Source organism: Aphidius gifuensis, linkage group LG1, assembly GCF_014905175.1.
Source record: "Aphidius gifuensis isolate YNYX2018 linkage group LG1, ASM1490517v1, whole genome shotgun sequence".
NCBI lineage: Eukaryota > Metazoa > Arthropoda > Insecta > Hymenoptera > Braconidae > Aphidius > Aphidius gifuensis.
This window is the reverse complement of record NC_057788.1, coordinates 17033515-17105603: the sequence shown is the minus strand read 5'-3', so window position 1 is coordinate 17105603 and position 72089 is coordinate 17033515. Positions and strand designations below refer to the sequence as shown.

Genomic DNA, 72089 nt, shown 5'->3' with positions numbered 1-72089 from the left:
AGAAAAGTGGTATTCCGATAAAGCTGGTTAAATTTGACAGAAAATCTTGAGTATTAGGCAACAAAAATCGTGTATTCTTCGTTTTTTTGGTGATTACCGGGACTGTCATAATGTTTCTCTCATCACGAAAATCATTGTTACCATTTAATACACACATCAGTAATTAAATGTTACCAAACTAGCCGGACGGTATATACTGGCTAGTTTCGTAACTGTCACCAAACAGTACAATTGGTCACGAAGTGTACAGTTTCGTGACTTACCTTGTTAACAGCGAATAATTCATAGATATGATGCCTACATAGTATCTTCCGATATACAATACTTCTTGATAATGTTTTTGATCGATTTCAATGACGTTATATTGTTCCGATGTGATTTAAAATCTTTTAATTCAAATTACTGAATCTTTTAGCTTTTTTACCATTATTTTGTCTTTATATTCATTTTTAATATTTCTAACTTCTTTAATTATAATCGTTATCGGTTAAATAAACTATAAAAGTCATCTTGAATGTTTGTAGTTCATTAACTACACAATTATTAAGGTTTCTCACTATTTCTGATAAAGTGGCTCTTTTCGTGACAGTCACCAAAGTAGACAAATCGTACGATGTTAGATTGGTGACGGTCACCAATCTAGCCAAGAGTCACCAAAGTAGCCACTTGACTCCCAAAATCGTCACCAAAGTAGCCACTAGACAGATATATATATATATATGTATAGAGGTATATATATATATGTATATATATATTTTTTTAAACACGCCGGCAAGGTAACAAGATTGTACGCTGCCAGTCCTAAGCCTAGATAAAATGTGAAGGGTATATATATATAATAATGGATAATGGAAAATACCATTAACTCTGTTGTCGAGACGTGTGTAGCTTCAAAATTTTATTTGGGAAGAACCGGGCGGGATCAAGTATAAAATTTTGTCAAAAGATTAAGACTTAATTATATGCGTTAAATATTTCCTTCTTGACTTATTTTGGTATTATATCTTTTGTATCTAAAAAATTAATAAATATCAATATAAAATAAAATTACTATAATCACATAATTAGTGGGGATTTCGAATACTTGACGCTCCTTTTTGTAAAAAAAACTGTGTTTCTTTTTTTGTTTAGATACTATTTTACAAAGTTTATTGCAAAATACTGGTGAATTATCTTTTCTCGATGCACCTGGCGGAACTGGTAAAACTTTCATGCTGAATCTTTTGCTTTCAAAGCTACGTGTGCAGGGGATAATTTCATTAGCAGTCGCTTCGTCGGGGATAGCAGCAACATTATTACAAAATGGCAAGACAGCACATTCCGCTTTTAAACTCCCTTTGGATCTTCAGACTACCGAGCGCCCAGTTTGTAGTGTGAAGAAGCAAAGTTCTTTAGGAAAATTGCTAAGAGAAACACGTTTTATTGTTTGGGATGAATCGACAATGGCAAATAAAGGTGGTCCTGAGGCACTTGATCGAACGCTGAAAGATTTCAAAAGTGATGATCGTCCGATGAATTAGGTTGTTCTTTTTGCTGGTGACTTTAGGCAAATATCTCCAGTTGTACCAAAAGGCAGTAAAAGCGATGAAATCAATGCATGCTTAAAATCATCATATTTTTGGTCTTCCATAACATCTTTGAGACTAACGACCAATATGCGCGTACACCTTGGTGATAATAATAATGCTGAACTCTTCTCTCAAACACTTTTGAAAATTGGTAATGGAACTTTCCAGAATGATAACGATAGTACGATACAGATAACATCTACATTTACAATTTCCGTTCTAGATCAAAATAATTTAATCAATAAGGTATATCCCGAAATTTTTCAACTTTCCAATAAATCTAATGAATGGCTCCGTGAACGTGCTATTTTGGCCCCTAAAAATTAAACCGTCAACGTCATAAACGAAAAGATTCTTTCTATGTTTGAACCTGATGAAAAAACCTATATTTCTTTCGATACACTTAGTAATCAAGACGATGCTGTAGATATCCCGATCGAATTTCTCAATTCATTATATCCGTCAGGTCTCCCACCACACAAACTTGATTTCAAAATTGGTGCCCCTATTATTCTCATGCGTAATTTATGCTCCAATGCTCCAAAATTGTGCAATGGGACAAGGTTAAGAATAGTATCTTTGAAGAAAAATCTTATCGAAGCCGAAATCCTAACTGGATCTGCGAGTGGTCAAATTGTTTATATTCCAAGAATACCAATGATAACGAATGAATATCCCTTCGAATTTAAACGTGTCCGATTCCCTATTAAACTTTGTTTTGCTATGTCAATTAATAAGGCACAAGGACAGACAATGAAAGTATCAGGAATTGACAACACCGATCCCTGCTTTACTCATGGACAATTTTATGTTGCCTGCTCCCGTGCACTGAAAAAAATTTTTTCTATTTTTAAGACAAAAAGTTCTTGCAAAAAAATGGATTTGGATTAAGAAAAAGTTGATTTGGATTGAGACAAAGACTTCTTAATCCAAATCATAAAAAACTTCTTGAATCATGAAAAAAACGTCTTGGTTCAAAACAAATTGTTCATGTTTTTAGAAGTATACTTCTTGGATTATGAACAAAAGTGTCTTGGACCGAGACAAACTGTTCATGTTTTTAGAAGTATACTTCTTGGATTATGGATAAATGTGTCTTGGATCGAGACGAACTGTTCATGTTTTTACAAGTATGCTTCTTGGATTATGGATAAATGTGTCTTGGATCGAGACGAACTGTTCATGTTTTTAGAAGTATGCTTCTTGGATTATGGATAAATGTGTCTTGGACCGAGACAAACTGTTCATGTTTTTAGAAGTATGCTTCTTGGATTATGAACAAAAGTGTCTCGGTTCAGGACATATTGTTCATGTTTTTAGAAGTATTCTTCTCGAATTATGAATCGATATGTCTCGGTTCAAGGCAATATTGTTTTTATTTATGAACATTTATTCTCAATAGGATTGAAAATAAAAAAAATAAAAAAAATTTTTCAATTACAAACTTGTAATTTGTAATTTTTCCTGCAATTTTATTTTATAATTTTTCATACAATTTTTTTTCACCTAACACGGGACCCGAACCTATGACAGTAAAACCTATCTAATCTAAACCTGTGCCTTAGCTCGCTTAACCACGGGCGCGATATGGAAACGGTAAGTTATTTGTATTACTTTAGTGACAAGATATTTTTTTAAATTTATTACATGAACAAATGAACTAAAACTACCACGTATCAATTTGTATTACTTTAGTGTACTATTGTATTATTTTATGTTTCTAAATTTTATTAAACATTTAGATAACATTTTATCATTATTATTATTTAAGAATATAAACAATTTAAATGCTAGTATTTTTGAGTCGATTCAATATTGACACATTTTGTATTTTAATAAATTAAATTTAACATTTATTTGATTTAATTTATTTTAGAATGTACTGATATAAAACTTAAAAAAAAATAATACATTTTTTTTCAATTTTCGATTATAATTTAGTTTTTCTTTACAGTCAGTAAATCTTAAATCTTTCAATAATTCTAACTATCATATTATTGTTGTTTATATTCTTAAATAATAATAATGATAAAATGTTATTTATATGTTTAACAATTATTTGAAAAACATAAAATGTTTCGATATAACAAAAGAATGATATTATAGTAATTTAATAATTAATTATAAAATGTATATATATATACGTGTAGTTTCAGTTCATTTGTATAATAAATTTAAAAAAAAATATCTTGTCACTAAAGTAATACAAATAACTTTCCGTTTCCATATCGCGCCCGTGGTTCTAGCTAAGGAATTAGATAGACGATAGGTTCGGGTCCCGTTAGGTAAAAAAAAAAAAAAGGGAAAAAAAAATTACAAAATAAAATTGCAAAATTACAAATTACAAGTTTGTAATTGAAAATTTTTTTTTATTTTCAATCTTATTGAGAATAAATGTTCATAAATAAACAATATTATTGCCTTCCGAGACATATCGATTCATAATTCAAGCCTAAAACATGAACAATATGTCTTGAACCGAGACACTTTTGTTCATAATCCAAGAAGCATACTCTAAAACATGAACAGTTTGTCTCGGTCCAAGACACATTTATCCATAATCTAAGAAGCATACTTCTAAAAAAGCATGAACGGTTCGATCCCAAAGACATTTCCCATAATCCAAGAAGTATACTTCTAAAAACATGAACAATTTGCCTTGGACCGAGACACTTTTGTTCATAATCCAAGAAGTATACTTCTAAAAACATGAACAATTTGTTTTGATCCAAGACGTTTTTTTCATGATTCAAGAAGTTTTTTATGATTTGGATTAAGAAGTCTTTGTCTCAATCCAAATCAACTTTTTCTTAATCCAAATCCATTTTTTTGCAAGAAGAAAACTTCTATCTGACAGAAGTTTTTTTTTTCAGTGTGTAAGTTCAGAAAAAAACTTATACATATACGCCCCTGACCAACCCGAGGAACGAAATTTATATATATCTTTATATACCTTTATATATTCACATATAACTTTATAAAATCCTATTATAAAAAGGACACTTGACCGCTTTTTATTCGTGATTTGATTGGTCGAAAATTTTTTAGCATTTGTTTATAACTAATATTTTATTATTTTCTCTCTCATACTAACACGTTGCTACGTGTTGTTATGTGGTTGCTACGTTTGCTTATTTTCGGCAATTAATTTATTTGAGTTGTGTCGTTTCTAGATCAAAAGTCATATTACAGCTTTTTACTAATTTCTATATATTCATATTTAATAAAAATAGTATTGTTATATGAATACAACTAATTTATATTATATTAAATTAATATTCAAATAAAAAAATTAGAGTAGTTTATTATACGTTACGGTTACTACGTTTATCAAGAACGTCATCATATTTATCAATATTACTTAATTGAAATAATATATAGATTTGAATATTGTATAAAATATAAATATTTATATAAATAAGTAAACATAAATAGAAAAAGTTAGCGTGCGGTTACTACGTGTGATTGCTAATTATATTTTTTTATCAAAGATAATAATACAATTGACTTTATAAAAAGCTGTAATATGACTTCAATACTTTGATTGGGCAACGATGCCACTAAAATGATTTAATGATTGTTTATAATTTGATCAAATGATATTTTTGTTCATCACGATAATTATAATATTGATTATAAACTTGAAATAAATATAGTAATTCATGGAAATGAAAAATAAGAAAAGTACTTCACGTAATTAATAAAAATTACAATTATGATAAAGAAAATAGTATTAATAATCATATACATAATATTATATACAACGACGCGCCGGAGGCGCGGGGTAACCCTTGTTTTATAAAATTTTATATAATTTTATATAATTATATAAAGCTATATATTTCTATATGTAGCTGTATAAAGTTTCATATAGTTTCATAAAAGTATATAAACTTGTATATGAATATACGAAGATATTTTTACCCAAGGAACGATCGTTATAAAGGTATATAAAGTTATATATAGTTATATACAATTGTATGAAGATATATACAATTGTATATGACTATATATAACTTTATATACCTTTATAAGGTTATATATAGCTATATATAGCAGTATAAATAAGTTTTATACATGTACAGTTTTATATAATTATATTAACCTTTATAGAACATAATATTTATAAATTAGTGAACCAAAGTTACAAATAATAATATAGAGCGAGTTCATATTTTCGCTGGCTTCTTTAATTGGAATAATGTGTTCTATTCGGATTCCAACAGCATCATGAACGAAAAATGATAGGTTACTATCGAAAAAAAGGTCAATAAGTATAATAAGTATGTAAGCAAAGAAGGTATAATAAGGTAAATAGAGTTTACACGGAAAAAAAATTTCATCAAATTTTACTATGCTGCCACATTACCAAAGAACTATCTTTTGACTATTAAAAAATTTACTATCATTTTAACGAAAAAAAACAATTGTAGTCTTGAAAAATTAAAATGTACCATAGCAATTTTCTTACGTTTTTTTTTGCTATTTCCCGATGAAAAAATTACAACGCATAAAGAAATTTTTACAGAAACCAAATTTAAAATAATCCAGCCTAAAAATTACATTGCAGCATAGCAAAAAATATTTTTTTTTGTTGTATATTTATAAAATTTACTCTGCTGTTGTGGACAAAATTGATGATCCTCTGAAAATTTACAATGTCGCATAGTAATTTTAATAACTTAATAACATATTTAAAATTACAATGGGGCATAGCAAATTGATGACGGACTCAGAAATGTCAACTGCCCCCACTGACTTTTGCTTGTTGATGTAAAGCAAATAAATTTTTATATTCACATGCGTTATCGTGGCGCATCGGGTATTGCGTAGGCTTGGTAACCGAAAGGTATGGGGTTCAAGTCCTGAGCGTGGACAGTTTTTTATGTCTAAATTTTGCGTTTGACCATTTTAAAATACAGTTACATATACATTTATACAATTTTATATACCTTTATACACTTGTATAAAATTTTATAAAAGTAATAGTTATTGATCTTTATATAAAACTTTATACAATTGTATGAAGTTTTATATAGTTATATAAAGTTTTATACAACCTGTTATATATAGCTTTATAAATAAAGTGGCAATATTAAACCCTATATAACTTTATACAACTTTATAAAATTTTATATAATTATATAAACCCAGGTAGAAATCTAATGTCTATTCGACGTCGAATAGCGCTCGATTTCCGAGGCCCACGCTCCGTTCGACGTCGAATTTCGAGCTCGAAACGATGTCGAAGGGTGACGCTATTCGATGTCGGATCGACGTCGTTTCGGACTTGTTCATAAAATAATCGCTTGCATTGAATTTTGATAGATGGCAGTAGAGTCAAGTTCTATATATAGGTAAAGAAGGCAATTTTTTTTATTAGCAATATCATTAAAAGCAATAAATTAAAAAAAAAATGCCATAACCTCATACGCAGGGATGAGCATCTGTGAGTTTTTGAGTTGCTTACAATTATCCATGAATGAAACGTTTGAAACAGGATAAAACGGATAAAACCCACGTGATCTCTCAGTAGCTCAAATTTTTACCATAAAATTTTTTTTTTGCTACATCTTTCCCTTAGCTACTGCTTGTCCTTAGTCATTTATTTATTTAACAAATGAAATACATGTCATTTATTTCTAAAAAAAAAAAATTTCCAAAGAAAAAATGTAGCTAAGAAAACATGTAGCTAACCCTGGTAGAAATATTACTCCGGCATTACTCCGGCATTTCTCCGTTTTTGGCCCATTTCCGGAGAAATTACTCCGACGTGAGGTTGATGGCGGAAAAATTACTCAGGAATGAAATTGATGGCGAAGAAAATATTCCGTATACCAGGGAAGGTATTAATGTTGCTTACCACATAATATATTTAGCTACATTGATTCCTTAGCTACATCTTTTCCTTAGCTACTGCTTTTCCTTGGACATTTTAATTTATTTTATAAATAAAATACATGTAAATTTATTTTTTAAAAATAAAAATTTCCAAGAAGAGGCAGTAGCTAAGGAATTGAGGTTCCCGGGAAAAAATATTGTACGTAGAATTGTATATAATAACATATAATTGCATATTATTGTATACTATCGTATATAATTGTATGTTATTTTATACAATTCCATATGTAAAATAAGATTCGATAACATACGTTCACATATGATTGTAGTATTTAATAATAAATAACATATAATTGTATATGGCTTTATTTTCATACAGAATCATACGTGCGTATTATTATATGCAATTGTATGTGATAATATCTGATATATCTGATAATCTGATATATCTGATAATATATATATATATGGAAACATAAAATTTCATATGACTCTAGTTTTTTGCAAGACCTTATGTCCATATTATTGCATGTTTTAATATACAATTGAATATGATAACATGTAATTTTATATGACTCTGGTTTTATGCAATATTTTATGTCAATGTTATTGTATGATATAACATATAATGTTAAGTAGTATCATATAATTATATATGACTAGTATTACGCGAAATGTTATGTCGATGTTATTGTATATTATTATATACAACTATAAACGATAACATATCATTACATATGACTCCGGTTCTATGCAAAATCTCATGTCCGTGTTGTTGTATGGTATAATATACAATTGTATATAATTCCGTATAATTATATGTAACTCTTGTTTTTATGCAATATCTTATGTCAATGTTATTGTATGTTATAACATATAATGAGAAGTAGCAACATATAATGTTATATGACTGGTTTTATACAAAATCTTATCACTATGTAATTGTGTGTTATAATCTACAATTGTATATAATGCGATATAATTGCATATAACTCTGGTTTTATGCTACATTTTATGTCGATGTTATTGTATGTTATAACATATAATTCCAAGTAGTATCATATGATTTGATATGACAGCTTTTATACAAAATCTTATGTCGATATTATTGTATATTAAATTATAAAATAATATACAATAACATATAATTACATATGATTCTAATTCAATGTAAAATCTCATGTCAATGTTATATATCATTAGATAATATATATTATTATGGAGATATATGATATATTTGTTTATAATGCGATATAATTGCATATTACTCTGGTTTCATGCAATATCTTATGTCGATATTATTGTATAATAAATTATACAATAATATACAATAACATATAATTACATATGATTCTAATTTTAGGAAAAATCTCATGTCAATGTTATTGTATGTTATAACATATAATTAAAAGTAACAACATATAATTTTATATAAATGGTTTTATGGAAAATCTTATCACTATGTAATTGTATGTTATAATATACAATTGTATTCAATGCTATATAATTGTATATTACTCTGGTTTTATGCAATATCTTATGTCAATGTTATTGTATGTTATAACATATAATTCTGAATAGTATCATATGATTTTATATGACTGATTTTATGCAAAATCTTATATTGATATTATTGTATATTAAATTATACAATAATATACAATAACATATAATTACATATGATTCTAATTTTAGGAAAAATCTCATGTCAATGTTATTGTATGTTATAACATTTTATTATATATAATAATATATAATTTTATATTATTCTGGTTTTCAGGTGGAGTCCTTAATGTATATTATTGTTTGATATTTTATAATATCGTATATTTATATATGATAATATATATTCATATAATTTTATTTCATTTCTATTCAAGATCATACATCCGTTTTAATACATGTATAATACGAAATGTGATTATATGCAATATCAACTTGTCTTCAATAATAAATAAACATCAAAACTTTATTTTATTTTTTCAAGACTTTATTTTGTAGAATAGAAGCAATGTTAGTATGACTTAAGACGTAAAAAGATATTTTAAAATTTTTTCAATTAAAAAAGAAATTATTTATTGTTATCACAAATTTAATTTATCTCGGCCAACTTGTTCTATAAGTTTACAAAAAACACTTTGAGATTATATGCGTTCGATAGCCGCGTGGGTAAAGATGTGCGTTTAGTAATTAGAGCATTAAAGGTTCGAGTCCCGGTAAAGGCAACAAAAACAGATTCAGGTTTTTTCCATGATAGGTAGCAAATACGAGACAATAGATTTATAAAAGTGTAATAACAATAAATAATATAATTTTTTTTTTAATTAAAAAAATTTTTGTATATAATCATATTCCGGGAAAAATATTATAAATAACATATAATTGTATGCAATTATGATTATATACAATAATATGTTAAAATTGAGTGCATGTTATTGTATGTTATAATTGACCCGATAGTTTCGCATGTTATTGCATACAATTGTATCCAATAACATGCGAAACTATCGGGTCAATTATAACATACAATAACATGCACTCAATTTTAACATGTTATTGTATACAATCATAATCGCATACAATTATATGTTATTATATACAATTCCACGTACAATATTTTTTCCCGGGTTGCCAAAGAATTATGTTTCAAGGAAATAATTCCTTAGTCACATTAATTCCTTAGCTACATCTTTTCCTTAGCTACTGCTTGTCCTTAGTCATTTATTTATTTAACAAATGAAATACATGTAATTTATCCTGTTTTAAACGTTTCATTTCTGGATAATTGTAAACAACTCAAAAACTCACAGTATGCCTATCCCTGCTCAAATTAATGATACGTAAATAAATCTGATGAAAATCACTCACTCTGCCATCTACTGAGCCCTATCATAAATATGTTAATATTATCACCGTATGACGCGCCACAGTCGGATCGACATCGGTTCGACGTCGAAAAACGTCACCTTTCGATGTCGTTTCGAGCTCGAATTTCGACGTCGAATGGACACTGCGTGTCGAAAATCGACACTAAATTCTACCTGGGAAGTTATATATAAATTTCGTTCCTCGGGAAAGAACTAATAATATCGTTTATAAAGAAATATTAGATTATCAGTAGTATTTAGCACATTTTTATAGGAATAAAATTACTTTTTTAAAAACATTTAGCTTAGTTGTTAGTTATTAGACTACAGCAAGTTGAGTGTTGTATATTACTTTATTTTAAATTTTTATTTTTGTTATTCAATTTTTGTGTTAATAAATATAGATAAAATGGCTGTACTAGAGTTGAATCTTATAAACCTTCATTAGAAAAGTCAATAAAAAAGCTACAAAAGCTAAAAAATTTTTAACCATGCCAGCAAGCAGAACTTGCTGCCAGTCCTAAGCCTGGGTTAAAATGGGAAGGAAAATGACGCTAATAGCGAAGGTTAGGATGCAACTCTAATACTGACAGTAGAGTAGTAAACCACCCTCGAGCGAAGCCGGGTAAATCAGCTAGTTATATATATATGCACCGTTGTATATTAATATGCAAGTATTTTGTTTGAAATTTATTAGTTATACTTGCATTTGTTAGGTGAAGTAAAGTTCATATTGTACATATATATACATGCATATGCAAGTATTTTTCATTTACAAGATTAATATACCTATTATTATTGTTTATATAAAATAATATTTCCGATATTCAAAACAAAATATTGAATTATTATACAATAATAATTTATTTATATTATCGACTAATTTTATGTTTTAAAAAAAGAGAAATAGACATTGATGTGTTAGTTTGATAGAGAAAACTATTATTGTAATTGTACGATAATTTTACAATATAATTTATTTATACTTTTTTTATCAAAATAAAAGAAAAATGGTATACATGATATATATTCATATTCATAATTATTATGTTTATTATAGTGTATTAAAAAAGGTACTTTTTAGTTTAAAAAATAATTTTTGATTTAAAATAAAAAGTGCCTTTTTTAATAAGTGTAATGTATTACGTATGAAAAATCACAGTGATATTCAAAGTTTTAATATCGATATTATTAGGATTCAACTACACATGATATTTCATCTGTCGATATTTATTGATTTTAAATTATGTAAGTTCGTTGAACATACTGAATGCGAGATAGTGTTTGTAAAATATAGTTTGGGAACTGAACTATCGAGGTGCTGTAATGTATGTTACACGACGTATAAGAGTGAAGACGTATTAATATAAATAGAAATAAAAAAAAATTAATAAAACCAATACAAATCTCTTATATCGACACTTTCAGAGGATATTATCATAACCCAGACAACATGTTTTTTTATTCGGTTTTCATAGAAAATTTTCTCACGATTACGGGAAGAATACGGAAAAAATTCCTATACATGCGCAAAGTGGTTAAAAATGGAGTTGAAGTATGGAAAAAACGCCCTAGCAAAAATGCCGATAGTCGGATTGTGCACTGATCTCATACAAAAACGACACAAAACCGACCCACGACTATAAGAATTTCTAAGTCACAAAAATAAATAGTAAGAAGCATTTAAAAAATAAAATATTATGTCTAAAAATTTCTAAATAATATTCTTATAATTTAAGACACATTAGAATTTTTTTAAAATAATTTTTTTATTGAAAAAACTTAATTCTGTTTATGTATTATAAGCGAGGTTAGCTGTCAGAATCATCTGTACACGACTATGAGATTTTACAATTCTCACACAATTCCGACACACGACTGTGAGAATTGTAAATCCGACACAATTCCGACACAAATCCGACAGACGTACGACAGTATATTTTTATTTTGTATTTAATATAAAGAAAGAGCATTTTATCAATAAAAATTTTTGTTTAATATTAAAGTTATAATATTTTAATAATTTTAGGCATATTAGATTTTTTTTTTCTGAATAAATTTTGACAAAACAAATAATTGGAATCGTCTGTGAAAATTTGCGATTTGCAAAAATTTTTGTTTAATAATAAAATTATAATCTTTTAATAAATATAGGCATATTAGATTTTTTTAAAATTATTTTATTAGAAAATTATCATTTTTTGGTTTTTTTTTTCAAAACTAAAACATTTAATCAGTTTCCCACGTATTTGGTATTTTTGTAACTCGAATGTAATTTGTAATGAAACCATGTATTTGGTTTCCCATGTTTCCAATTATTTTTTTTGTCAAAATTTATTCAAAAAAAAAAAAAAACTAATATGTCTAAAATTATTAAAATATTATAACTTTAATATTGAACAAAAATTTTTATTAATAAAATGCTTTTCTTCATATTAAATACAAAATATAAAAATATACTGTCGTACGTCTGTCGGAATTGTGTCGGAATTGTGTCGGATTTACAAATTTACAATTCTCACAGTCGTGTGTCGGAATTGTGTCGGAATTGTAAATTGAGAATTGCAAATTCTCACAAACGATTCCAATTATTTGTTTTGTCAAAATTTATCCAGAAAAAAAAAATCTAATATGCCTAAAATTATTAAAATATTACAACTTTAATATTAAACAAAAATTTTTATCAATAAAATGCTCTTTTTTTATATTAAATACAAAATAAAAATATACTGTCGTACGTCTGTCGGATTTGTGTCGGAATTGTGTCGGATTTACAATTCTCACAGTCGTGTGTCGGAATTGTGTGAGAATTGTAAAATCTCACAGTCGTGTACAGATGATTCTGACAGCTCACCTCGCTTATAATACATAAACAGAATCAAGTTTTTTCAATAAAAAAATTATTTTAAAAAAATTCTAATGTGTCTTAAATTATAAGAATATTATTTAGAAATTTTTAGACATAATATTTTATTTTTTAAATGCTTCTTACTATTTATTTTTGTGACTTAGAAATTCTTATAGTCGTGTGTCGGTTTTGTGTCGTTTTTGTATGAGATCAGTGCACAAACCGACTGTCGGATTGGTGTCGGATCGGTGTCGCCATTTTCGCTAGGGCGGCTATTCATCGGTTATATATCGTATAGTTATTAGAATAATGATTAATTCTAAAATTTATGAATGTCAATCAATGAAGCTCGTCAAAGAGAAAAAAATGTTTCGATAAAAAATTTGTTTAAATGTGTGCTTATTATTATTTTGTTCGATTACAACAACACGCCGAAGTTGTTTACGCATAATAAACCCGCGAGTCTAGATGGCTCACAAATTTTTTTGTTTTTTTTTTTAATTGTATTTTTATAACTTGTTTTATTTTACCGTTTTACTTCTTTATTAAGGTTGATTCTGAATAATTGAATTTCTGATAGATTTTTTTTTTTTTTGTTTTTTTTTTTAAATAAAATAATTATCTATCTTGTAATTTTTTTTCAATTTTTTCCGACGTGGTTTTTTTGCGATAATGAGTGTTAAAGTTGACATCTTTTACACTCGAGAATAGGCCATACTTTACATTTTTATTTTTAGCTAGTTCGCTGTCTGATAGAAATTTTTGAAATTACGATCAAATTGAAGTGTTTAAAAAATAAATAACTTTAAAATATTAAAACTTTGCTAGATGCGCGGCACACAGACATGAACACAAGCATGGTTTTGGTGTACGACGTAAACTTTGTTTGCTAGTGTGTGGCCGCGCACAGACATACTTATAAAGAACTTAGTTTTTTCATCAGTAGCGCCACAAAAATTTCAGGACACGGGAATGAAAAATAGCGTTATTAATAGACGGGCCCTTCGTGGCATAAATATTGGTTCGGCAATGCGACTGGGAATCAACCTTAAATCACGTCAGATGATTAATTTATTTTCAGTAAATATTTTGAACTTCGAATACTTTTTTATTTAAATCGTATTTAATTTTGAAGTGAAACTTCTTTTCGCAGGGTAAGCGAAAAAAAAATGTGTGTCGGCCGAGTGACGCTCGGGTGTACGACTGCTCGGGCTGTACACTGAAAAAAAAAATTCCTATTGCCAATAAAAAAGCTTCTTGGATATAGGAATTTCGTTCTTGAAAAAAAAGCATTTGAAACATGAAAGAAAAGTTTTGGTTTAAACAAAAAAGTTCTTCTTTCAAAAAAAAAAAAATTCTTAGATTGTATAAACATTATCTTGGATCATGACTGAATGTTCATAATTTAAAAAAAAAATTTCTTGGGTTACGAAAAACTATATCTTGGTTCATGAACAAATGTTTATCTTTGTAGAAGTACGCTTCTTGGATTATGACAAATATGTTATGGTTCAAGAACTTCGCTTCTTGAATTATGGAAGAAATGTCATAGTCCAAGACCACATGTTCCCCTTTGTAGAAGTACGCTTCTTGGATTATGACAAATATGTTATGGTTCAAGACCACGCGTTCCCCTTTCAAGAACTTCGCTTCTTGGATTATGGAAGATATGTCATAGTTCAAGATCACGTGTTCCTTCTTTTAATGAAAATAATGTTATGGTTCAAGACTAAAGTGTTATAGTTTGAATTAATTTTGTCTCGATTTAATATTTATTTTTCATAAACCAAATTTAAATACGAATTAATTCAAAACAAATTTGTCATTAATCAAGAAAATTTTGTTTTTATTAATGAATTAATTTTCTTGATCAATTAAAAAATTTCAGATCGAGGGGCTATTCACAGCCGGATTAAGTGACACCATGACTACATAATGTAGTCAAAAAAGACAAATACTACACCTACTACACCTTATTCTAACTAAAATAACTACACCTCGACTACACCAACAAAATATGATGACTACAATACTACAATGACTACACTATTTACTACAATAACTACACTGTTCACTGCATTTTTTTAAGTTTTTATTATTATTATTGATATTTTCATTAATATTATTAACACATTGTTAAATAATAATTATTATTATTATTATCATTATTATTATTATAATATCATTGTTAAATAATAATAATTATTATTATTATCATTATTATTATTATAATATAATGGGATCATTTATAAGGGGTTATGATAATGGAATGAAATTTATTGGAATGTATCTATTTTCTTTATCGATACATTTAATAAACTTTCAATAATATTAAATAATATTTAATATTAATATTCATATAAATATTATTTTATATATATTTATATAAATATACGTAAACATATATACTACAGTGTCGCATTATCAAGAAAATATATATACCTATTCTTTTAAATACTTTTCATTGAAAATATTGTTTTGTTTCTCGAACTGTAATCTCATTTTTTTTTTTCTTTTATTTTTTCTTCATTATTATTTTTTTGGTGTAACTATACGAATGACTACATAATACTTGGAAATACTACACCATACTACATAAAACTACGAATAACTACATAAAATAACTACAAAAGTTGTAGTCAAAAAATTACAAGTACTACATAACTACACTGTTACTACACGATACTACAACATGACTACATTCAGAGTCACACCATGACTACACCAATGAATAGCCCTTTGTTTCAGATACAAAAAATTTATTTAAAAAAAAAATTTTTTTTTTAACGTACTTATGTGATAAATGTTTTTCTTGATTTTTTTTTTTTTTGACGCTCGAGCGTACAACCAAGCATTTGTAGTTTATTAGAGTGAGTAGGGGAATATGAGTGAATGAGAGAAGAGATGATTATTAGTATTAACATTATTATTAACATTATTGTTTTGAGTTGGAGCAGGTGGACTATAATTTTATTAAGTTTATAGGATCGCAGAGTTGAATCAGGATAGTGTGAAGGTATTAATCAGGTTAGGTGGTAATTGGTTCGAGTTGGAGGTTGAGAGTAGAGAGTTTACTTTGGAGTTATTGAGCACATTAGATTAAATAGTCACATAAATGAATAATAACACTAATCATTTATTATTTAATAACTAATTTATTTAATACCTAAATTGAGTTTGATTAATTACACTTGAAAATATATGTTGAGTCGATGCAAGTCGATGAGCTGTTAAAAGACTAAAGACTAATAATAAGAATAAGAGCTAGAGAGAGAGAAAAATTATAAGAGAGAAAAATATTAGTAAAAATGGTTGACAATCAATCTTCCATTGATTGTCACTAGATGGCCACAGTGATATATGACCATTCAGTCAGAACATTCTCCAGCCTTGACAAAGCTTGTCAACAAATCACTCATCTGGACTGACAGGCAACAGACATAATTTGCTGATTGGTCTTTTGAATGTTGAAGTACAGGTCTTGATGGTCACAACTCTGACTAGACCATCATCACCTGGGTGAAGTTGTATGACCCGAGCGAGCGGCCATTTAGTTGGTGGAACTCTTTTATCCATCATTATTACCATTGAGTTGAGTTGTATTGAGTTGTTGGATGTACTTCATTTGGTACGTACATGGAATTGTTTGATATAGTCATTTGACCATTGGTTCCATAGTTGTTGACTATGTTTTTGTATCAATTGCCATCTTGATAATTTACCATCATTAATATCAATTAATTGACCCTCAGGTATAGCAGTCATTGCTCTACCTATCAAGAAATGTCCAGGCGTTAAGACTTCTAGATCATTTGGATCATTTGTCATTGGACAAAGAGGTCTTGAATTGAGTTGAGCTGATATTTGTTTAACTAGTGTATCAAGTTGATGATACGTATATAGAGTTGCTCCCATGATTCTTGATAAATGATGTTTCATTGATTCAACACCAGCTTCCCATTTCCCACCTTAATGTGGTGCTCCAGGAGGATTTAGATGCCAATTCATGCCTTCAAGGCTGAGTTGATGAGCAAAGTCACACATGTTGTGAGCTTGAGTGTTAAGTGATTGAAGTTCTTTTATTGCACCAACAAAGTTGGTACCACAATCACTATACAAATTTTTACATACACCTCGAAGTGATGTAAAACGTCGATATGTTGCTATGAACTCTTCAGTAGACAATCCATTAACTACTTCCAAGTGAGTGGCTAATATTGCAAAGCACACAAACACAGCAATATATGCTTTATATGTTTGTTTACATCTGCCAAGCCATTTTTTTAGTATGAATGGTCCAGCAAAGTCCACACCAGTATTAATGAATGCTGGATTCGGATTACATCGAGCTGGAGGGAGTTGTCCCATGAGTTGTTGACTGACCAATGCACGTTGACGTGTACAAATAAAACACTTCCAATAGACTGATTGGAATGGAATTCTTCCACCAATAATCCAATATTTTTGTCGAGCTGTTGCTAACATGAGTTGTGGTGATCCATGTAACGTGGATTTATGAGTTGATTCCAATATTAATGTTGTCAACTTTGACTTAATTGGCAATATAATTGGATGAGTAGCTGACTGTGTTAAATTTGCATTATTCAACCTGCTGCCAACTCTTAATACACCTTCTTTATCTAAATATGGTGTCAATCGTATTAATGAGCTTGACTTTGGTAATTGTTCATGATTTTTCAATGCTGATATTTCCTGTGAGAAATATTGATGTTGTGTGTGTTTGATAAAATACAATAACGTCGTATCATATTCTTCTGTTGTAATTACCAATTCTTTTGGAGTTGCTGAAGTCATTTTTGTCTTATGTAAAAACTTAAGACACCAAGCACATACTCTCACCATTTTATTTAATGATGAGTGTTTTACAAGGAGTTGTTCAAGGTTGTTGTCTGTATCTTGCTGAGTCGTGACTGATGCTGTTAGCACAGGTTTAATTTCGATGTCGATTATTTTATCACAGTGAGTTGCTTGTAGTGTGGGCCACATGTCTTGTTCTTGACAAAGCCACTGTGGACCATGCCACCATAATAAATTGGTTGATAATTGTTTTGGCTGCAAACCTCTTGATGCCAGATCTGCTGGGTTATCATGACCAGGTACATGATGCCATTTAACAGGAGTTGTTTCAGAGTTGAATGAGTTCTTGATTAATTTTAGTCGATTGCTGACAAATTGTTTAAATTTATCAGGAAACATTTTGTATCCAATAATAAACAATTGTTAAATCTGTCCACAGGTGTACTGGTACATTATTGAGTTGAAGACTGAGCTGGACTTGCTTTATACTCTGTACCAATAAGACAGCTGCAGATAATTCGAGACGTGGAGTTGTAATTCAAATCTTCTTGTTCTTTGAGTTGTTTTGGTGTTGTAATGGTGCTACCTTGGATTTGGCTAACACGAGTGTTGACATTATTATGTTGTTATGTTGTTTAACTCTTAAATAAACAGCTGCACCAAGAGCGACATTGGAGGCATCAGAAAAACCATGAATTTTTACTGATAAGTTATCTGGAGCTGTGTGTAACCATCTTGGTATTTTTAGATAATTAACGTCTTGTAAATGTTTGCAGTATGTCTGTCATTCGAGTTGTAATTCATTGTCAAGCTGTTCATCCCAGTCAACACGTTTATTCCACAATTTTTGAAGGAATATTTTTCCAGTAACAATGACTGGTGTGATCCAACCTAATGGATCAAACAGTTGTGCAACTTTTGACAACACTTCTCGCTTTGTTGCATTGAGACGTGTATTATTCGAGACTGATGGTGAGCTGAATGTAAATGTATCATTTTTACGATGCCATTGTACACCGAGTTGTTTGAATACTTCAACATCTTGTATATTCAATGTTGACGAGTGCTCTCTATCCTCAGGTGGTACTACACTGAGAATAGTATCATTATTTGAAAACCACTTTTTTAATAGAAATCCTCCGGCCTTGAATAGTGCACGTAACTGTTCAATTTTTTCCATACACTCTAATGGTGTATTGGCACCAGAAAAAATATCATCAACGTATGATTCTTGTGATATCACTGAGCTGGTTAAAGGATAATTTATACCTTCATCCTTTTCGAGCTGTCGAAGAGTTGCCAATGCTAAAAATGGAGCTGGTTTTAAGCCATATGTTACAGTCTTTAATGTGTAACTTTTAATTTGTTCAGTTGGAGTTGGACGCCACAGAATTCTTTGTTTTTCTTGGTCATCTTCGTGAATGAATATTTGACGGTACATCTTTTCAACATCTGCTGAAAAGACAATTTTATACCGTCTCCACCGAGTTATTACATCACTCAGATTATTGAGTAGGCAAGGACCATCATACAATAGGTCATTTAATGATTTATTTTTGTCTATGAGTTGAGATACATTAAATACAACACGTAATTTAGTTGTAGAGCTGCTTTCTTTTTTAACACCATGATGTGGTAAATAACAAATGGTGCGTATATCAACATCATGCCTGGAAGGCATCATGTGACCAAGTTTTTCGTATTCATTTAAGAACGAGCTGTAGAGCTGATGGAGTTGTGGATCTTTTGTAAAACGAACTTCTTGTCGTTTGAGCATGAGTTCTGCATGTTGCTTTGATTTTGAGTAGTTGAAAAATTCGTTTGATTTAAAAGGCAGTTTCACAATGTATCTACCTTCTTGTGTTCTTGAGTGAGTTTGAGTGAAATGATCGAGACATATCTGATCATCTTGAGTTAGATCAGCTGATGAGTCGTGGAATGCTTCTTCTTGCATTCAGAATGATTTTACTAGATGGAGTAACTCATTGTCACTTGACATCGTGAAACAATGGCGAGTTGGTTGATAAGTTGTTGAGCAACGGTTTGAATCAGTTCGTCCTGAAAGGATCCAACCAAGTTGTGTTTGTTGAGCTGTCAAATGGTTATTATTACCAATTTGTTGTACAACACCATCTTGTAACAGAGAACCATATACATCAGCACCCAATAGTACGTCTACTTTTGCTTGCTGATAATACGCTGGATCTGCCAGATTGATGCCTTGGAGCTTGTCTTCATCTTGAATTTGTATGTTAATTGATGGTAATAAACCAGTCAACTTTGGTAGTATGTCAGATCAAGCCAGATCAAGTCCGATCTAAAATTGTCCAATAACCCTTTTCTGGCTTGATCTGGAATATGCCAGATCAAATCTGATCTGATTTTATCTGATGATCTTTCCCTGGACAGTAACATATAAACTTAAAGACTATCAAGAAAATCAATACAAAGAAGCTTTTATACTGAAGAGCTACAAAAAGTTCAACATTCTGACATTTATTTGTTTGAAAAAGTTTTAAAAAGACGAGGGAAAAAAATGTATGCTAAATATCTTAAACTTATTTAATCATTTATTCTGAATAAAACAAGTAAATCTTTTGACCACATTGGATCACGACAGATTTGTCCCCACTTGATACTTCATTTGGTGCATACACGCAAATATAGTAATCACTACTTTCCGGAACTCCATTCAGCTCCTCCGGATCTAGAGTTACTGTATCAGAATCATCAACAATTACTTTTTTTTCACTGAAGAAAAAAAATTATCAAAAATAAAATTTTTGAAATGAAAGAAAAAAAAATAAAAGAGTACATATAAGAGTAAATATAAAAAAAAATAGCAAAATTTTAAAATATAGAGATGAATAATTTGCTGGATAAAAAAAAAAAAAAAAAAAAATTGGGCGCTTTTTATTATAATATTATTAACATGTATCGCAAGCGTTATCGTAAAAAAGCGCCTAATTTTTTTTTTTTTTTTTTTTATCCAGCAAATTATTTATCTTTATACTTTAAAATTTTGCTATTTTTTTTTATATTTCACTTCTTTTGATTATTAAAGCTATGATAAAAAAATAAACAGCTCATCTAAAATTAAGGCTTCCAGGGACATCAATTGTAAATTTATGTTTTGTTTGTATTTCACTCATTTTGTTTAACTAATAATAATTTATGAAAATTCGTGAGAGAGAATATAAAGAATGATAATTTGTACCATTAAGCAAGGAATTAGTATCTCAAAAATAACAAAAAAAAATTATTTACTTATTTAAAAATGTTAATTAACAATTGAATATCTGCTTTTATTATTAAGGTACAAATTCTGCTCACCCTGGTGAAAATATTACTCCGGCATTACTCCGGCATTTCTCCGTTTTTGGCCTATTTCCGGAGAAATTACTCCGGCATGAGGTTGATGGCGGAGAAATTATTCCGGCAAAAAAGTCGTGGCAGATTAATTTTTCCGACATTAATCTCATGCCGGAGTAATTTCTCCGGAAATGGGCCAAAAACGGAGTAATGCCGAAGAAAGCCGGAGTAATGGTGGAGAAATATTTCTATCAGGGCTTGACGGTACAAGTTAGCTTACGTTCTGCTCTTCAAAATAAAAAATAAATTATTTTAAAATATTGAATTTTGGAGGCACCATGCAATTGTTAATAAAGATGTTTGATTAACAATTGCATGGCGCCTTAAAAAATCAATATTTTTGAATAATTTTTACTTTATTTTAAAGAGCAGAACGTGGGCTAATTTTGTACCCTCAATAATAATAACAAAGTATTGTAAATTGAAATTTAGGAGTAACTTGTTTTTTTATTATTATTATGGAGATACAAATTAGCTTAACGTCTGCTCTTTAAAACAAAAAAAAATTATTTAAAAATATTGATTTTTAAAGGCACCATGCGGTGCCTCAAAAATATTTTTAAATAATTTATTTTTTATTTTGAAGAGTAGAACGTGAATGGAATGTTTACCTCAATAATTAAAGCAGATATTCAATTGTTAATTAACGTTTTGGAGTAAATAATTTTTTTTTTCGTTGTTATTTTTCAGGTACAAATTCCGGGCTTTAGTACAAATAATCGAAATCACTAATGGCACTCATACGGGGAAATTTACGGGTTTGACGGGGACATTGACGGGTGGAAATTTATAAAGTTTACGCATGCGCATTGCTAGTTTTCAAATCTAGGGTTTTCAGATATACATTTTGTGTATAAATATAATATGCGAAAAAAAAAATTTATATTAATAATTATAATAATATAAATTTATATATTAATAATAATTATATAATTACAATCATTAGCAATATTGTTAATTTAGATATTATTATAACATCGTTATACATTATTTTTATTTTTTTATCTAGGTGTTTTTTCAACTAATTTTTATTATGAATATGATATAATAACGCATTTTATTTAAATATATATTTTTTTATTTTCTTTTATTCTATTTTTAAATCAATACAATATATAGTTTAATACTTTCTTTCAATTTTTTTCTGTATTCAGATATTTTTTATAGGTTGTTTTAATTGTTATCATCAAAATTATATTTTATAATTAATATAATTTATAATAATTTCAATTTTATCGAGTCATTATTGTTGATGTCAATTTCATTTTATTATTAAGATAATATATGATTTTTAGTAAGTTAACTATATATACTCAAAATAGTATCTTGGTAATATATTGATAAAAACTTTTCATATTAATTTGTCAAAATTAAAATAAAACAATAATCAAAAAAATTTTATATTTTTCAAATAAAACATAGAAGAAATAATTGAGTTTATAAACTAACACTATAAAATTTTCAAACTTAATTTTTTTTTATTCTAATCAATTATATTTAAAGCAAATTAAAGTCGAGTCTTTTTTTTATATACATTTCGCACAAAAAAAATGGTTTTCTCGAAGTAGTTCAGCTGCACAAGCTTCATGATGCCACGATAAGCAGGCTTCACATTCAATCGATTCACCAGATAATTTTTTTTCGCAAGTACCACAGGTGAATAAGTTTCGTTTTTTTTTTTCTCTCAGAAGTTTTTTTAGAAATGAAAATGCTTCATGGTTATTTTTTGGATCGAAATATTCTTTGATCAGCCCAATTTTAAGAGCTTTGCTGACTAAGCCATCATTCAGGCTTTCTGGTGATTGTCCAACAATATCTTCACTTCTAATAAAGTACTGTCGACTCAGTACATTTTCTAAAATTTTTGGAGATACAGTCCAAGACAAAATCGTCATTTTTTTTTGAGAATCTGTTTTATTAACAAAGCATATTAACTGATTGACTTGTCGTGGATCTCCATTAGCTTTATTTCGCATATTTTTTTCAATTTTTGGACGCCCACGACCACGTTTCGTAGTTGTCTTAACTTCATCGATCGAGTAATTACTTAGTTTAAAAATTGTATCAGCTGAGCTCTTTATAACACTTGTAATTCGTGGTTTATTTTTATCACAAGTTTTATGAGCAGACAACGATTCTGTTTCAAATGTAATTCTCTCTTGTTCCAAGTTTGTGTCATCTTGGATTTGGGATTTAGATAATTCAGCAATTACTGGTGTTTCTATTCCCACTGAAGAATTGCAAGATTTAGTTGTTTTTGGGACAGATTCATCTATTTTAATAGCTATATCATGATCTGTTCTTTTTGGACTTTCTATTGTTATATATTCCACTATTTTTTTTTGTCCATCTACCATGAGACATGCTTGCTTGAATTCTTCAGCTGATGCCTCATCACAATCGAAAAAATCCATGTCATTTTGTTTATACATTTCAATCAGCCTATTTAGTTGAATCATTATCTCAAACTTTTTATTTTGCAAGGAGTCCATAAACAGATTTTTAATTTGCCTTAAAACGAAGTCTATACTTGAATCGTTTAATGAAGAAACTTCCAAATCTAAAAATGACTTATCATGAGTATCATCATCGAGCTGACTTATTGACTGTTGTAACTGCAATTGATTAGTCAAATTATTATTTGCAGGTGTTGAGCATAATGAATCATTATTATTTTCATCTAACAATTGAATTTCAGTTTCTGGATCTTGATGTTTGTTATTGTTATCAGTTGGATCTACTAAAATATCATCGATGTTTTCAATGTCACTGTCATGTGTTGATAGCTTAGATAATTTTTTGTAGTAACTTCTCGAAAATGACTATATAAAGAAAAAATTTTTGGATGTATTAGTTCAAGTGAAACAAAAAAAAATTATATTAAAAATATGTTACCTTTTCTTGATCATGATTATGATCTTCACTGATCCATTTAACTGATAAATGTTTTTTGGATAGTGTACTCCTGACAGAAATCGTTGCCTCACAGTTTGTTGTTTTTCTAACAGAAAAAAAAAAAAAAAAATTAATTAAAATGAATTAATAAAAATTCAATAATAGAACACAATAAATCAAAAGTTGAATACAAAATGACATTAATAATAAGAATACACGGACTTCATCATATTGAAATCTATGTTATAGATGAAAAACAGATAAATGAATATATATCAATTTAAAATAAACTAAAAACAATAATCTACATCTAAATGATGTATTATAAATAAAAAATAAAAAAAATATTTACTACTAAAAATTAGATAGAATATGCACATATTATATGTGACAAAATAAAATATATAAAAAATCACGATATTAATAAATTCATTGACTTTATTTTTCATTCTTTTATTGACTTATATTTACTATAGCTCATTCAGTGATATCACTGAATTGACATACATGAATTACACATATCAGTCTATCTGTATGTAAGTGTGTATCTGTGTACGTAGATATGCACAAAAAGATGAAAAAATGTATATGTACCTTCAGACATATATATATATATATAATACACATACATATATATACATGTATAACAAAAAAACTATTTCCACAACATTGAATAATCCTCAATTTTAATTCACTTTTTACTGAACCTCTCAATAAATAAATCAACAATCAAAAAAAAATTGAATAAAAAAAATCAAAATAATAAGCCAATGAATGAATAAATAAATGAATGAATATCGTAAATAAAAATTGGATGCGTTTACATAATAGAACTGAAGCGTGCATCTTCAATGGCGTCTTTTTTCGATATGCGACTGAGTTTCCCTCCAAAATTTTTTTTTTCATGATTGTAAATTACAAAATAACGAATTAACAAATATATATTAATAACCCAATAAATATCAAAAAAAGATTGATTAAAAACTATCAAGAATTATTATGATTGTATTCATAAATTATACTACTATTTTTATTTATTATTATTATTATTATTTGATTATATGACGTGGCTAACTAAATAAAATGACCCATTATCTAATATTTTATTTTAATTGTTATTCTAATAAATCAATATTATATAATAAAATAATTTGGGAAATAACCGAATGCAAAATATTATTGAATATTGTTAAATAAATAAATAAGGTAAATATCTTTAATATGATAGAGTAGCGTGCATCATTACCATCATCTAATGGCGTCATGTTTAGCAAGATTTTCGATGCATCCGAGTTTCCCTCCAGAAATCGTATGCATATATATATATATATATATTTTTTTTTTAGAGAAATCACAAATCACTTGTAATGAAATGTTATTAACAATTAATGAAATATCAAAAAATTAGCCACTATTTTTTGAGAATGGTTTATAGAATTGTGATAACTACAAACTAAATAACAAAATAAAATACTGAGTCCCAAGTGAAAAATAATGCCATGGAGAATGAAAATTTACAGTTATAATTTATGTGTATAAAAAAGTTAGAAGTCTTAAAACAAAAAAATACATATGTACATACCTTTTGATGCAACGATAATACAGTTCATCATATATTATTTTTTCACTGTACGAATTTTTTGGAAATAAATTTTTTAAAACTTTACTATTTCTCAGAGTAAACTCAAATCGTTTTTCGCCCATATAATTAAATATCTCTTTTTCTGTATCTATGAATGAAGGAAACTTTTTACCTATGTATAAGCCACTGTGATTGTTCTTCATTTTGCACATAAGATTTTGAAAAATAATTCTTTTAATTTACAAAATAATATTTAAATAAATAATTATTTATATAATATATACAATTTGAGAATTAGGTATCAATACACATATACATGTAATCTTACATATATTTATATATGTTTATATTAAATGCTTAGTACAAAAAACATATTGTTGAAAGTGCTAAACACATGTTGAATAATGAGTCCTTCCGTACTTTTCGTAGAATCAGCGTTGAACGTGCTCATACTAGTTTTTACACAAGCGCCAGGAAAATGAACATGCTTTAGGACTATTCGAGACTAATTATTATCGTGAACTATTTTTTTTTAATAAACAAAATTTTAATAAACTTTACTCATATAACACTCATGTATTAAAATTAATTTTTTTTTTCAAAAACTAATTAATATTTTATTATCAGTGACAAGAATGATGAGAAAATTACAATAAACTCAAAATTTGTAGTAATTTTAAATTCATAAAAAATAATAAAAATTGATAATAATAAATTTAGTAATAGAAAATTTTAAATTTATAGTAATAAGCCTTCTATATAGACACACGAAACGTATAGGTTTATTTCCACGTGCTTAACAATTACTGACAATATTCCAGAACACCCAAGTTGATCCATCTTTTTTTTTTTTTTGAGGTTTCCTGTCAGCACTTCCTGAAACGTTTTGGCTCGGAAAATGACGAAATAATCCGACTCTTTTCCTTTCTGACATCCATCTTCGTTACTTTCTATTTTCCATTGTCATCGTCAATATCTCAATCAATAGAAAAAGTACAAAAACTCGTTTTTGCACGTTGTTAGTATTTCAATATACCCTTCTTGATGTTCATATTCATATATATACCATAGTATATAATATATTGAAGTGGAAGATCAGTGCCAAACCAGTGCTAAATTACTTTACAAATATTAATTAATTAATTAATTAATATTTCATCATGAATAATCGAGCTCAAGATTCCAAGAAAATACCGGAAATTGGAATGGAATTTGATACATGGAAAAAAGCTAATAATTTTATTTTAGATTATCAAAATGTAACTCATGAGGTATTCACAACAGTAAGATCAGTTACAATTGAAAGCTCTCGTTTTGCTGGACAAGTAGACGAAAAATTAAAGTATGAAATAAAAATACTTGGGTGCAAAAGGGGTAAAAAAAAACCATGTGTAAGCACTGGCCAGCGAATATCGAGGTAGGTGGAATATTTAAACTTTTATGTTTTATAGAATCAATATAACATGTATCGATAACTTATGAATATATGTATGTTTATCATTAAAGTCAACAAAAATAGTATTATTATAATCATTCTTTTTTCTTTTAATCTAGTACTTATAGTTGTGAATGTCCAGTGCATATCACTTTTAAATTGTCAGATGATAAGCAGAAGGTAGTTATTCTTGATATGAATTTAAATCACAATCATGAAAGCGTGAGTATTTTATTATTATTTTATTTATTCCTTTGCAATGATGTTCTGTTGACGTCATACTTTCGGATATGTTCGGATACATTCGGCTAGATTCAGCATGAAAATATTGTCAACAAGAGTTGTACCAAGTTGTACGTTACTGTGTCTCAAAGATGTCGGTATGTTAGAATATCGACTTATCTTTCGAGTGTCAAGAATAAATAAATAAATAAAATTTATAAAAACATAAATAAACATATGGATATAATTCGAAAAAAAAAAAAAATAATATAAAAAAAAAATATAAATAAATAAAATAAAAAACGACTTACTAAGATTAAAAAAATCTCTAATAATTTTTTTTTTTTTAATTATTAGTTCTTTGTTATAAACAAATATTTTAAATAATTTTTGTTTCAGAAATTCAATCATGCATATCCTGAAAACCGTAAATTGGAACCGAAGATTCTGGAAAAAGTACAAGAAATGATGCAAATGGGTGCAAAAAATAAACCAATTAAAAATTTCTTGGCCAATACTCATCAGAAGTTACTTACTCAACAAGATTTATACAACATAAAACGCCAAATTATGAGACAAACCAAAGACGATAATCATCCTGCTGTTGTTTCTGATATGTTAATTAAAAATTATGGTAATCGGTTTTAATGGTAGATGGAAAATATATTCATACGAATACATATCAAATTATACATATAAAATATCTCGAGTGAATACGTATATATTAAAACGTAGATATTATTATCAAAATTTTATGAATATTTTCTTAAAATTTTTTGTGGTGAAAAAAAAAATTTTTTTTTTGATGTTAATATACATAATATATGAATAGTTTTGCACCAAATCTTGAAGAAGAAAAATAAGCATAGTATATTAAGTAAATCATGTACTAAATATATTTTTGATATGTATTTATTGAAAAAAATTCCGCTTAGGTTGTTAAAATTCAATACTTAACAATAATAATTCATTCATTTTAATTTTCCATATACACAGGTTGTCAGCCAGAAATTCTAGTATGTGAAGAAACTAAAGTATTTCAAGGATTGTTTATATCAACTCCAGATATGCGTCGTTCGATGGCAGCTTGGCCATCAATTGTGTTTATTGATGGAACATATAAATTGCTGAATTTAGGATACCCTTTGATCATTATGTTAGTTCAGGATAGCGAAGGCCGAAGTGAAATTGTTGGAGCAGCTATTGTAGCATCTGAAGATAAGCGAACTCTCGAATGGGTAGCACAAATGTTCAAAAAACACAATAAAAATGCTGTTGACAAGATGAGGTGCATAATGACTGATAAAGACTTGACAGAAAGAAATGCATTCAAAAAAGAATTTCCAGCTGTCCCAATGTATTTATGTTCATACCATGTCATCAAATCATTTGATTTAGCTTTAAAAGAAAAATGTTGTGATAAATTAATCAAAATCAAATGTCGGAATCTTTTTGAAAAAATGTTATACACACAGAGAAGGATATGTTAACAGTTAACATATCCTGTTTAATGTTAACATATGCCATGTTAAAATGGGTGGTGGCTGATAAGTTTACATCAAAGATATATATATTAACATTAAACATACGTATCTTAAAAGTTAATATGCGTATGTTAACTATTAAGATATCTGTAATTGACACAATTTGAAGGTTAGGCTGATAGTTGAAGACATTTACGTATGTAAATATGAAAATTGAATGTAAAATTAAGAATGAATTTACAAAAAAACTAAATTTAAATAAATTTATGACAACACGAGTACATATTATATTATATTACAATTAGAATAGTATCACAATATAATGTCAAAAAAAAAAGATGACAAGAAGTAGACTGGCGCATCAAAATATTTGGCCGCGTAAAGATACGTATGTTAACTATAAACATACGTATGTTAACAGTTAAGATATCTATGTTTATTGTTAATATATATATCTTAACATTAAACTTTTGTATGTTTAATGTAAACATATTGGTATGTTAACTGTTAACTTATTCTTCTCTGAGTGTATGCTGCTAGCAATGAAATATATTTGAAAATTTATAAAGAATTCAAAATAATTGCTCCAGCAGAATTGTTACACTACTTTGATACTAATTGGCATGGTATTTCAAATGAATGGCTACGTTGCAATATGACAGAAGGAAACCGTTTAAACCATACAAACAATCGTCTTGAAAGCATGAATAGATTAATTCAAGAGATGTGTGAAAAAAATAATACACTATGTGGATTTATTACTAAATTTTTTGGGCTTCTTCAGTCATTAAAACAAGAAACAGATATACGAGAATCTCTTAGAAATGTAAAAACACGACGGTCATTATTTCCTGTTGGATCAGTTCAGCAACAGTATGCCAACTATCTCACTACCCGAGTGGAAATTTAGTTAAGGTTCTGATCAGAACCGGATCAGGGAACCTGATTTCAAATCAGAACCGTATCAGGAAACCTGGCCAGATTGTAGGGTTAGAGCCAGGATACCTGAACAGGAATGGATCAGGAATCCTTTTCAGGAACGGATCAGAATGTAACGCTTTTTTTTAGGATTCTGATCAGAATCGGATCAGGAATGGAACAGGATTCCTGATCTGAAACGGATCAAGTAATTCTAAAAAAAAATTAATTTTTATTATTTGATGTTTTGTAAATCGGCTAACTAATTTACTATAGCAATGTTAATGATGAAACAGGTTGAATGATAAGATTTTATATACCTAACATAACTTAAATTACCTAACCACTAGCGGGACGCGAACTCGGATCGTTCAGATTACAACTACGGGCCTTAACACGCGCGGCCATGTCGTCTATCGATGATCGGATGTGATTTTTTGCTTTCATAAATTACATCAGCTAAAAAAAACTTAAATTAGAATTTGCGACGTAAATTTGACGTAAAAATAAAATATAACAATTTGTTAAATTGTCCCTTGTCATTTTGTTTTAGAATTAAAATTAAAATCAAATCCAAAAAATATTTTTCCTGATAATATTCTGGTCAGAATCTGTTCAGGAAACCTTATTCAGGATACGTTCAGGTTTCCTGTTCCTTTCCTGAACAGAAAAACTGAATAAAAAAAATTAATTTATTTGATAAATTTTTCCTGATAGTATCCTGGTCAGAATCTGTTCAGGAAACCTTTTTCAGGATACGTTCAGGTTTCCTGTTCCTTTCCTGAGCAGGAAAACTGAATGAAAAAAATTAATTTATTTGATAAATTTTTCCCGATAGTATCCTGGTCAGAATCTGTTCAGGAAACCTTTTTCAGGATACGTTCAGGTTTCCTGTTCCTTTCCTGAGCAGGAAAACTGAATGAAAAAAATTAATTTATTTGATAAATTTTTCCTGATAATATCCTGGTCAGAATCTGTTCAGGAAACCTTATTCAGGATACGTTCAGGTTTCCTGTTCCTTTCCTAAACAGGAAAACTGAAAAAAAAAAATTAATTTATTGATAAATTTTTCCTGATAATATCCTGGTCAGAATCTGTTTAGGAAACCTTATTCAGGATACGTCAAGATTTCCTGTTCTTTTCCTGAACAGGATTGGATAAGGTTACCTGACTTAAGGAAATCGTAAGGTGTCCTGACCAGGTTCGGGTCAGGAATGAGTCAGGTTCCCTGAATAAGGAACCTCAAAAAATGAATTGACGCATAGAAGGACGTCGGAGTTAACTTGATGAAACTTAGAAACGATAAGAAGCCCTGTGGTCTAGTGGTCAAGGCGTTTGCCCGGAAAGCAAAAGACCCGGGTTCGATTCCCGGCGGGGGAACTTCGTTATTTTTTCTAAGTTTCTGGTTTTTTCCAAAAAATGAATTGACGCATAGAAGGACGTCGGAGTTAACTTGATGAAACTTAGAAACGATAAGAAGCCCTGTGGTCTAGTGGTCAAGGCGTTTGCCCGGAAAGCAAAAGACCCGGGTTCGATTCCCGGCGGGGGAACTTCGTTATTTTTTCTAAGTTTCTGGTTTTTTTCAAAAAATGAATTGACGCATAGAAGGACGTCGGAGTTAACTTGATGAAACTTAGAAACGATAAGAAGCCCTGTGGTCTAGTGGTCAAGGCGTTTGCCCGGAAAGCAAAAGACCCGGGTTCGATTCCCGGCGGGGGAACTTCGTTATTTTTTCTAAGTTTCTGGTTTTTTCCAAAAAATGAATTGACGCATAGAAGGACGTCGGAGTTAACTTGATGAAACTTAGAAACGATAAGAAGCCCTGTGGTCTAGTGGTCAAGGCGTTTGCCCGGAAAGCAAAAGACCCGGGTTCGATTCCCGGCGGGGGAACTTCGTTATTTTTTCTAAGTTTCTGGTTTTTTTCAAAAAATGAATTGACGCATAGAAGGACGTCGGAGTTAACTTGATGAAACTTAGAAACGATAAGAAGCCCTGTGGTCTAGTGGTCAAGGCGTTTGCCCGGAAAGCAAAAGACCCGGGTTCGATTCCCGGCGGGGGAACTTCGTTATTTTTTCTAAGTTTCTGGTTTTTTTCAAAAAAAGAATTGACGCATAGAAGGACGTCGGAGTTAACTTGATGAAACTTAGAAACGATAAGAAGCCCTGTGGTCTAGTGGTCAAGGCGTTTGCCCGGAAAGCAAAAGACCCGGGTTCGATTCCCGGCGGGGGAACTTCGTTATTTTTCGTTTCTGATCAGGGTTTGAGGTCAAATAGGGCATCCTGAAAATTTTTCCACTCGGGTACATATGCAAATGTTGAAGTCAGTAAGCAACTGGAATTATATACAAAAATAACACCTTTACAATATGATGATAAAAAACAAGAATGCATCATCAACTTCAAAGGTACAAAAATCGAAGCGAAGATTGATTCTTGTACTTGTAAGTTTTGGAAATCCATGGAGTTGCCTTGTCAGCATATATTTCATATTAGAAATTATTTTATGTTACAAGGGCAGTGGGAATAATGTGTGAATTTCCAAAGCGTAAGAGGGGTAGTGCGCTTTTTGGAAATTCACACATTATTACCACTGTTCCTAGTAACATAAAATATAGTTCGTTACATGTGCCCAATCAGAGAGCCCGCTCACAACTCATTTGGAGGGGAAACACTCGCCAAGGCCCGTGCTTGCCCCTCCAAATTCGTTGAGAGCACACTCTCTGAGTGGGCACTTGTAACGAAATATACTATTAACTTAGATTTATTCGATATTCAATTATGCTCTAATTATTGGACGAAAAATTATTTAAAATTGCATCACAGAGCACACTATCCTCACACTCATGTGTCAATACCAACAAATAGTACAGCATCAGTAAACATATCAAAGATTGAAAAAAAAAAATTTTCAACTATTACTCAAAGACGTATAGAACTGATGAAATGGGCTCAAGATTTAGTGAATATTGGCTGTTTATCTACTGGAGCTGAATTCAACGAAAAAAGAAATTGCTTGTTTCAACTGAATAAAGCTTGGCGACAAAAACTACCAGCTGACGTTAAAATTATTGATGGAGAAAATAACGATTCTTTTGTGAGTAATAATCATAACTCATTGAATTTAAGGTATAACATATTTTCTACACTCTTCAACAAAAAATAAATAGAAAATAAATAATTTTTTTTTATAGGACGCAGCTGGCTGTTAAACAAGAAGCAGATAATTTATCCGGAGATTTTCGAAAACTATCCCTCGAAAAAAAGCCTATTCTAAACGTCGAAAATATAATTATGCCACCAGTAATAAAGAAATATACTAAAAAAAAAAATAGTAACAATATTGGATTTTATGCACGTCGTCAAAGACCAACAGTTTTTTCTAAATACTCAATTGAAGAAAAGTTGAGAAAAATTTTCAGTTGGATATTATCTGATACCCAGGCAGTTGAAAATATTATTTCTCAACAATTGTTATAATATTTAATATATTATAATATATTATAATATTTAATAATATTTAATATTAATTTATATAATATTTAATTCAAATTTCAGATATAAATAAATTAAGTTCTGAAAACTTATTAGACTCATTGATCAGCAAACAAGTACACGAAAGTTTATTTAAATCTTATTTTGAAAAAGAATCATTTGATAAAATTATTACATTAATCCAAGAAAAAAAAGAAAAAGGATTTTGGACTTGTTCAATGTGTCAAATATTATCTGACACCATTGATTGCGTTGAATGTGATCAATGTTTGCAAAGATTCCATCCAAAATGTGTGAAATTAAATAGAAAAATACGAATTGATTGGTTTTGCTATAATTGTAGAAAATAATCATGATAAAAAAAAATAAAATTTTTTTTGGTAAAATATAAAAAAATATGTATATTATATTTATTATATGTAAACCTGGACTGTATGGCGTAATCAATTTTTTCATACGATTTATAAATATAAAAATAAATATAAAATATATACAACATGAATATATATATATATAATTATATATATATTATAACGAATAAAATATGAATTGAATATATTAAAATTTACACTTTTATTTTTACTTTACACTGCTTTCAGACTATCTTATCGACTCTTAAATCACTAGATTTGGTAACTACAGTTTTTAAATTTCCATCTATAAGTTCTCCCGTCAAACCCGTCAAACCCGTAAATGACCCCGTCAAACCCGTAAATTTCCCCGTATTTGGTGCCATTAGCGCTACCGCAAATTATTCTGTAGCAATTTTTTTTCCCCCTAAGTCATCTAGAAAAAAAAATTGGTTTTAACCCTTTCTCCGCCCTTTAATTTTGAGGTACAAATGAAAACAATTGCGGTAAAAAAAAGTACAAATTAAGACGCATCTAATGAGTATTCTAGATAATTTTTTTAGGACTTATGCAGGCCAGGTTCACGCATCTGTACAATTCTTCTACATATTTTAATTTAACCGTGAATGATGAAATAATATCGATATTAATTATATATAAGAAATAACAAATCTTGTTGCATATAAATAAATCGAAAATTAAAATATGTATATATATGGGGCATTCCAAGTCAAATTACCGAGTCATCGGCCTGACCCCTACCGATTCACTTGGAAATTTTTTTCTAGGTGTATTTTGGACCAAAAAACGACCTTATTTTTTTGAATTTTTTTCCACCATTTTTACACCATAAAATAATTTTTTTTTTCTACTATCGATTATTTCTCAAATTAGACCAGGTTTTTCTGTTTTTCCCATATCATCTCGAGGTAAAAAGTCACAAAAAATTTGAGAATGGGCCGAGATTACTAATTTTTTATAACTGATTAAAAAATTTTTTACGAATTTTAAAAATAGTAATAAAATTTCTTGTAGAGAAATCAAAAATAAAAATAAATGATATCTTGATGAATTTTGTTTTTCCCTATATTTAAAGATGGAAAGATAGGAAAACTGCGATGCTTAAAATTCAATTTTTGAAGCTTTTACCCTCGAAATATGGAAAGAACCAAAATTTGCCCAGATATCATTTATTTTTATTTTTGATTTCTCTACAAGAAACCATTATTAGATTATTCTAAAATTAGATTATTTTAAAATTGGTAAAAAAATTTTTTTTTAATCAGTTATAAAAAAATTAGTAATTATTCTCGGCCCATTCCCAAATTTTTATGGGTGACTTGTTTTTACCTCGAGATGATATAGGAAAAATTTCAGAATTTTAAACCTGGTCTAATTTGAGAAATACTCGATAGTAGGAAAAAAAAAAATTATTTTATGGTGTAAAAATGGTGGAAAAAAATTGAAAAAAAATAAGGTCGTTTTTTGGTCCAAAATACACCTAGAAAAAAATTTCCAAGTGAATCGGTAGGGGTCAGGCCGATGACTCGGTGATTTGACTTGGAATGCCGCATATATATACATACTTATATGTAGCTAAGGAAGAATTAAAAAATGATGAAACAGGGGGAAATTTTAATTTCTTTATTAAAATTCGTGATTACAAATTTTTTTTATTCTCTATTGTTACAATGATTACTGTTACAACTAAAAATTATCCATCATTTTGTTTGTTCCTTCCATATTTTCTTTAGTAAATTTAGTATCTTTACTTGGTTTATTAAATTTTTTTTATTAAAATTTTATTTTACTTCATAATCACTATCGTCTGCTAATGTTATTGTTCTTTTTTTTAATAACCGTCCTGTCATTGCATATATAAATTCTACTTCATTTATTGCTATTATGACTGCGGTGATATCTATATAATAACATTATCAGCATTGAAATTTTTTTTTTTTTTTTTTTGCTAAAATAATTTTACCTGCACATGAATTATTTGGTAGATGATTTCTTGTATTTTTTCAATTCGAAATTAATCTTTATCATATTTTCATTTTTCTCATCGTCTTCGAATTTTATATGAGCCTCTGTTTATTATCTTTTGTTTATTAACTTTTCTCACTAATCCTTCAGTGATCATATATATTTTGTTCAACTTGAATATTTAATAATTTATCATATGCTCATAATTTTTCTTTTCGTTTTATACATTTTATTGATAACGGTACCTCAATCAATCCATGATCTTCATTTGCAGCTTCTCCAAAAAAAAAAGTACATCTTATTTTGTCACTCTCATCACATATATCCATCGTAAATTTTTTACCAGTTCCTCGTTCGTTTTTCCATTCCTTTATTTCACTTTTATTTATAATTCGTGCTCGAATTGTATCACTGTATTGAATTTTTAATTTAATTTTTTACGTAAATTATATTCATTTCTAATTTTTGACTTACCATATTGTGTTTAATTTTAAATCTGTTATTTTTTTTAATTTCCTTTTTTATCAATGTATTTTTTGTTGTGTTTTTATCACTCAGTTTTATTTTTTTTCTTCATTTTTGGATTGTTCCCATCTTGTTTTCTTTTACCCATTTCGATTTTATTGGCTTATGATTTCGGAAATTTCGTTGTATCTGTTCTTAAATTGGTTAAAAATGATAGATGTTTTTTTTTTTTTTCTATTGATGATGTGATGTTGTTGCATTAATTTTGTTTTTATTTTTATGTCATTAATTTTTGGTTATTATATGTTGTTTTTAATTTGACTGAAATGGATTCTGATTATTCTCCACATTATTATATCTTAGGTCACATATATTGTATTATTTTCTTCTGTTTTTTTTTAAACTTGTCATTTCATTTTTATTTTTTTTTTGTGATCTATTTGATAATTTCTCTTAGATTCCCATTCGCATATTAAGAGGGGGTAACATAATTGAAATCATATTTTTTTTTATATATTTAGTGGTTTTTTGAAGTGAAACTTCTTTAGAATGGGCAGTAAAAAAAAAAACAAAAGATGGATGCAACGAAAGTAACGGTATGAAGGTAAGTAATTTTAAATTATTTTTTATCTTGTTTTATTTATTTATTCCCTTGACAACGATACGAAAAAATTTGTTAAAAATTTGTTTCAAAATTTTAGTTCCACGAAAGATTCAAGAGACGAAGGTGAATATTAAGGTTAAAACTTTGATTATATACTAATATATAATTTATTATGTTATTCTTGATCAAATGATGCGTATTTAAAATTAATCTGTTAAATAAACAAATAATACACAAGATAATAGTTATTCAAGTGCTTGACATAAAACGACAGCAACATCATAATCACAATACCAAACAACAATAAATAATATTATGTGGATGAAATGTGGTACCACGTGAACGTAAAGATAGTAAAGATGGTATTTTAGATTGTATAGGATTTCGAGAAACAATTAATGATATTGAAATATTAGCAGAAAAATGTGACAAATGTACTGGTAATTAAAATACGACGAGGTGCTATACCAATGTCTGATAATTTTGATGAGACTTGTAATGGTGGTTATAATAATATTTTTAAACAAATAATGAGTATCTAAAATAAATCTGTTAAATAAACAATTAATACACAAGATAGTGGTTATTTAAGTGCTTGACATAATACGACAGCAACATCATAATCACAATACCAAACAACAATAAATAATATGTGGATAAAATTTGGTACTACATGAACGTAAAGATAGTAAAGATCGTATTTTAGATTGTATAGGATTTCAAGAGACAATTAATGACACTAAAATATTATCAAAAACATCTGATAAATGTACTGGTAATCCTAAATCAGTAAAATTTAAAATATGACTAGATCCTATACAATGTCTGGTAATTTTCATGAGACTTGTACTGGTAGTTTTAATAATATTTTAAATCAAATAATGAGTATTTGAAATAAATCTGTCCAATAATAAAATAATACACAAGATAGTGGTTATTCAAGTGCTTGTGCTTGTTATGATCGTGCTTGCCATGATCGAAATAAATTCAAGATCTTGAATGAATTTGTTGAGGACCAAGAAATGGAACAGATAATTAAATATTGAATCATTCCATGAAACAACAACAACAGGAGTAAATAATAATTTAATAAATGATGTACCGAGTGGAAATCAAAATAACAACAACATTATTGATCATATATAAACAGCAGCAATCATAATAGAACAAATACATGGTGGTGGTAGTGGCGGCGATGATGCACCATCATGTGTTTGTAGTTAATTCGCTCATAAAAAAAATGTTGAAAAAATCGATCAATATTTGACATCAAATTTTTTTAACATCAAATAGTTCGTTTTGTTTTTTTTTTTCATCGGCGAAAAAAAAAAACGCTCATAACTTACGAACAAAATAACCGAGAGACTTCAGACCAGGCTCAAAAGAAGCGCATTAAAAAACTCTATCGCCCGCGTAATAGGTTTTTTGCTCTATTGATAATAGTTTTTAATCGAAAAACTAAAATGTAAATTTTGAAAAAAATTTTTTTCTTACTTAAAAATTTGTGGTGTCTAAACTTTCCATCAAAGAGTATTTATCACTACAGGTTTTTTGTTCGTGAATCTTTTCTGTTTTATATTTCATCATTCTTAAATTATTCTTTATGTAACTTAAAATAGTAAAATAGTACATAGTTCATGTGAAAATTTTACAAGTTATAAAAACGGCGCAATAAATAACTCAACGCGAAATCAAAAGAGAGACTTCGTATAAGGCTTATATTATGCGTCTCAAAAAACTCTATCGCCCGCACGATGGGTTTTTTCCCCTATCAAGAGACTCGGTAGAGTCTCGCCTCAATTTTTAAAAAGCGAGACTCTTTACCGGGTATAAGTATTTTAAGTCAGTGGTCCGTGACGTCGTCGTTTTTAATTTATCAAATGGCGTTCTAATTATTTGTTAAAAAAAAAAAATAAAAATAGTTTCATTATGTATATCGATGCCTCTCTTTCCAATAAGCCTACTCTCGATTTTTTCCAACAAATAATAAAAAAGATATAAGAGTCTGTAAAAGCCAGGTATTAAATCTTACTAAAAAATAAATTTTCAAGCTAAAAAGTCTAATTTCTTCGGATACGTTGCGCATACCCCGCGCCTATCCCTACTCCTGAATTTTTTTTATATATGTGTGTATGCACATATTTATCATTGATGGTATAGCAGAATTTGTTTCTTTTTCCTTTTATTCAAAGCGTACATATATAGTATATATGTATACACGTTTAAATTTTTATATTCCAGAAAATTAGTATTCGATTATTATTTTCTATTTATTATGGTATTCACGGTCAATTTAAAGTAGACGAATTACAAATATAATTTATTATTAATTTAAACAAAATAAGTGAAATAAAAACAAAACATAAATTTACAATTAATGTCGCCAAAAAGCCTCAATTTTTAAATACCTGTCTATTCATCATACCTTTAATAATCAAAAGACGTAAAATATCCAAAAGAATGTCAAAATTTTGAAGTATAAAGTTGAATAATTTGCTGGATAAAAAAAAATTTTTTTAAAAATTAGGCGCTATTTCGATACATGATATAATAATAATAAAATAAATAATAAAAACTGCAGCGCCTAATTTTTTAAAAAATTTTTTTTTATCCAGCAAATTATTCAACTTTATACTTCAAAATTTTGACATTCTTTTGGATATTTTACGTCTTTTGATTATTAAAGGTATGATGAATAGACAGGTATTTAAAAATTGAGGCTTTTTGGCGACATTAATTGTAAATTTATGTTTTGTTTTTATCTATAATAGTTTTTGAGAAAAAAAAAAAACCTTCAAAATTTGAAAAAAAATTCGGATATTTAATTTTTTTGCTCGAAAACTGTTATTGAGAGAAAAAAAAATCCGTAATGCCGTCACTAGATTTTTTTTAGGCGCATAATTTGAGCCTAATACGAACTCCCTAGGGATATCTTGATTATAACAAAAGTTATGGCTCGCCGAAAAAAAAATAAAAAAAACGGACCAAAAAATGTCATCATAGAGTTGAAATAAAATGTTTATAAGGCTCTAAAAAAAGCTTTGAAAAACTCTATTGCCTTTCTTTCAAGTATGAATAATGTTTTCGTTAATTAACGGTTAAAATATGTCTAAGCAATAAAAATAACAATGACCCTAGCCGGAGTATTGAAAATTTTTAATTTTCAACGGGTAACGCTGGCCACATGCCCCAACAAATGTTACCAGGTCTTTTTTTTTTTATTCAAATATTGAAGAGATAGCTACTAAATTAAAATCAAATTTATTTCCATTATAATTTGTATTAATTTTATTTATATTTTTCAGGCTGTAACATGTCAGATTACGAAGCTGAAATTGGCTCAATATTCAATAATATTGAAAGCTTGAGTCATCTAAAGTTGATATATCGGGAAAATATTAAAAGATATCATCCCGACAAAAATCCTGAAGATAAAAAAACAACTGAAAAAACTCAGTATTTCATGAATATATATACATAAAATAAAAAGTATACATAAAATAGTAATAGAAGTGTTTGGCTGACTGTTCAATAAATGAATATTTATATAAAATTATATTCTGTGTTAAGTTTTTAAATTAGAATTTCATTTACATAGAACCTTAATATTATAACTAATCAATAAATTTAAAAATTTCTATCATAATTTTTAATGACTGTATGAACATAATAGTTCACTCGGAATGAGAGCGAAAAAGACAACTAGTCAAAAATATATTAATGCAACGAGAGATCTTTCAATTACTATTTATTAGAATTACTAAAGAAGTTTCACTTCCCTGTGCGTACAATAACACACATCTTTTTTTCTTTCATATTTTTCCATATTTATCTTATCAAGAGGCACGGTAGTGCCTCGAGTCAAGTATGAGAAAGAAATGTATGTGTGTTGATGAGAATATGTGTGAGATGAGATTAACTACTACTACCGTGACTTATTATACATCAAATATTTTGTCCCCTTCCATCGCGAATCTATTAGAAATTTAATTAAAATATGATAGAGTTGAATGAGGATGCTGAGGTTTGGTAATGATCCCATAAATCTTGTACGCGAATCAATATTAATTAGAGATGTTACGTAAACGAGTGTTGAAGAGCAACTGATTTCTCAGTTTGTTGAAAATTGTTAAGTCGAAAAAATGGGTGTGTACTTAGTTAAAAAATTAGTTTTAATTGGTCAAAAATTAGTTCAAGAGAGGGTAAAAAACTAGGTGTAGGTGGTGGGATTTTTAGACATAAAATTGGGCCTTGTGTGGTCCAAAGGGTGACATAAAAAATACCATGTGTAAACAAAAAATATAGATATTACGACCGGAAAGTCCAAGACGTTTTCATGAAGTTAGTTTATTTTAAAAAGTTATAAATGTACTTTTTTATTGTCGATTTTGCGATCATTCTGTGTATCGAAAATACGTTAGTGCAGTTGTTTGACAGATGTGAGATTTTCTCTAATTCTTGACAAATAATGTTTTTAAAAAATATGTTATAATAGTACCAAAGAGAAACTTGAGTTTATGGTTTTATTTGTTACGTGATTTTTACTCAAAATCTATGCATGAGTTGACCATGTGTGGGAATATTCGAGTTTGTAAAAAGCTATTAAAAAGTACATAAATTAAACCGTTGTTTAAAATATTTTAGAAAAAATATAAACCAAAATTGTTAGTCATATGTTATTTGAAATTGTATGATCTTGTGATCTAGCCATAAAAAACAGAGTAATGTTTAAAACTTATCAACTTATTGTATTTTGTTTAAAAAATAAAAAGAATAAAAATCTGGTCAGTCTGGGACCGACAGACATGTGGTTCGACCCGGAACATATATTAATTATTAGAATAAGAATTTAAATACATCAACAATATTTACAATAATAATATTTTATAAATACATCAAGTAGTATAATGATTTACTTGATTTATTGGGTGGTCTTGATCTTGGTATAACAAATGATAATAATACTAGACATACTGGACAAATTCAAACACCACAATTATTTCAATCAACTGGTAATAATCAATTGGATGGTAATAAATTAAATTAAATAATTTTCTTATAATACTAATAAAATAATAACAGTTATTCAATATTTTGTTAATTCATTGGAAAAATTAGTTACAAAAGCTATATTGATTTTGTTGTACCAAAAAAAATTATCCGTACATTAGAAGAAAATATTCAAATTGCAGCACGACAAGTTGCATCAAATCTTGGTGGTAATGTTGAGCAAAAAAAAAGATAGTTGGTGGGAAAAGTATTTTCAGCTGGAGTTCCAGGATTAAAAGAAACACTTGAGCATGGTTTAAAGAATACTTTGGACTTAATGAAGAATTACATAAAGAGCTCAATTGTATTCAAAATGATTCACCAGTTAATGTGTCTACAGATAAAAATCTTTTTGCAATTACTGGATCGTAAATTAATTTTGTAAATATCATTTGGAAAATATATACTATTTGAGTAATTTTTGGAAAAAACCATTTGAAACACCAAATACATTGGAAGTCAATATGTTGGTAGTTGATTCAAATGATACAACATTAACTTATTTTTTATTTCAAGCTGCTGTTGCAAGAGTATGTTTTAATTTATTAAATTTTACATATTATTATTGGTGAAATATATTTTTTAATTTAATTTTGTTCAATGCAGATATTTCAATTACAAGTATTGCCACCGTCAAGCAATATTACATTACCATCTGGACAAGTAACACAAGTACTAAAAGTATATCAAATTTATCATATTTAATCTACCTACATGAGTCCACAAACAACAAATGATTAACAAAAAGATTTAATCCTACAAAATAGAATACGTCAATTAAATTGAGTAACATGTCATAAGCTGAGAAAAAAAAAAGGTGACAGAAGAGTATTTACATTACCAGAAATAACTCTCTCTGAAATGACATAAACAAGTATTAGTGATCTTTTAGTAACACATCCATATTTTATTTCAACTATCCAACAAATTTAGCTAATTTTTTGGTATCATTTTTGGACAATAAACGTCCATCAGTTCGTGAAAAAGTATTTAATTGTGTAAAAAATATATTTAAAGATAATAAACGTGGTAAATTATCACTTGTTATTATTCGTAAATTAAACCAATATATTAAATTACGTGGTCACTTGGTTCATACTGAACTTGTTAAAGTATTATTGTCATTGAGAATAAAAGATATTGATCTTGATAAAGAACGTGATGATGAAATGACACAAAAAAAATTAATGAGCCATCAACAACGTATACTTTCATTGAGTAAACGTGAAAAAAGTAAAAAATTAGAAACTGTTGAAAAAGAGCTATTGGAATAAAGTTGAAGAACAAAAAATATTAACTGAAATAACAAGTATTGTATTTACAATATATTTTAGAATGCTAAAACAAGCACCGAATGGTCAAGTTTTACCTATAATGTTTAGAGGGTCTAGCTAAATTTGCACATTGTATTAATCTTAAATTTTATCAAGATTTAGTTAATATCATAAATACACTGATGGAAGAAAAAATTTAGGTTTACGTGAACAATTACATTGTATACAAACGGTATTTACAATATTGTCTGGACAAGGACCACCCTGGTGAAAATATTTCTCCGAATTTTTGTACAATTTATCCGTTATTATCATCAATTTCTGGGTTACAACAATTTCGTCATGTTACATTGAAATTTAATTCAAGTGATTTACGCGGAGAAATGAGTGAAAAAATTTCCCTCTCGTCGTTGATGTCGGAAGAATTTTTCCGCGGTAAAATTATTTCTCCCACATGTTTCTCCGCGTGTGTTTTTTTCGCGGAGAAATATTTACAAAGGTTTCCTTACCCAAGTTGATTTGGAGAAACGACGGAAAATTTCTTCTCTTCGTTGATTTTAGAAAAATTTCAGCAGTAAAATTATTTGGTACGGTTGGAGAAATGGCGGACAAATCTCTCCACCCTTTTTCCACCATTTGTTCAATTTTTTCCAACTTTTTCAATTTTCAATTTTTCCAAAAAAAAAATGACAATTATCAATTGTTACATAATGCAAAGCATAATGATGTTGATTTTTTTCGAAAAAAATGAAAATTCGAAGACACATTTTTTCAAAAAAGTCGATATACCTGAAGTACTTAGTCTACAAAACTCCCGTGATTTTTTCATCAAATTGATGAATGAGGGGAAATGAGTGGAAAAGTTTCCCCTCGTCGTTGATTTCGCAAAAATTTTTCTGCGGTAAATATTTTTTTTTTTACACGTTTCTCCGCGTATTTTTATCGTGGAGAATCATTTCCGAACGTTTCTCCACCCAAGTCAATTCGAAGAAAACTCGTAAAAAATTTCTCCGCGTAACAAACACGCGGAGATTATTTCTCTGCGGTCGTATTATTTTTTTCACATGTTTCTCCGCGTATTCTCATCGTCGAGAAATATTTCCGAACGTTTATTCACCCAAGTCGATTCGGAGAAAATTCGAAAAAAATTTTGATACTTTTCCCCACTCATTTCTCTGCATGGGTCAATTTGGAAGAAATTCGGAGTAATCACGGACAAATTCGGAGTAAATGCGGCGAAATTCGGAGTAATTGCGGAGAAATTCAGGAGAAATCGCGGAGAAATATTTTCACCAGGGCAGCATTAAATATTGTTTCATACAGATTTTATGTACATTTTTATAAAAATTTATTATCATCAATTAATGCTGGGAAAAATCAACAAGATTGTCATGTTATCATTGAAATATTAATTCAAGTGTTAATTAATCGTAGATAAACTTTAAATTATTTATTCATTAATTCATTACGTTTTTTATAAAAACAGGAGCTTTTACACAAAATAATCGGTTTTTGTTTTGTCAAAAAAATAAATCTCATATTAAGTTACAACATTTGTACCTGGTAGTGGTACTGAATTTTAATAATTAATTTTCAACAGATATGTACAGTATGAAGTTGATGGAATGTACATATGGACTTACCATATGGTACAGTGTCTGATGATAAAATGCAACAGTTGGGTATCCCTGGTGGTAATATTTCTTCAAATTTTCTGTGAATTTTTACGACATTGACCCATTCGAGAAAATAGTTTCGGAGTTATCTCTCAATTTTTCTTCGAGTTTTTTGGCCTTCGGAAAAACTTCTCCGATTGCTCGGAAACTTCTCTAAAAGTCAACCATGTGTTAACATAGTTCCAAAATTTTCTTTAAATGTTTCTCCGAGTTTTTTTGAGGTTCAGAGAAGTTGGACTATTAGTAGAAATAATTTATAGATTTTCTTCGAACATTTTTCGGAATTTATTCAGTTTTTCAAAGAAGCTTCTTCGATTGTTTGCGAACTTTAGAAGAACTATTCTCAGAAATTTGTAAAAAGTTCGTTGAAATTTGTAGAAGTATTTTCACTATGAATTATTCGGCAAAAAACCTTAAAATATTTCTCGAAGCTCAGACAAATAATTAAGAGTACGGAGAAAACTTCCGAAGATTTTTTAAAATTTTTTCTCCGCATGGGTCAATTTCGTAGAAATTTGTTAAAATTCGCAGACAGCTCTTAGAAAATCCGTAGAAATATTTCTACCAGGGATACCAGCATTACAAGAGGAAGGTTTATTATTTCTTTGGGTCATTGAACGTGCTACGGAACTCGGTCGTGAATGTTTACAGCTATGGGGTTATGATAGAGTTGATGAAATAATATCCCTGGTGAAAAAAAAATCTGGCAAATTCTGACAGATCCTTACAGATTCCGCAGATTTACACCGGTTTTCGGAACAACTGCCAGATTCTGCCAGATTAGTTATACCAGAGATAGGTTAAAACAAATCAATTACAAAGAATAATAAGAACTGGGGTGCTATTCTTGGTCCCGTATTGCGGGAATTATTGCGAGTCTCGCAATAACGATTCGCCAACAAGAAATATTAGTCGCGATAGAAAAACATGAAAGCGCTTTTTGTTGCTTTCAGGTAAATTTTACCTTATTTTTACATTTGCATACCACAATGGCAGCTTCACATGAAAGCAACAACAAGCGCCTTCATGTTTTTCTATCTTAAGATAAAAAATATTTTTTGTATGGGGTAGTCTAAAAGAGACAAGCTTTGAACGCCTTGTTTATTTTGATGATCAGGACGTATGGTATGTTGTTATTTTTAATTGTAAACGATCAAAAGACTTTACAAAAAGATATGATATCAAACAAAAAACAAAAATAAATTTTTTTTCAAATTTTTCTGAAATCGTTGGTGAGCGGCAAAAAAATGACGTCAGTAAAATAGTTCAAAAAGTAAAATGTAGGGGCGCTTTTAATGTATAATGCATAGAGTGGGTATAAGCTTATCCCCCTTCTAATAATGCATATTGCATGGTATATGAAACTAAAGATTGCTAAAGATGTACATCAATGTACATATGTATGATTGTATGAATAGATATCCGTCGTCAATATTATAAACAATTATAAAAGTGTGTAGGCTTAAAACTTTATTTGGGAAGAACCGGGTGGGGTCAAGTATAAAATTTTGTCAAAAGTTAAGACCATTCATATGGGTCAATGATTTTCAAAGAAATTAGTACTTTTGTACTTGACTTTTTTGATATTCCTTTTTTTTGTATGTTTAAAAAAAAAAATAATAATAGTTTCGAATACTTGACTCTCCTTTTTGTACAAAAATTTATTTTTGTTTTTTGTTTGATTTTTCGTTATATTCAGTGATATTTTCATGATATTTTGCTATATTTTTCTATATTTTCCTTTATGTTTACTGATGTTTCCCCGATATTTTCCCATTTCATCGTGTTTAGATTAAATAAGAGACTTTCGAGGGATCTACTATGGTTGGGGGGGGGGGGAGAACTTAATTGATATTTATCGTAATTTTTCTTATATTTACTGATTTTTCTTTGATATTGACATATTTTTTTCTACATTTTCCTTTATATTCAGTGATTTTTCTTTCATATTTACTGATAATTTCCATATTTATCGTATTTTTCTTTATATTCAGTGAGTTTTCCTTGATATTTACTGATATTTCTCTGATATTTTCTGATAATTATCGGACTTTTCTTTATATTCAGCGATTTTTTTTTCAGATTTCCTGATATTTTTCTATATTTATCGGTTTTTCTTTATATTCAGTGACTTTTTCTTCATATTGTAACGAAATTTATTACTTCGTGGGTTCTCGAAATAAATAATCATCCAAATAGATATGGATTATTTATTTGTTAACGCTTACGTATTAATAACCAATGGGAGTTGGCTATTAATAAATAAAGGATCACTAGTGCAAGGCTCTGTGTAGGGTCAAGACTATTATATATGACATCAATGGGGCGCCTATTCGATGTTTATAAGATGTCTTGATACACCAAACCTTATCGCGGCGAATGCCCCACTCCTCCATCGAAGAGATGAACTCACCGAAGGCTGCGTACGAAGCCCGATCGTAAACCTATCGAACTGCGGGCTAGGAAAGCGTGCTGCGCATGTCCGGGGGCGATAGGTAGGAGAGTGCTACCGAGTGGGGTGAGAGCTCACAGCAGCTAAGCACTGAACGTCGTCGTTACACGACACAACTTGTCTGGCTCTCGAACTGGGGGGCTATTCTCGAATTCATACGAGTCGACTCGTTCACACGGACCGAGGTCCGTGAACGGATCTCACATCTCTACTCAAGGCAAGATCCGTCAACGGACCTCGATCCGTCGAGTCTGGCTAGTAGCCTCCCAGATCAGTGATCACTTCTCTTCTCTTGACTGGCTCTCTTGGTTCACTACTGGTTCTCTCGACATCGTTTGGATCTCTCGTAAAGGTTCCCTAGGTATCAGACGTTAAGTCCTGGTGAAACTCTGTCCGAATTTCCAATGACGGACTAATACTAATGATCACGCTATATGGTTCTCTTATTATAATAATAATTATTATTATATTCATCGCACATAAATGTGTATGTGTGAGTTCACGAATGGATCGCTGTAAATAATAACAATAATAATAATATTGAGATATATTATTATTGCAATGGCAACGTATGTGTAAGACCTGGTCACGGATGGATCGCTGTATGGTTCCCTATACAAAATACATATCTCACATGTAGACTATTTGCTCCCACACTTACGATACTTGTCTCGTAGGTATTTTACTATAGTATAGTCGCAATCTAATATAGGCGTATGTAATACACTATGCTTGGTTCACGATAGTTCCCTCAGGTTTGGTTACGTATTTCATAATCCAATCAGGTGGACCGCGCCCCTCTACCATTTCTAAGACTGAGTTAGGCTCCCAAATTAGTTCTCGTGACTCCCACGGTTGTTGGCTTCCGAGATAACCAACATGGCTCCCCCCGGTGATTTTGAGGAGGATGGTGAGAAATCCTCGTTGTTAACCTTGGCCGATAGATCTCGCCGTGCAGGTCAGAAAATCGGTTACAATATTTACTGATATTTTTCCATATATATCGCATTTTTCTTTATATTCAGTAATTTTTCCTCCATATTCACTGAAATTTTCCCATAATTATCGGATTTTTCTTTATATTCAGTAATTTTTCCTTTATATTTGCTGATATTTTCCATATTTATCGGTTTTTTCTTCATATTCAGCAATTTTTTCTTTATATTCAGTAATTTTTCCTTCATATTTACTGATATTTTCCCATATTTATCGTTTTTTTTCTTTGTATTCAGTGATTTTTTTATATTTTCTTTCATATTTAATGATGTTCCCCATATTTATCGTTTATTAAGGGACTTAGAAAATTTTCGGGGAGGGGGGCGGGGGTCTACCATGGTTGGGGGGGGGGCGGGGTCCAGATGAAAAGCAAAAACAATAGGAAATTAAAATTCCCTAAAAAAAAAAAGAATAACATTATACGGCACACACACCCACAAGAAAATAATGGATAACCATGCATACATGCATATCTCCGTATGTACGACATGAAACGTCTCGAGAAAGGGGATAAGGAGGACATTTAGCTGAGAAATTTATTTTTTAATAAGATTTTATTCTTGGCTTTTACTGATGTTGATATCTTTTTTATTAGTTATTGGAAAAAATCGAAAGTAGGCTTATTAGAACGAGGGCTATCGATATATATAGTAAAACAATTTTTATTTTTTTTTTTCGGCCAATAGTTAGCCTAAAAATTGATAAATTAGGAATTATGACGTCACAGAGCGCAAACTTAAAATACTTATACCCAGTAAGAGAGTTCGCGTTCGTTCTATATATTTTTTTCTTTCTAAAATTGAGGCGAGACCCTACCGGGTCTCCTGATAAATAATTTTATGAAAGTTAATTTATATATGTATAACAATTACTGTTATTAACTATTGTTATTGTTGAAACGTCAAATGTATTTAAAAACATATTTAAATTATTATGATAAAATTTTAAAAAAGTGTGGTAAATATAAAAATTTAAATAAATGAAGACTATCGATTAATAATAATAATTTTAATAATATTTTTGTTTCTTTTTGTGTAGTGTAAATCATCCTTAAATATACCAAATCTAATTGAATAAAAATGACAACTTATAAAAAAATATAAAAATATTTGAAAATTTACTTTACGAGCGCGCATAAAAGTCATCTATTTTCGAGGCGAGACGGCGAGCTTTTGATTCGTCGATTCACAGCGGCTAAGACAAGCCGGCGAGAGAAATTTTGAGTAAAACTTACAGTCCTTGGTAAAAAGAACGGAAGTCCTCCAGTAAATCATAGCAGTAGTTCCGTGACTGCCCACGTGTATAGAATTTTTACTAAAGTGAATTGGTAAAAATTAAAAAATATCATTCATATGACAGACAAGTCAGAAAGTTTTCAAGTTATGAGCATGTAAATTTAAAAAAAAAAAATTTCTTTGTAGTTTAGAATTAATTTTTATATTTCAAAACAATAATTTCATTATTTTCATGTTGAAATGTACATGTATAATGATTTTTCTTCTTTTATTTTTAGTTAATTAAAAACTATCAAATTAAAGTATTTCAAATCGATTTAAAAAAAATGACAGTCCTTGAATCTAGAAAATGTACAACATATTTCCATAAATATTACAATAAACTTCAGTAAAATTTACAATCAGCAGTCAGTGAATTTTAGGTCTGCTAAATTATGCGACAAGATATACTAAAAATTCATGACGTATTTTGAGAGAATTAAGGATAAATACTAGTAAATTTTAACACGTGATCCATCATATTATCAATGGTGGAATTTTTACTGAAATCTTACGTAGAAATGGAAAAATTAGTTATACACATATATAAGAATAAGTCCAAGAAATGTCGTCACTTATAAATTTTACTACTACGCTTCAGTGATATTTCTTCAAAAATTCTCTTCCTGTATGAATACACTACGTTAAAAAAATATGTCCTATATTTTTGAATTATTGATTATTAGTCGATACAACAGTAACTACAGACTTGCCTGTAATTATTCCGCGAATAGATAAAATATACCGAGGACAAGTAGAAGGTAGTGAAAAGATGTAGCTTAGAAATTGATGTGACTAACACCATAATTTTTTTAGCTGAATGAATTCCTTAGCCATTTGCCCAAACATTTTGATTTATTGTAGCAAATGGCTAAGGAATTAATTCAGCTGACGACATTCTTTGGTTAGTCACATTAATTTCTTAGCTACATCTTTTCCTTAGCTACCCCCCACGGAAATATTTTATAAAAATTTTATAAAAGTTGTTTTATAAAATCATTTTATAAAATTTGGGCAAAAAAAATAAAAAAGCTATGTAAAAAATTTATAAAATTTTTATAAATATTTTGCTTTTTTTTTGATAAAATTTTTATAAATATTATAAAAATAATATATATAAAATTTATATAATTTATATAAATATTATAAAAAATATTTATAAATATTTTTCAAAATTTTTGTATAAAAATATTTGAAAAAAGATAAAATTTATATAAAGTTTTTACAAAGTTTATGTAAAAACTTTATTTAAAATTTATATAATTTATATAAATATTGTAAAAAATATTTATAAATATTTTACAAAATTTTCGTATAAAAATTAGTGAAAAAAGATAAAATTTATATAAAGTTTTTACAAAGTTTATGTAAAAATTTTATGAACAATTTATATAATTTATATAAATAATATGAAAAATATTTATAAATATTTTTTAAAATTTCCGTATAAAAATTAGTGAATAAATATCAAATTTATATAAAATTTTTACAAAGTTTATGTAAAAATTTTATGAAAAATTATATAAATAATAAAAAGTATATTTGAAATTTTTTTTTGAATATATATATATATATATATATTTATAGCAACTTTATACGTAAAAAATATGAATAAATATATTACAATTAATATAAAAATCAATAAAAATCATTATATATTAATATAAATTTTTTTATTTGAATATATTATAATCAATGCACTGAATATTACAAAAAATTTATTTTTCTGCTGTTGGTTCAGTATTGTCTTCAGTCTATAAAATAAAAAAATAAAAATACAATTTAGAGAGTTGACGTTAATAAAAAAATAACAACTTCAATATTATCATTAAAAAGTTTACCTTTGAATCTCTTTGTTTTCTGAATTGTGATAATCTTGTATTTATATAAGATCCAAACTGTGCATAATTGAAAGATTTTTCAAATCGTTGTCTAACATTTTCTAAAAAAAAAGGTAAGTATTATTATTATTATTATTATTATTATTATTATTATTATTATTATTATTATTATTATTATTATTAATTTTTTTACCTGTTATAACATGAAGGGTGGTCTCGTTCAACTTCTTAAATTTTTCTTTGTTACTTTTGTTTTTTGATGAGCCTTCTTTGTAATTGCTTTCTAATAAAACTTTTTCTTCAAATGAAGCTCTTACAAGGGCCCACCCCATAGCTGTGAAAGTTAATTTTGATTTCGCATCCTACCACTGATCATAAGGAATTTCGATTTTATTTTCACCTGCCGTCAGAATTTTTATTTGTGACTGAAAAAAATTACAATAAAAAAAAAAAAATCAAATTAAATGATAATTTAAATAAACTATTATTAATTACTTTTTTATTAGAAGATTTTGTCGCTTTTTCAAAACAATCAACTGATTCTTCTGTAGTCTCTGAATGTTTTGGTTTTTTTGAAGATTCATTTTTATTAAAGAAATGAATAATATCAGCTGCAACTAAAATAATAGGTTAAAAAAAATAAGTATTATTATTAGAATATATAAATAAAGATAAAAAAAAAAATACAAAATAGAATTATAGTTACAGGCTTTCAAATCAGCTTTAGTCACATATTCATTTTTTTCTTTTCCATCAGTAAGTGTTGGCCCTGTTAGAAGTTCGACATTTAAGATTTCTGATGATTCGTTTTTATCATCAAGTTCAGTTTCACTTATCTATGAAATAATAACAATAAAAGTTTTAAAGAGAATGAAAACAAAAAAATAAAATTATCATGCATAAAATAAAATTATTCAATTAATATTGACAAATTAAATAAAATTAGAATAATAAATTAAACTAGACTTATAAATTAAAAACAAAAATATGAATGAATGAATTTGATAAAAAAGAAATTTATAGAATATTACGTAATGGATTATCAACTTGTCAAAACAATCAATAATAAACGTTAATTTGAATATTAAAAAAATACAATTAAAAGTCAAAAATTAAAATATAAATCTAGTTGTTTACATAATAAAAATAAATGATTATTTTTCTTTTTGTACCATATGAATCCAACAAAAAAAAAAAAAAAGTTGTGTATAAATATATAGAAAAAAAAAAAATATTGTAAATATTTAATTTCCTCAGTGGCACACAATGATTTATCAACTGCATTAGGAAAATAAAAATACTTTTTTGGAAATTAAATAAATATTTTTTTAAATTAGTAGTTTTGTTTTAAATAAATATTTTGAAGAATTAAACTCTTGTGATTATATGTTATTATTAATAATAACTTATTAACAAAATGAATTTATCCAATTGTTGTGATAAGAAAAAAAGTTGATATATTGGAATGAATAAAATAATTTAATTATAAAGAAAACATTTATAATTGAAATAATCATCAACTGTTGTTACAGCTAATAGTGCATATGGTAATGACGGTGATGTATAAAGTGCAACTTCAAGTAGTGATTTGTTATCATGTGTCAAACTCAAATTATTTCTAAACATTTCAAATCTCTCAACTAATATAACATTGCTAATTTTATACTTTCATTAATTCTACTATTGATTCATGTTCAATAAATAAAATAATTATATAAATTATGTATTTTAATAATTAATTGTTGAAGTTAAAAATATCAGTTTTATTTTGTAATTATTTAAATGCTATTATCAATTATTTTTATTTTTTGTTTTCAAGTAATTTTTCAAAATAAAATAATATATTCAATAACGAAATCAATTCATTGATAAAATATTTTTCTAATGACATTTTAATATTTTTTTTAATACCATGAGGATAAAGCAAGAAGAAAATAATTAATAAAAAAATTGGTATAGAGAACCAAGATGTCCTGAATTGTTAGGTTAAAAAAATAAATTCATCTTGTTTTTTTTCATGAGAAAAAAATTAAAATTTATCAACCAGCTAACATATTTAATAAATAAAAAAACCCCATACTAATAATGACACTATAAAAAATTGTGGAACATTGACTGAATTTAACATATAAATAATCATCAACTGTTGTTACAGCTAATAGTGCATATGGTAATGATGGTGATGTATAAAGTGCAACTTCAAGTAGTGATTTTTTATCATGTGTCAAACCCAAATTATTTCTAAACATTTCAAATCTCTCAACTAATATAACATCGCTAATTTGACACTTTCATTAATTTCAAAACTTATTGTTTTTTCATTATCAATATTTTAATTTATGTCAAATTTTTATAAATACCTTTCTTTTTCTCGATACATTTGCGTCCTCTGTTCCTGGCACCATGTGCTTAGCCATTGGTAACAAAGCAGTTTGTGTTTTGCCCGCCTTTACGTCAATGATATTCATCATTTCTAATTTTTTAATCGAACCTGAATAAATTATATTATTATTGTTAATTAAAAAAATCGCATTCTTCATTTTCAATTATACATTCATTATGACTTTTCATATACTTGACACTTGTATAACAATGGCTTCAAAGACCTCCCATCCGCCAACAGGTTTTTTCCCAGGTTCATGCCATTCTACTGGGAATGGTTGATCAAGTTCGTATTCATCATTTTCATATAATTCATAATTAAAATTTTTAATGTAAGATATTGTATCCGACAGTATATCGTCCTTTATCTTTTCCTTGTGTCCATTGGACGATGGCAAACATTTCTTTTTCCATTTTTCTAAATAAAAATAATAAATCATGAAATTATAATACGTTGTTGAAAACATTGATTAATTTATTTATTTAAATTAATAATTAAAATAATGAATTAATTAAACGAAGAAATAAAAAAAATTCAGACATAAAATATTTATAAAAAAACTACAAAGAAAACTTGTTCAGACAAGTTGAGACACTATCATTCTTATGAAGATCACTGTGATTTTTAAAATCATAAAAAATAACAAATTCAATATATATTACCACCTATCTGTTTGTATGTGTATATTGACTAAATAAATTACATTACTGAAATTTATAAACACTATTCATTTGTATAAATCTACATGTTTATATATATATATATTTAATACAGTACCTTTTATTGTTTTATCAAACTTTTTTACAGAAAATACGTTACGTCTTTACATCAACCAGTCTAACACAAGTGCGTATCAGCTACTGCTGTTCCACGGTTTTTTTTTTTTTTTTTTTTCTCTTCCTTTGTGACTATGGTAAGGTTAGGTCTTGTCTAAGCTACCGCCGTTGCTCAGTTGACGCATTTAGCTTCACCAATCAAATTCTCTGTTGCGGTAGACATATTTTTTATTTTTGTAGTATTGCTATTCTTTTATATTTACAACACTAACCTCGAAATATAAATAAAAAAAAATAGTTGTTTTAAACAACAAAAGTTTATTTGTCAGTCGGCAAATTAATTCTTAATATTACTTAGTCATAAAGTTTTTTTCTCGAAAATATCATGCCTCATCGGAAAAAAAGAGGACCATATAAACGCTATTTAGCAAAAGATAGTTGCTTAAAAATGCCTCGTCGTACGAAAAATTATATAAATAAAAAAATCAAATTCGATGACAGCGATAGGTATAAGTTTATCTTTATGTTTTTTTTTTTTATATCTACTCGTAATAGTCCTATGAATTGTTTTTCTTATTTTTTTTTAGTTCGTCATCAGGTGAAGGAGTTGAAATTCAAAATAACTTCGTAAGTTTAATTTTTTCATAATATTTGATTTTTTTTGAGATTTTTATTAAATTTTTTTTTTATGGACAGAATATCATATGTAAAATATCTACATTTTGTATGGAATTTTAATTCTTTATTTTTTTTTATTACTCACTCAATATAGTCATCAAGTGGATCTGAGGCTTCTGACGACCATGTTGAGACACCTTGTGACAAACACGACTGTACTCTCGATAAATTCATTCCTGAAACTATCTGCAGTTTGGAGAACATTGATCATGTTGCACAATACTCGGTGAGTAAAACGTTTGATTGTGCTGAGTAAATTTTATCGTCTATTAAAACTTCGACGTCTTTTTAAAACTGCATCTCTATCACAATTTTTTACAAGGAGAGAATTTTTTTGTGAAATTTACCAAAAAAAAAATTTATTTTTACATGGTCACAACGACATACATATTGTTCATTGTTTTTTTTTTTTTTTTTTTTTTTTTTTTGTGATGACTGTCCCGACCGGGATTCGAACCTGTGACTCTACCTAAACCTATGGAACCTATATTCTAAACCGAGTGCCTTATCCCCTAAGCTATCGCGCGCTATTGTGAAAGGTATAAAATTTTAATCCTTATTAAGAATGATCTTCACTGAATACAAGAGAAGAAGTTGTTTTTATTAATAAGGATACTAAATCGAAACATAATGGAATAAAAAAATATAAGAAAAATTTGAACATTAAAAATGTAGGAAAAATTGAAATCTAACGAAATATTCAGGATATTTTAATGTATGTTGGTTCATTAAGCTAGAGATATCAGAGAAATTAATTTATAATCTTTGATAATTCCTTATTTTTTAATTTTAAAAAAATAAAAATGTCCAAGGAAAAGCAGTAGCTAAGGAAAAGATGTAAAAAATAGGGAATTGATCTGACTAAGGAATTATTTCTTTGAAACATAATTTTTTGGCAACATTAATTCCTTAGCTACATCTTTTCCTTAGCTACTGCTTTTCCTTGGACATTTTTTATTTATTTTATAAATAAAATACATGTAAATTTATTTTTTAAAAATACAAACGTCCAAGGAAAAGCAGTATCTAAGGAAAAGCAGTAGCTAAGGAAAAGATGTAGCTAAGGAATTAATGTGACTAAGGAATTATTTTCTTGAAACATAATTTTTTGGCAACTGTAATTCCTTCAGCTACATTTTTTCCTTAGCTACTGCTTTTCCTTGGGCATTTGTATTTTTAAAAAATAAATTTACATGTATTTTATTTATAAAGAAAATAAAAAATGTCCAAGGAAAAGCAGTAGCTAAGGAAAAGATGTAGCTAAGGAATTAATGTGACTAAGGAATTATTTCTTTGAAACATAATTTTTTGGCAACATTAATTCCTTAGCTACATCTTTTCCTTAGCTACTGCTTTTCTTTAGACATTTGTATTTTGAAAAAATAAATTGACATGTATTTTATTTATAAAATAAATTAAAGTTCAAGGAAAGTAGGCTGGAAAAGATAGCTAGAAATTAATGTGACTAAGGAATTATTTTTTGAAACATAATTTTTGGCAACATTAATTCCTTAGCTACATCTTTTCCTTAGCTACTGCTTTTCCTTGGACATTTGTACTTTGAAAAAATGAATTTACATGTATTTTATTCATAAAATAAATAAAAAATGTCTAAGGAAAAGCAGTAGCTAAGGAAAAGATGTAGCTAAGGAATTAATGTTGCCAAAAAATTATGTTTCAAAGAAATAATTCCTTAGTCACATTAATTCCTTAGCTACATCTTTTCCTTAGCTACTGCTTTTCCTTGGACATTTGTATTTTTAAAAAATAAATTTACATGTATTTTATTTATAAAATAAATAAAAAATGTCCAAGGAAAAGCAGTAGCTAAGGAAAAGATGTAGCTAAGGAATTAATGTTGCCAAAAAATTATGTTTCAAAGAAATAATTCCTTAGTCACATTAATTCCTTAGCTACATTTTTTCCTTAGCTACTGCTTTTCCTTGGATATTTGTATTTTTAAAAAATAAATTTTACATTATATTTTAAGCAACATTATAACCTCTAAACATAATTCTTTGGCAGTCTCAAATCCTTAGCTACATTCTTTCCTTAGCTACTGCTTTTCCTTGGACATTTGTATTTTTAAAAAATAAATTTACATGTATTTTATTTATAAAATGAATAATGTCCAGGAAAGCAGTAGTTATGAAAGATGTAGCTATGAATATATTTGCTTGAAAAAAAATTTTTTTTTCAAGCAAATATATTTTCTTAAAACATAATTCTTTGGCAGCATTAATTCCTTAGCTACATCTGTTTCTTAGCTACTGCTTTTCCTTGGACATTCTTATTTATTAAAATAAATTGCATATTTTTCATTTGTTTTATAAAGTAAAATACCAAGGATTTGTAGCAGATCACTAATTAATTCATCAAGTTCTATTCTTTTTGTAGACATTATCTCATAGTTTTTTAATTGACATGGTAACACTGTAAAAATAAATATGTTATCATTGAATTGAACCTGAGTAAGATTTTTTGAAAAAAAAAAAATTATATCGATTTAATTTACATGGTAATACTGTAAAAATAAAAATGTTATTCATCGAACTTCATATAAACAAGTAAACACACAAAATTTACATGGTTCCTTGTAGAATTATACGGGTTCTTCGGATATAAATTGTCAATCACCTGCTGAAAATAAATACGCTTAATATTTATTATCCATACTATAGAGAAATTACTACAATTTAGATAAATTTTCCTAATGACCATGTAAATATCTTAATTTACCAGAGATTTATATTTAGACACACTGTAAATAAATAAGGAAATCCCTGTAAAAATTACGATATTGTTTTTTTTACATTGTGCCAATGTAAATAAAACCAACGGCTTTGTATTTTATATACAAAAACCAAATAATAATTACCAGGCATGTCACTTCGTTCCTAACTGTCGTGGTTACCCTGTAAATTTCACAAAAAAAAAATTTTCTCCGTGTAGATATTAATCAAACTTTCTTTCAGGATGTTGAACTTGATGACTCTGATGAAGATTTTCAATCACCTCCAAGTAGTCCGGAGCCTTTGGAAGAATTTCACTGCAGTGATAATGATCTTTCGCCATCAGATAATGATGATTATCCTATTATGACAGCAGAACCTATTTCTATATACTCAAAAGAAGTATTAAAAAAAACACTTTTAATGCTAGCTGGAAAAATCCGCCATTCTCTTACGTATGCTGCTGCAGAAGATTTTTCTAAGCTGATTGATATTAATGCTAAAAATTACATTGGACATTCATCAAAATTTTATAGCAAGAAAATAGTAAATCATTTTGCTATCCCCATACAAATTCATCATTTCTGTCCATCGTGTAAGTTGTATGCCGGGGCAGAGCTAAATTCCAAAAATGGAAATGACTCTAAAATTTTTTTAAAATGTATTGAATGTGATCAATTAATCGACACTTCTGAGAATCGTCAACTAGGAAATATTTTTATGCATTTGCCTTTAGCTGACCAATTAAAACATTTCTATGAACGTAATCACACTGATATTTTATATTCAAATTCTCGACAGAAGCAATTTCCGTACAACATTGAAAGTATATTTGATTCTGAATTATACAAAAAACTAATACCAGATAACAAGGCAAACGACTTAATTAGTGTCAATTTTAGCATTGATGGAACGCCTCTATTCAAAAGTTCACAATCATCAATCACCCCAATTCTGTGTAGTATCAATGAGTTACATCCAAAACAACAACGTCAGCACATAATGCTAGTAAGTGTGTTTTTCGGATCCAAGAAGCCTATTATGAACGAATACCTTAAACCATTTGTTGCCGAGTCAATTTCATTAGCTACTAAAGGATTCGACTACGTTTACGATAATATTCAATATAGAAAGAGATGCAAAATTTTGTCAGGAGTTACAGATTCAGTTGAACGTCCTGAACTGAGGTGTACTACTTCTTTCCGGGGAGCCTATGGATGTGGATTTTGTTTGAATGAAGGATGTGAAATAGCTAAAGGCAGAGGCAGTGTCCGTGTTTACCCTCTTGATAAATACAACAATGCTTATGGTGAAGGTCTCCGAAATCATGAAGATACGATACTCCACTCTGAAAATAGAATTAAAGGTGTTAAGTGCCGAGCAATATTGTGTGATGTACCAGGTTTCGACATCATCAAAGGCCTGTGTGTAGATTGGATGCATTGTGTAGCACTTGGGGTCTGTAGACAATTCGCGAAACTATGGTTTGACTCAGCAAATCATCACCAAAAATTTTATTTTCATCGTTTTCTGAATATGATAGATGAGTATCTAATATCAATCAAACCATCTAGTGACGCGTCTAGGACTCCGCGAAAAATGTCAGATAGAATACATTGGAAAGCCCATGAGTGGGTTTTGTGGCTATTATTTTATAGTTTGCCGATCATGAAAAAATTATTTCCTGCTGAATATGTAAATCATTGGAGTCTACTTGTCGATGCAATTTCAACACTTCTCCAAACGTCCATGACCGCAACTGACATATACAATGCTGAAAGGAAGCTGATAGTGTTTGTAAAAGATGTTGAGAAATTATATGGGAAAGAACATATTTCATTTAATATCCACCTGCTGACACATTTAGCTCAAAGTTGCTTTGATCTTGGACCACTTTGGACACACAGTGCATTCAGGTACTTTTTCTTGACTTATTTGAGATTTTTTTATCTGTATATATACAATGTAATTCAAAACATCAAACGAATCATGATTGAGATGAGTACCAGGTAGATACTAAAAAAGGCAGTAGCTAAGTAAAAGATGTTGCTAAGGAATTAATGTAGCCAAAAAAATTATGTTTTCTTTAGCTACATCTTTTCCTTAGCTACTGTTTTTCCTTGGACATTTTTATTTTCAAATTCAATATCATTTATTTATTAAATAAATAAAAGTCTCAAGGACAAGCAGTAGCTAAAGAAAAGATGGAGCGAAGGAATTAATGTAGCTAGTTTTAAGCAACATTAATTCCTTAGCTCCATCTTTTCCTTAGCTACATCTTTTCCTTGGGTTTTTTATTTATTTAATAAATAAAATACATGGAATTTTATTTTTCAAAAATTAAAATATCCAAGGAAAAGCAGTAGCTAAGGAATTATGTTTGATTCTGAATAATTGAATTTCTGATAGATTTTTTTTTTTTTTTTTGGTTTTTTTTTAAATGAAATAATTATCTATCTTGTAAATTTTTTTCAATTGTTTCTGACGTGGTTTTTTTTGCGATAATGGGTGTCAAAGTTGACAACTTTTACACACGAGAATAGGCCATACTTTACATTTTTATTTTTAGCTAGTTCGCTGTCTGATCTCTGTCTGAAATCTTTCAAATTACGATCAAATTGAAGTGGTTAAAAAAACGAATCTACTCAAAAAATTTAAATTTTTTCTGACGTGAATTTTAAAAAATAAATAACTTTCAAATATTAAAACTTTGCTAGATGCGCGGCACACAGACATGAACACAAGCATGGTATTGGTGTACGACGTAAACTTTGCTTGCTAGTGTGTTGCCGCGCACACACATACTACTAATAAACTTCAGTGGCGCCACAAAAATTTCAGGACACGGGAATAAAAAATAACATTGTTAATATACGGGCCCTTCGTGGAATAAATATTGGTTCGGTAATGCGACTTGGAATCAACCTTAATATTGCTTAAAACATAATTTTTCTGGCTACATTAATTCTTTAGCAACATATTTTCCTCAGCTACTGCTTTTCCTGGGACATTTTTATTTTTAAAAAATAAAATTCCATGTATTTTATTCATTAAATAAATGAAAATCTCAAGGACAAGCAGTAGCTAAGGAAAAGATCTAGCCGAAGAATTAATGTAGCCAAAAAAATTATGTTTTAGGCAACAGTAATTGCTTAGCAACATCTTTCCCTCAGCTACTGCTTTTCCTCAGATATTTTTATTATCAAAAAAAAATTACATATATTTCATTTGTTACATAAATGAATGACTAAGGTCAATTTTAAGTCCTATTTTTATTTTTTTTATTTCTCAACTCGTTTTAGTCCTGAATTAACCTTATTTCGACATTGATCCGTGCATCAAACTCGAAAGTTAGCCTTGATCTTTGTCGATCCGAGGTTAGATTTCTGCCTGGGGTTGAAGCTAACTAGTATTAATTTTCTGTTACAGATATGAAGATTATCATCAAATACTGAAGAAGTTTGTAAATAGCTCTAATGCGGCAAATTTGCAAATTATACATTCATTTCAAGAGAAATTCGTTTTTGAAAAATTGTATGATTTATACTATAATGAGTTGACATTTTCTGAACAGCAGTGGTTAGACGAAATTTTAAAAAAGTGTAAACATCCTGAGGCGTCACTCGTGATTGGTGATATACGTTTATTTGGAAAAGAAGTTGCTGTCGAAATCATGTGCAATGATGATTACTTAGCATTACAACGCTTGAATCTTACTCCTGATCCAAAAAGTCGACATCGATATTTTAAGCGAATAATGATTAACAACGAAATGATTGCCAGCAAAGACTACACAAGAGTTAAAAAACGAAATAGTTTTACAGTACTTTTGACTGATAATCAAGTCTTTGAAATAAGAAACTTCGTGGTATTTGAAATCCAAGGTGTGACAAGGTGTTATGCTTTCGAAATTTATTATGAAAAGATCACTAACACAGCATTTCCTGGAAGATCATTAAAACATTTGACTTTTACGAAAAAACGATCATCACTAGCAGTTGTTGACGTCAAAGAAATAAAGCATAAAGTTATATCTGTCCAAATGCCTTCTGACGAAGGAATATTTGTTGCCTGTTCTTATCCAAATCGATTCGAAATGATAAATTAAGGCAGCAATACATAAATTTGAAATAATATGATAAAAAATTATGGGGATGATAAAACATAAGAACGCTGGTAAAAAACGTAGTATTATTCTGAGTCAGTGACATTTTTGATTATAGGTTTTCTATATACTGCGTTATTTTCTTCTTTTTAGAAGTTTGTGATTCCCATAGTAAATTTTCTGTTCGCGTATTAAAAAATGTAGAAACATGTTTTATAGATAATTCAAACTGTGTCTTTGAGATGAATTATAGAAATTAAAATGACAAGTATAAAAAACATTCAGTAAAATATTCCTTTTTGTTGTTACTTAATAAGTTAATCTTAATTGAAAATAAAAGTATTGAAAAAAATTTAAAACAACTATTGTACTACGTACTACGTTTTTATTTATATTTCGTTGTTGTAAATATAAAAGAATAGCAATACTACAAAAATAAAAAATATGTCTACCGCAACAGAGAATTTGATTGGTGAAGCTAACTGCGTCAACTGAGCAACGGCGGTAGCTTAGACAAGACCTAACCTTACCATAGTCACAAAGGAAGAGAAAAAAAAAAAAAAAAAAAAACCGTGGAACAGCAGTAGCTGATACGCACTTGTGTTAGACTGGTTGATGTAAAGACGTAACGTATTTTCTGTAAAAAAGTTTGATAAAACAATAAAAGGTACTGTATTAAATATATATATATATAAACATGTAGATTTATACAAATGAATAGTGTTTATAAATTTCAGTAATGTAATTTATTTAGTCAATATACACATACAAACAGATAGGTGGTAATATATATTGAATTTGTTATTTTTTATGATTTTAAAAATCACAGTGATCTTCATAAAAATGATAGTGTCTCAACTTGTCTGAACGAGTTTTCTTTGTAGTTTTTTTTTTTTTTTTTTTTTATAAATATTTGATGTCTGAATTTTTTTTATTTCTTCGTTTAATTAATTCATTATTTTAATTATTAATTTAAATAAATAAATTAATCAATGTTTTCAACAACGTATTATAATTTCATGATTTATTATTTTTATTTAGAAAAATGGAAAAAGAAATGTTTGCCATCGTCCAATGGACACAAGGAAAAGATAAAGGACGATATACTGTCGGATACCCAATATCTTACATTAAAAATTTTAATTATGAATTATATGAAAATGATGAATACGAACTTGATCAACCATTCCCAGTAGAATGGCATGAACCTGGGAAAAAACCTGTTGGCGGATGGGAGGTCTTTGAAGCCATTGTTATACAAGTGTCAAGTATATGAAAAGTCATAATGAATGTATAATTGAAAATGAAGAATGCGATTTTTTTAATTAACAATAATAATATAATTTATTCAGGTTCGATTAAAAAATTAGAAAAAATGATGAATATCATTGACGTAAAGGCGGGCAAAACACAAACTGCTTTGTTACCAATGGCTAAGCACATGGTGCCAGGAACAGAGGACGCAAATGTATCGAGAAAAAAAAAGGTATTTATAAAAATTTGACATAAATTAAAATATTGATAATGAAAAAACAATAAGTTTTGAAATTAATGAAAGTGTCAAATTAGCGATGTTATATTAGTTGAGAGATTTGAAATGTTTAGAAATAATTTGGGTTTGACACATGATAAAAAATCACTACTTGAAGTTGCACTTTATACATCACCATCATTACCATATGCACTATTAGCTGTAACAACAGTTGATGATTATTTATATGTTAAATTCAGTCAATGTTCCACAATTTTTTATAGTGTCATTGATAGTATGGGGTTTTTTTATTTATTAAATATGTTAGCTGGTTGATAAATTTTAATTTTTTTCTCATGAAAAAAAACAAGATGAATTTATTTTTTTAACCTAACAATTCAGGACATCTTGGTTCTCTATACCAATTTTTTTATTAATTATTTTCTTCTTGCTTTATCCTCATGGTATTAAAAAAAATATTAAAATGTCATTAGAAAAATATTTTATCAATGAATTGATTTCGTTATTGAATATATTATTTTATTTTGAAAAATTACTTGAAAACAAAAAATAAAAATAATTGATAATAGCATTTAAATAATTACAAAATAAAACTGATATTTTTAACTTCAACAATTAATTATTAAAATACATAATTTATATAATTATTTTATTTATTGAACATGAATCAATAGTAGAATTAATGAAAGTATAAAATTAGCAATGTTATATTAGTTGAGAGATTTGAAATGTTTAGAAATAATTTGAGTTTGACACATGATAACAAATCACTACTTGAAGTTGCACTTTATACATCACCATCATTACCATATGCACTATTAGCTGTAACAACAGTTGATGATTATTTCAATTATAAATGTTTTCTTTATAATTAAATTATTTTATTCATTCCAATATATCAACTTTTTTTCTTATCACAACAATTGGATAAATTCATTTTGTTAATAAGTTATTATTAATAATAACATATAATCACAAGAGTTTAATTCTTCAAAATATTTATTTAAAACAAAACTACTAATTTAAAAAAATATTTATTTAATTTCCAAAAAAGTATTTTTATTTTCCTAATGCAGTTGATAAATCATTGTGTGCCACTGAGGAAATTAAATATTTACAATATTTTTTTTTTTTCTATATATCAATACACAACTTTTTTTTTTTTTTTGTTGGATTCATATGGTACAAAAAGAAAAATAATCATTTATTTTTATTATGTAAACAACTAGATTTATATTTTAATTTTTGACTTTTAATTGTATTTTTTTAATATTCAAATTAACGTTTATTATTGATTGTTTTGACAAGTTGATAATCCATTACGTAATATTCTATAAATTTCTTTTTTATCAAATTCATTCATTCATATTTTTGTTTTTAATTTATAAGTCTAGTTTAATTTATTATTCTAATTTTATTTAATTTGTCAATATTAATTGAATAATTTATTTTTATGCATGATAATTTTATTTTTTTGTTTTCATTCTCTTTAAAACTTTTATTGTTATTATTTCATAGATAAGTGAAACTGAACTTGATGATAAAAACGAATCATCAGAAATCTTAAATGTCGAACTTCTAACAGGGCCAACACTTACTGATGGAAAAGAAAAAAATGAATATGTGACTAAAGCTGATTTAAAAGCCTGTAACTTTAATTCTATTTTGTATTTATTTCTTCATCTTTATTTATATATTCTAATAATAATACTTATTTTTTTTAACCTATTATTTTAGTTGCAGCTGATATTATTCATTTCTTTAATAAAAATGAATCTTCAAAAAAACCAAAACATTCAGAGACTACAGAAGAATCAGTTGATTGTTTTGAAAAAGCGACAAAATCTTCTAATAAAAAAGTAATTAATAATAGTTTATTTAAATTATCATTTAATTTGATTTTTTTTTTTTTATTGTAATTTTTTTCAGTCACAAATAAAAATTCTGACGGCAGGTGAAAATAAAATCGAAATTCCTTATGATCAGTGGTAGGATGCGAAATCAAAATTAACTTTCACAGCTATGGGGTGGGCCCTTGTAAGAGCTTCATTTGAAGAAAAAGTTTTATTAGAAAGCAATTACAAAGAAGGCTCATCAAAAAACAAAAGTAACAAAGAAAAATTTAAGAAGTTGAACGAGACCACCCTTCATGTTATAACAGGTAAAAAAATTAATAATAATAATAATAATAATAATAATAATAATAATAATAATACTTACCTTTTTTTTTAGAAAATGTTAGACAACGATTTGAAAAATCTTTCAATTATGCACAGTTTGGATCTTATATAAATACAAGATTATCACAATTCAGAAAACAAAGAGATTCAAAGGTAAACTTTTTAATGATAATATTGAAGTTGTTATTTTTTTATTAACGTCAACTCTCTAAATTGTATTTTTATTTTTTTATTTTATAGACTGAAGACAATACTGAACCAACAGCAGAAAAATAAATTTTTTGTAATATATAGTGCATTGATTATAATATATTCAAATAAAAAAATTTATATTAATATATAATGATTTTTATTGATTTTTATATTAATTGTAATATATTTATTCATATTTTTTACGTATAAAGTTGCTATAAATATATATATATATATATATATTCAAAAAAAAATTTCAAATATACTTTTTATTATTTATATAATTTTTCATAAAATTTTACATAAACTTTGTAAAATTTATATAAATTTGATATTTATTCACTAATTTTATACGGAAATTTTAAAAATATTTATAAATATTTTTCATATTATTTATATAAATTATATAAATTGTTCATAAAATTTTTACATAAACTTTGTAAAAACTTTATATAAATTTTATCTTTTTTCACTAATTTTTATACGAAAATGTTGTAAAATATTTATAAATATTTTACAATATTTATATAAATTATATAAATTTTTAATAAAATTTTTACATAAACTTTGTAAAAATTTTATATAAATTTTATCTTTTTTTACTAATTTTTATACAAAAATTTTAAAAAATATTTATAAATATTTTTATAATATTTATATAAATTATATAAATTTTATATATATTATTTTTATAATATTTATAAAAATTTTATCAAAAAAAAAGCAAAATATTTATAAAAATTTTATAAATTTTTTACATAGCTTTTTTATTTTTTTTGCCCAAATTTTATAAAATGATTTTATAAAACAACTTTTATAAAATTTTTATAAAATATTTCCGTGGTATATGAAAGATGTAGTTAAGAAATTAATGTGACTAACCAAAGAATGTCGTCAGTTGAATTAATTCCTTAGCCATTTGCTACAATAAATCAAAATGTTTGGGCAAATGGCTAAGGAATTCATTCAGCTAAAAAAATTATGGTGTTAGTCACATCAATTTCTAAGCTACATCTTTTCACTACCTTCTACTTGTCCTCGGTATATTTTATCTATTCGCGGAATAATTACAGGCAAGTCTGTAGTTACTGTTGTATCGACTAATAATCAATAATTCAAAATATAGGACATATTTTTAACGTAGTGTATTCATACAGGAAGAGAATTTTGAAGAAATATCACTGAAGCGTAGTAGTAAAATTTATAAGTGACGACATTTCTTGGACTTATTCTTATATATGTGTATAACTAATTTTTCCATTTCTACGTAAGATTTCAGTAAAAATTCCACCATTGATAATATGATGGATCACGTGTTAAAATTTACTAGTATTTATCCTTAATTCTCTCAAAATACGTCATGAATTTTTAGTATATCTTGTCGCATAATTTAGCAGACCTAAAATTCACTGACTGCTGATTGTAAATTTTACTGAAGTTTATTGTAATATTTATGGAAATATGTTGTACATTTTCTAGATTCAAGGACTGTCATTTTTTTTAAATCGATTTGAAATACTTTAATTTGATAGTTTTTAATTAACTAAAAATAAAAGAAGAAAAATCATTATACATGTACATTTCAACATGAAAATAATGAAATTATTGTTTTGAAATATAAAAATTAATTCTAAACTACAAAGAAATTTTTTTTTTTTAAATTTACATGCTCATAACTTGAAAACTTTCTGACTTGTCTGTCATATGAATGATATTTTTTAATTTTTACCAATTCACTTTAGTAAAAATTCTATACACGTGGGCAGTCACGGAACTACTGCTATGATTTACTGGAGGACTTCCGTTCTTTTTACCAAGGACTGTAAGTTTTACTCAAAATTTCTCTCGCCGGCTTGTCTTAGCCGCTGTGAATCGACGAATCAAAAGCTCGCCGTGTCGCCTCGAAAATAGATGACTTTTATGCGCGCCCGTAAAGTAAATTTTCAAATATTTTTATATTTTTTTATAAGTTGTCATTTTTATTCAATTAGATTTGGATTTAGAAATTTATATTAATATATAATGATTTTTATTGATTTTTATATTAATTGTAATATATTTATTCATATTTTTTAGGTATAAAGTTGCTATAAATATATATATATATATATATTCAAAAAAAAATTTCAAATATACTTTTTATTATTTATATAATTTTTCATAAAATTTTTACATAAACTTTGTAAAAATTTTATATAAATTTGATATTTATTCACTAATTTTTATACGGAAATTTTAAAAAATATTTATAAATATTTTTCATATTATTTATATAAATTATATAAATTGTTCATAAAATTTTTACATAAACTTTGTAAAAACTTTATATAAATTTTATCTTTTTTCACTAATTTTTATACGAAAATTTTGTAAAATATTTATAAATATTTTTTACAATATTTATATAAATTATATAAATTTTTAATAAAGTTTTTACATAAACTTTGTAAAAACTTTATATAAATTTTATCTTTTTTTACTAATTTTTATACAAAAATTTTAAAAAATATTTATAAATATTTTTTATAATATTTATATAAATTATCTAAATTTTTCATAAATATTTTACATAAACTTTGTAAAAAATTTATATAAATTTTATCTTTTTTCAAATATTTTTATACAAAAATTTTGAAAAATATTTATAAATATTTTTTATAATATTTATATAAATTATATAAATTTTATATATATTATTTTTATAATATTTATAAAAATTTTATCAAAAAAAAAGCAAAATATTTATAAAAATTTTATAAATTTTTTACATAGCTTTTTTATTTTTTTTGCCCAAATTTTATAAAATGATTTTATAAAACAACTTTTATAAAATTTTTATAAAATTTTTATAAAATATTTCCGTGGGGGACTGCTTTTCCTTAGTAATTTAATTTGTAAAAATAAATTGCATTTATTTTATTTTTCAAATAAATAAAATGCTGAGGACAACCCGGGGAAAAATTCAGACGATAGTGAGATACAACGCTTTTGTCCATTTTAAGGTCAAAAAATTAATTGAATTCATCAAAATTGAAATAGAATTTAAAAAAAAATTTTTTGAAATAAAATTCCAATAAATAAAAAGACCCTATCACGTCAAAAAATCAACTAACTATAATAAATTAATAATAACTAAATGAAGCTCAAGTTAGCAAAAAATTCTGCAGAAATATGGTCAAGAGCCAGGGACGCATAGGAGCCCTGGGTTTTCCGATCATTAAATTAAAGAAAACTATACATATTGTATATTATTTTGTAACGTGTACAATGAGTTTGATTCGGGAATATTTACCAATCATTTGGAGAGCTGAGGGGTGCGTAAGGGAGGAAAAATGGCTGATGCTTCATTTTTTAAGCGAAAAGATTTAAATATAGTCCCTCATTGGTAGAAATTTAACCTCGATCCGAGGTTTGGGCCCGAGGTACGTGTATAAGCATATATACCGATACATGGTAACCTCGTGTAAACCTCGATTTTATTCTATATTTCTACCAGGGCTGGTGGAAATATTTCTACGAATTATAACGAAATTGACCCATGCACAGAAGAAGTTCTAAAATATTTTCGGAAGGTTTCCCCGTACAACTTCAGGAGACATTTCAAGAATTTTCGCCAAAGTATCCATGATGAAAATATTTCTACGAATTTCAACGAACTTTCTACGAATTCCAACGACTATTCTACAAATAGTTATGAGATTGTAATGTCCTGTGGTAAGCGCCGAACTTTTTTTATTTTAGATAAATTATATTTTATAAAATTATATATTCAGGGTCCAATTTATAGTTTATAGGGTTGGGATTATTACTAGGTAAATAATCAACTCTAGACTATATATTATTTTAGGAATAATAATGAGGTAGTTCCTTTATTATCAGAATATCAAAAGTAATAGAATAAAGAGATTCGAATTACATAAAACGTTGGGCTACAAGTGTAGTCTAGTTTACAACTAAAATATATCTCTTGCGACAAGAGTCTCTTTGCGCGGACGCCTTAATGTTCCTAGATGAGAATTTCCTAGATCAGTCGTCGCCATCTTTGGAACTGGTGAAATTGCAGTTTGGGCAGTTGGCACCGCCACAAATTGGATACTCCTAGCTCCATCTTATGAATTATAAGGGTAACATTTAAGGAAGCAAACGCATCCCCGAGCACCCCCGAATATTCCCGACCTACCCTACGGGCAGCTTGTGCCACTGACCCAATATATCGATCAGTTCACTGGGATCTCTGGTCCCGTGACTACCAGCTCTAAGTGCTTTAACTACTTTAACCGCTTTAATACGTGCTTTAAAAAGTCTTAGAATAATTTTAAGAGTCGCGGGCCGCAAAACTGTAAGTTATATTTATTCAATATCTGTATTGATTTATTTTTGCTTCAATATTTTTAATTAGAGTTACGTAATATTTGATTACATAAATTATTATTTTAAACGCATTAAAATCATATTGGATTTAACTTGCAATAAATTCTGACCGCATGGTCTAAGTTGTCTTATTTTTTTAATTTAAATTCAAGTGCATATCTTATGTTAAATTATCTAATTCGCATGGTCTAAGTTGTCTTATTTTTTTAATTTAAATTAAAGTGCATATCTTATGTTAAATTATCTAATCAAATAAATATTGAACAAAGTAAATTATAGTTGGCTAATTTGAACATCAATTTGCTTACAATTAATTATTTTAAATATAAAAATCAACGACCTCGTAGTCATGAACTTAGTCTTAGCTACGACCTGTAAAGTATAGTAAAGCGTTTATGTAATTATTAAATCAAAAATATGTAAAGGTGATCTTCGTTATAATTCTTGTTGTAAATTCAGTGTTACACAAAGGCGTCAATTATCTCAAGGTCCATGTCGGTCCAAATTTAACTATCTGTTACTCAACATCAAAACCATTAGTATAAAGTTGTGGTATTTTAATAATAAATTTGCCATCTTATTTAACATTATATTTTTTTGTGTTTGACTCAAGTTTCTATAAATTATTTGTGTTTAATTTGGGTACTATTCTCGCGTGTTTTTCAGGTTCCTTTTTACCTCTCCCTACATTACGCAAATTTATCTCCCAGGTAGAAATTAGACTCGGGGATCGAGGCTTTACGCTCGGATCGACGTTGGAAGCGAGCTCTATTCGATGTCGGAATGTTACGCTATTCGACGTCGAAACGAGACTAAAACGAGGCTAAAAAAAAAAAGTTGGAGAAAAACTTAAAAATGTTATTATTTAATTGTTTTATAAAGTTTTATTGTAAATTATAGAAAGCAGTAACTAAGGAAAAGATGTAGCTAAAAAAAAATATTGTCCAAGGAAAAGCAGTAGCTAAGAAATTAATGTAGCCAGAAAAATTATGCGGTAAGCAACATTTATTTTTTTGGCTACATCTTTGTTCCAGCTACTGCTTTTTTTTTAGACAACTTTATTTTTTAAAGTAAATTACATGTAATATATTTATGTAAGAAAAAATAATGTCCAAGGAAAAGTAGTAGCTAAGGAAAAGATGTAGCTAAGGAAAAGATGTGACTAAGGAAAAGATGTAGCTAAGGAAAAGATGTATCTAAGGAATTGAGGTTGCTAAAGAATCATATTTTAAGCAACATTCGAACTTGTACGAGCGCCGCCGAAGAAAAATTGTGAATCTACGGAGACGCCAAGGCTCCGTCTCTTCGGTCACTGGCCTCGGCACACACCACTTGCAAAAAGTTAAATGCAAAGAGAAAATCAAATTGAGTATTATTTATTCAATTAAGATTGTCAATAATATACACCAGCAAAGTGTTTTAATATAAAAAACAACAATTAATATATCATTCAGAGTTCTCCAATATCACCTGGTGCATATGGTGAAGCTATTGGTGAAACAACATCACATATATTAAATATTAAACACCAACAAATTGTTTAATCAATAATCTTGAGAGCTACAACAACATCATCAACTGGTATTTATTGCTGATTGATCAACAGTAATAAATAAATAATACAATCAATTGGCTTTCGGCAGACGTGAAGGCAACCTGGTAGCGTCATCAACTTGGCATTACATCGGCCAACTCATATACGGCGTCACTTGGGGAGTCATCATCAGCGTCATCAACAATATCAACTGGTATCTGTATGTGTGTGTATTGGTATGGAAGTATGAATGCGAATTTGAGATATATCGAGAATAACATTAAAGTATACTGGTGTTAAACATTAACTTGCTTTCATTAATTATTATTATTTACCTG

General features: G+C 27.9%; 5 protein-coding genes across 5 annotated transcripts; 1 reads left to right on the top strand and 4 right to left on the bottom strand.

The window, feature by feature from the left end:
• Positions 1 to 17093: 17093 nt before the first annotated feature.
• On the bottom strand, positions 17094 to 18341 carry LOC122859247. Its single transcript, XM_044162720.1, has one exon. The coding sequence runs from the start codon at positions 18339 to 18341 to the stop codon at positions 17094 to 17096; it is 1248 nt and encodes a 415-aa protein (XP_044018655.1).
• A 385-nt stretch (positions 18342 to 18726) lies between these two features.
• On the bottom strand, positions 18727 to 19896 carry LOC122859161. Its single transcript, XM_044162600.1, has one exon. The coding sequence runs from the start codon at positions 19894 to 19896 to the stop codon at positions 18727 to 18729; it is 1170 nt and encodes a 389-aa protein (XP_044018535.1).
• Positions 19897 to 22369: 2473 nt separating this feature from the next.
• LOC122849808 lies at positions 22370 to 24327 on the bottom strand. The gene is made up of 2 exons (XM_044148634.1): positions 24210 to 24327; positions 22370 to 24136 (listed from the first exon to the last, which is right to left on the bottom strand). The coding sequence occupies exon 2, from the start codon at positions 23804 to 23806 to the stop codon at positions 22841 to 22843; it is 966 nt and encodes a 321-aa protein (XP_044004569.1). The 5' UTR covers positions 23807 to 24136; positions 24210 to 24327; the 3' UTR covers positions 22370 to 22840.
• Positions 24328 to 51198: 26871 nt separating this feature from the next.
• On the bottom strand, positions 51199 to 53716 carry LOC122849936. Its single transcript, XM_044148869.1, has 6 exons — positions 53669 to 53716; positions 52015 to 52144; positions 51804 to 51925; positions 51502 to 51733; positions 51309 to 51409; positions 51199 to 51221 (listed from the first exon to the last, which is right to left on the bottom strand). The coding sequence occupies exons 1-4, from the start codon at positions 53711 to 53713 to the stop codon at positions 51671 to 51673; spliced, it is 360 nt and encodes a 119-aa protein (XP_044004804.1). The 5' UTR covers positions 53714 to 53716; the 3' UTR covers positions 51199 to 51221; positions 51309 to 51409; positions 51502 to 51670.
• A 9311-nt stretch (positions 53717 to 63027) lies between these two features.
• LOC122859078 lies at positions 63028 to 65221 on the top strand. The gene is made up of 4 exons (XM_044162477.1): positions 63028 to 63250; positions 63335 to 63468; positions 64993 to 65141; positions 65212 to 65221. The coding sequence occupies exons 1-4, from the start codon at positions 63028 to 63030 to the stop codon at positions 65219 to 65221; spliced, it is 516 nt and encodes a 171-aa protein (XP_044018412.1).
• Positions 65222 to 72089: the final 6868 nt, after the last annotated feature.

Bases quoted from the DNA above. Each gene is read 5' to 3' on its own strand.
- LOC122859247 (XM_044162720.1), bottom strand. From the start codon at position 18,341: ATGTTTCCTGATAAATTTAAACAATTTGTCAGCAATCGACTAAAATTA.
- LOC122859161 (XM_044162600.1), bottom strand. From the start codon at position 19,896: ATGCAAGAAGAAGCATTCCACGACTCATCAGCTGATCTAACTCAAGAT.
- LOC122849808 (XM_044148634.1), bottom strand. From the start codon at position 23,806: ATGGACTCCTTGCAAAATAAAAAGTTTGAGATAATGATTCAACTAAAT.
- LOC122849936 (XM_044148869.1), bottom strand. From the start codon at position 53,713: ATGGTGCCAGGAACAGAGGACGCAAATGTATCGAGAAAAAGAAAG. The intron at 52,145-53,668 runs GTATTTATAAAA...ATTATTTCATAG, and splicing joins ATGTATCGAGAAAAAGAAAG to ATAAGTGAAACTGAACTTGA. The intron at 51,734-51,803 runs GTAATTAATAAT...AATTTTTTTCAG, and splicing joins CAAAATCTTCTAATAAAAAA to TCACAAATAAAAATTCTGAC.
- LOC122859078 (XM_044162477.1), top strand. From the start codon at position 63,028: ATGGAAAAAGAAATGTTTGCCATCGTCCAATGGACACAAGGAAAAGAT. The intron at 63,251-63,334 runs GTATATGAAAAG...TAATTTATTCAG, and splicing joins CATTGTTATACAAGTGTCAA to GTTCGATTAAAAAATTAGAA. The intron at 63,469-64,992 runs GTATTTATAAAA...ATTATTTCATAG, and splicing joins ATGTATCGAGAAAAAAAAAG to ATAAGTGAAACTGAACTTGA.